The sequence below is a fragment of the Dermacentor silvarum genome, chromosome 3 (genome assembly GCF_013339745.2).
Source record: "Dermacentor silvarum isolate Dsil-2018 chromosome 3, BIME_Dsil_1.4, whole genome shotgun sequence".
Classification (NCBI taxonomy): domain Eukaryota; kingdom Metazoa; phylum Arthropoda; class Arachnida; order Ixodida; family Ixodidae; genus Dermacentor; species Dermacentor silvarum.
Genome location: NC_051156.1, coordinates 121,870,889 through 121,942,977, shown reverse-complemented (window position 1 = coordinate 121,942,977; position 72,089 = coordinate 121,870,889). Strand labels below are relative to the sequence as shown.

The 72,089-nt window shown below is 47.4% G+C and overlaps 2 protein-coding genes and 1 non-coding gene across 3 annotated transcripts in view; 2 read left to right on the top strand and 1 right to left on the bottom strand.

Annotated features, from left to right (window-relative positions):
* The window catches only part of LOC119444733 (scoloptoxin SSD20-like), an 11,222-nt gene extending 11,208 nt beyond the window's left edge, over positions 1-14 (top strand). Inside the window, exon 3 of the mRNA XM_037709085.2 lies at positions 1-14. This exon is cut by the window's left edge and continues 169 nt beyond it. Coding sequence (XP_037565013.2) covers positions 1-14 — 14 coding nt within the window.
* A 20,249-nt stretch (positions 15-20,263) lies between these two features.
* Positions 20,264-43,765, top strand: LOC119444732 (acetylcholinesterase-1). Its single transcript, XM_037709084.2, has 2 exons — positions 20,264-21,726; positions 43,528-43,765. Exons 1-2 carry the CDS (start codon positions 20,264-20,266, stop codon positions 43,763-43,765), a joined length of 1,701 nt encoding a protein of 566 aa, XP_037565012.2.
* On the bottom strand, positions 22,779-22,851 carry Trnat-agu (transfer RNA threonine (anticodon AGU)). The gene has a single exon. It is a non-coding gene; the product is annotated as a tRNA-Thr (tRNA).
* Positions 43,766-72,089: the final 28,324 nt, after the last annotated feature.

The window sequence follows — 72,089 nt, the reverse complement described above, 5'->3', positions numbered from 1 at the left end:
ATTTGCCGCTCTGAGACACGCTTTACACACGCAAAATGTTAGCTGTGACCATTTTAGTTTGTTATATAATTACTGCGCCTGAAGAATTGGAGTTATATAATACACACGTTAAGTTATTTATTTATTTATTGATCCGCGCTCAAATTTACCTCGAATACTTGCCTAAGTTGCAGTTAAACATCCTAGAGGAAGCAAAGAAGAAACACATTCATAGTTTATTGTCAATTCTATGTTTATGCAGCCACTGTCAATATTGCGAGGAGCCACTACGAGTTGTCTTGTCATAGTGCACTCCATGCACTTCCCCCCCCCCCCTTTTAGTTCCGGACTTTAGGTGGTCGCGGTAACATTTTCATAGATGGTTACTCGGTGTCCGAAACGTCCGCTATTGTGGAGACTTTCTAAATATTAGCGAAAACGCTACAGCTTCATTTAATACGCATTGTTTTGTTCACATTAAAAAAATAAATTACCGATAGTACTGGCGTACTTACTCGTATTAACCTTAAATGCAAAAACGCTCGCGCTTCGCGCTTTGGAAGTTCCCCAGATGATTAAAACTCTACCACAGCGTCCGCTCCCAAAAGGAACTAGCGGATGATGGAATGTTGCCAAAAGGTAGGGAAACAGTTGGTTACCCATTTTCCCGACCAGTAATATGTCGACCGTAAACGGACAGGTAAGAGACGTACGGAGTTCCCCAAAACAGACGATTTTAATGGCCTACACAAATAGAGGAATACCTATTGATCGTAATCGACAAATGCAATTTTTAGTGTACTACGAAGGGTGTTTCACATTTTCTCTACTTTCGTGCAATACTAGGCGGAGTTCTGGCAAAATTTTTTTTCTGCCAGAAAATCTTTTAAAACTTCCACACGCTTCATCCACTTTGTCTACGGTAACATTACCCCTTTGAAAAAACTATTGTTTGACCCTTAAGCCCAGCTTTCTTGACGTTTATGTCACTCGAAAACCGAGGCAATATTTAGAGGTAGCCTGGTGAAGACTGTATTGGGCACAAGCCAGGTCAAGACTGTATACTCATCACGCCAGTTTTCTGCGACGTCTTCAGCGCAACGCTCAACTTTTCGATGGCTTTGAATGCTTCGCCTTGGTGCGAAATCGACAATGGTATTACACGGTTTATCAAACCACTTTAGTCTTGAAGCAGCACTGCACAGCATAGACGTACTTTGATTTATTAAGATTCTCTAAGGGCATGAAACAGCATTGCTAACCAGATTCTAAGATTGTGGACTTCTCATCATTCTATTTCGCCATAAGAATTCACTTCTATTTCTACCCATTCTCACTCTGCGAATTTCAATAAAGGTGTAACAAAAACATTTGGTCTTACAAGTTGCTCCAACTGCGAGATACTTCACTCGTATTGACCAACGCAAGCAGAATCTGACAGACATGGTGGAGGCTGACAAAGAAACAATAAGGTTTGACATAAATCTCACCAGGCCTCTTGCAAGTTTAAAATTAAATTGAAGGGCACATTTGGTATTGGAGAACAAAATCAGCATTTTCAGGAGGTGGCAAGAAAGGTAAAGATAGGTAAACATCACCATGGCCGTATCTCTTCAGATCGAAACAACCACAAAGCAACAAGGGCAGTCCTACTTTGTTTTTGCACCTAAAAGGAAGGGTAACCGCATTTTTATTCAAGGAATTGTGTCGCTCTCAGGCAATTGCAGCTCTAGTTAAAGCAGAAACAGTATCTTACGCAAACATGGACACCTGCTACAAAAAATTGTAGAGAGTTTGAACAGCATGCGAATAGCAGTACTTTAGGTGCGCTAATATGACACAAACGAATGGGACACTACATAATTAGGTTCTTGCATGTATGCTGCAACTGTGTGTTCTATGTACAACATATTTCAGAGCCACGGAGTAGCCAGCGACGTATTTGCGCGCCAACATATTATGTAAATAAGAAAATAAAAAGATTGTGGGCATAAGCGACTGCCCACCTACGCCTATCTTGGTTGCAGTAAAGATAGTCGGTTTTGTTTACTCTCATGCCCCAGCTCTTCTTCAAGATAATGCTTGTACAGCCTACAGGAAGTGGATGCTAAAAGACTAATCCAAAAAATTCAATCTAAAGTTGACCTCTGCGTAAATGTTGCATGCCAATTAAAGGCATCACGTAACTACTACTATTAGATTCAAGCACAGCTGCATTTCCAATTTCTAGGATGCACTATATGCTACCATTATTTGCACGCCGATGAAGGTAGTGCTTTAGTCTCTGTGCAGGAGTGGGGTTTCATGCAAACGCATCAACAAGTTCTTAAAGAAAGCTTCTTTTTTACTTGCATAGTGGTGCGTAATTGTGTTCTATTTAGTGTAATTATTCTGATCACTCCGTGCATAGATTTAAGTAAATTTAGCGTAACTCTTCGCAGCTTGGGATCGTGCCATATTTGTGAGGTCAGCAACAATTGTGAGCATGCTCTCGAATTTCGAAACTAGGTTGTAGAGCAACAGGGTTTTCTTTTTATTTAGATGTCCTATTGCCTTTTTAATCATAATCCTTGACGCTGGTACATTAAGTGATTCAGCCATTTTACCTTTCATAAGATACTGTTTCCTTTAGTGGAACGAGGGGTTATGAGCTCGATGCCTCTGAGGAAAAATTTTTATGGCTAAATAATGTGACCTGCTAGCATATGATCCCCTTCCTGAAGCATTTCTTGCAATCATATACTGCAGTACATAACAAACCTTTTAAGCTGTTTAAGTTGTCACATTATATAGTAGACCCGCTTTAGGACAAACACACAGGGGCTCTGGAGGCCTGTTACAATTTTGTCTTAGCATATGCACATGGAATCTATGAAAAAGTAATGTACTGAGTCATTAGCTTACCAAGAAATTCAGTTTAACAGACTTCCCCTTAAGATAGTTTACTGTATGTAATGTGCACAAATAAAACTGAACAAAAGAATGCCTTTGCGAAATGTAACTAAAATGTTCAAAATAATATCAGGCACAATATTCGCCCTTGATACAGAGCCATCAGGCAGCTCACACAGAAAATCTAGAATTTCCCTCTTTTTCAATAACATTAGAGCATAAACAATGCTATGTTTCCTGCATTATCCGTATGTAAATATAGTACTACTGCATATAATAAATTAAAACCGTACTGTGCATCAAACATCACAGTGGTACGTATTTAGTACATACAGTGATTCATTGTGAAACTTACATCAGTCACGAACTCGTAATGATAATCCGCATATTTTTTGCCTAACATCCCTTTACACCACAGCCATACGTTCCATAATATAAAACCGAAATTACGTAACACAAACCAATGTTATCTGCTTTACATTGACTCTGCCACCGCACACAGAATAAAGAAACATTAATGCCCCATGTCGATTCGCACATCCTAGGAACTTTATTGTGGAGTCTTGACTGTAGTCACTCGATCGATACCTGCGTGTTTAAGGTGAATAGCTTTACAGGAAGAAAAATGTTCCCATGTTCTTATTTATTTCTCTATTTGCCGAACACAGTGGTCCCTGTACAGGATTTTCAGAAAAGTGGTTAATGCATTACACTGAAATAACTGTCACATCAAAGATTGTATGAGCTTAATATAGCATGTCAAATTAATGGCAAACGAAATAAGAAAAACAGACAGCAAAACAGATAGCGCCTCAAAAGCAGAATAAGTACACAAGAAAACTGACACGAGGAACCAAGCACCAAATACCAAGTGATATGACAGCTGCACCCGAAAAATACTTTGTAGTGGTATTGTTATTCCGATATTGCACACAAGAATGCCACCAGTGCAGTTTACAAATGCGTTGACTGATACCGATGGCAGAGCAACATCGAGTAGGATGTTCTACTCGTTCATAGCTCCAGGGAAAGAACTTATATCGGTGCCGGTAGCAGGAACAGGTATGAACACTGAATGGCGACTTCTGGTGGGCGTCAATGCGATGAAATTACATAATTGATCGAGTTTATCATAGACATGATTCTGAATAAAGGTATTATTGCTACCCCCGCCTCTTGTATTAGGATAATTTCTACCTTATGTATACGACGATGGTCTTGTATCTATACGCAATCCTGACGGAGCCAGGTCTGAGTGACTAATAGTCCGATTGATGGTCCCGAACTGCTGTTTCTATATACGCGACCTCACTCGCAATGCTTCTCATATTGGTATTTATTGTTTTATAGTTTGAAAGGTTGCAGTGTCGGGCAGTGTCGTTCTGCTTCCCGATACGACATTATAGCAATCTCAGGTTTCCTCGTTCTTGTCGTAAAAAATTCACTTTTAAATTTCCGTAGAGCAGTTTAACCTTAGCTCCTTTCAACCTTTTCTTATCCGAAGAAAGCCGTAAACTTATCCCCATTGCGACAATTTTCTTCGAAAAGTCCTTGCTTACGCTTATTTGAAACCCTTAGGGCTTAAAAAAATCGTCGGCCCTTCCACTCCGTGAAGATGGATTCGCTTATCACCATCACCAGAAATGGAGCGTATGCGTACCCGTTCGCAGTGCTGAACGCAGGCCCATTTTCCCCTTGATTAAAGAATCCTTACACGTAACGCAAACTCTAAATTCTCCAAGATCTTTTTCACTAGTAGCGTAATGTTCATTCAACACTTCCAAGGCATTGTGTCGCTGTTCGTCGGAGCGGATCACACTAATGAGGGACAAGTTGTCGAACCACGAACGCTTGCGTTCCACGTCTCGAGTTTGCTCGGCCGCGAGGTAAGCAGCATCCGCCCGCCATAGCCGCTTGGGATTCTTCAAAATGAAATTGCTTCAAAATTAAGTCTGTCCGTCACGTGAGACAATGAATGGCTCATACCCCCTTAAGCAATGGCTCATACCCCCGTAAACGCGGCCTCCCCATTACGACGACAGAAGTGAAATTCTATGCTGGAATTATGAGCGGCAACGGAGCCAGTTGTGGAAGAAGACGATGACGAACGCGGGAGCAATGGTACGAGCGCGTTCGCGCGGTTATGCCGAGGGGCGCCAACGTGCCAGCTGTGGTAGACGACGACGTTCGAGCCATTGCTGATGATGGTAGCTTCTGCGAACAGACACGGACGTTCAGGCTAGACATAAACAACCTTCGATTGTAAAATGTTGCTCATTATTTTACTGTCGTCTCTTGAGTCAGCAAAGTCAAGCATGATGACCGCCTCCACCATCAATTGTTTTCCCGAGCGAGTGAGTTAGCTCAATACTCGTAACTTACTCAGTATGCTACCAAAGTTGCCATCGCGAATTTTTTTCATCAAAAAATATTTGGTCCCAACGTTTTGCTTTTTAATCCCTCTTTCGATCCAGTTATGTCGCCTTGAACTATTTTTAGAACTGTCTGTCTGTCAGTTGAAAACACTCAACCACTTGTCAATTTGACCGAGAGTCTACAAGTACGGCTAGTCTGCTATAGAAAGCATCCAAGCTTTCCAGTTTTCTTTTCTGGAGTTACAAGCCTGTTTGAGGAATGAACTTCTCAGTGGCGTCAATGATAAAAGCAGTAAAGCGTGATAGGTTATGATCTAGACTAAAATTATTTATAAAATCTACTGATAAGTAGGTGGATTCCCTAAAGCATTCCCAGTCAGCTGAAGCCAGTTTCCTGTTTCATGTTGGGTTACAAAGTTTAGGGTTACTTTAAAATGATCACTTCCGAATGGATTTTTAATTACAAACCAATCTAAATCGGGGAAAAGTGAGGCAGCGCCAATAGACAGGTCTATCGATGAAAATTAACTATGATGGATAGTGTAATATGTTGGTTCCTTCTTATTGAAGAGGCACGCACTGTAGTTAACAAGTAAGTTTTCAATGAATCCACCTCCCGCGTCGCATCGCGTGCTTCCCCAATGAGTGTGATGAGCATTAAAATCACCAGTGATCATGTATGGTTCTGGAAGCTGGTCGATGAGGCTGTAAAATTTCGTTTTACTGAGGTGATAGTTGGGTGGTATGAAAATGGAGCAAATGGTTATTAGCTTGTTAAATAAAATTTCACAGATACAGCCTCGAGGGGCGTCTGAAGGGCAAACTGTTGGCAAGCAACAGACTTACAACTATGGCTACATCTCCGGACGAGGCAGAAGCGTTGTCACGATCTTTACAGAAAATGGCATATTGCTTGAATAAGTTCGACTAAGTAGCCTTTAAGTGTGTTTCTTGGACACACAGCACCTTCGGATTAAGTTTACGTATGAGTTCTGTGATGTCGTCGAAGTTACGAAGTAGTCCTCTGATGTTCCACTGTAGTATCTGTGTGTCCATGTTGCAGACGATGTTTGTGCTGTGTGTCTCGTGCAAAAAGACTAACTTAACTTACAGCGCCCTTGTCGGACCCTGTGATGCGGTGTTTTTCTTTTTTGCAGCGATCACGATATTTTCGCCGCTCCTTAGGCGCTGTCGGCGGTGTCTGGCTGGTTATGTCCATCGGCTCTTGCGAGCGCTTCGTTTGACGTGAAGGCCTCGACCCTAGGGATGAGACCTTTGGGGCCACCAGCCCGGAGGTCGATGGCCCCTTCTGCTGGGGTGGCGGAGCAGCGATAGCTGCAGCCACCGAGGGGGCGGATGGCGTCGCTGGAGGCTCACTGCGTGTGGGCCGGACAGCCGCCGGAAGCCGTTGTGTCGCTGCCCCCTGACGCTCCACATCGGCAAAGCTGTTCTTGGGCAAGTATGATACCCGCCTACGTGCCTCCTTGAATGATATATTTCTTTTACCTTGATTGTGACCATTTCTTTTTCTTTCTTCCAAAACGGGCAGCACCACGAGTATGTGGCATGATCGCCCTCGCAGTTGACACAGTGTGCAGTGTTCTGGCATGTTTCAGAGAAATGTTCATTGTCACTACACTTGGCACAAGTCGTCCGGCCTCGACAGTTCTTCGAACTATGACCGAACCTTTGGCATTTGAAGCATCTAAGAGGATTTCGGACGTATGGCCTAACTCGAAGTTTGCTTTACCTGGCCTCGATGGACTCGGGCAGAACACTTCAACAGAAAGTACTAGGTGCTCGGTCTGGATTTCTTTGCCTTCACGCCTCATCTTAATTCGTTTAACGTTGATGAAATTCTGCTCACTGAATCCCTCGAAGAGTTCAGCCTCAGGGTGTGTTCCAATTCTGGCCAGCATCGGAGACTGTCTACGTAGACAGCTAAGGAGACAGCCAAGACAGCTTCGATGCCATGTAATGGAACGCGTTTCGAACCGCCTGGATGACGTATGGAAGACGCGTCTGTGATGAGATGCCACCTCGCGGCGACAAGAAGACGGTGAGAAAAGCACGCATTATTTCTGTATTTTAAGTCCTTGCGCCTGCGAACCTATGAAAACACGATGTGACTTACATTAAAGGCGTAGGCAAGCACGTCTACGTTTTCTTGTGCGCAGACGACCTTCCTGTCGGCTTTCCAAGCATCGTGCTCACCCGCCATCTTGTTTAGACAGGAAAGTAGCCTGCATCGTTTCTGACTTCGATGCTGTCTTCGCGAAGTTGTCTACTTTGATGCCTTTGTCAGAATTGGAACGAGACTTAAGATGGCCGCTGTCCACTTAGCCGTCTTAGGCGAGTATTGGAACACAGCCTCAGTCAGCTCTAACAGATCATCATCTGAGACAACGCCACGGGTGGTGTTCATAGTACGGTGCGGGGTTACTGTGACTCGGGCGTCCCCAAATGACACCAGATTGGGCAGTTTCTCATATTGTTTCAGATCACGGAGCTCCAAGAGGAGATCCCCACTTGCCATGCTGGATGCTTTATAGCCTGAAACAAAAATATCAGTCAAAGACTTTGAGACAAGGACAGGTGAAATTGTTCGTACTGATTTGTCTGGCTTTTCAGAGTGAATGACACGGAATCGAGGGAAGTTCTGTATATGCGTCCAAATAACTGGACGACATCTTCGGTACGCCCTCTTTCTGAAGGCGATCAGGGAGTTGGGGGAATGATTCAGCCATAAGTACAGGTCAATTTTTCGGCCGCGACGCCAACCAACCACCATGGAGCCCAACGAGGGGACGCTGCAGACACTGGAAACGCCAGGTCCTGCAAAACCCCAGCTGTACACCAATAATATAACCAAATATGGTAGACCCAAGGTTGGATGCCCACACAAGGTCAACCCTTGCTGCCTGAGAAATTAGATGTAAAAGGAAGTGAAAAGAAGACAGAATAGATTGAAAGTGAGAGAGAAACAAGAAGATTGCAGGAAAGTGCAGGAAAAGGCAACTACCGATTTGCCCCGGGTGGGTCAGTCCGGGGGTGCCGCCGTCTACGCGAAGCCTAGGCCGAAGGGGTGTGTTGCCACTGCCAAGGGGCCATAGCTCCAAGCACTCAGCAATGGCTCAACCCCCAGGATCCACTTTTCCCCGGACACGGCTAAGCCGCGCAAGGTTAGGCGCGGCAGGGTCCAACCCCCGTGTGCTTGGGTCCGTGGTGTCGCAACACACCAAACGCCTGCTTCCGCAGACGCCCCTGCGGGGCTTAGATGAGAGCATAGAAGCTGCTTCTGAAGTTGATGCTGGGGCAAATCTGTGGCCTGAATGCAGAATTCAGCGATTGAACTGCTACGCACCGAAAACACTAGAACGCACATTGAAATTATCCAGCACATTTGCCGCATCGACGACCACTCTCGACGCTTTCCTTGCCAGCGTTCCAAAGGAAACCGTCTTACTAAAGTAATACGGTACTGTTATTGATCCAGGGCCTCGTTGTACTATCTATGCAACTGTGAGAGAAAATAATATCCCTGTAAACACCTTGCAATGAAGTTTAAGCTCTGCATGTCGCGCCACATGGCAGCTCCAGTGAGTTACCGCCATTTGCCATTGGTTCGCACGGTGAACGCGTTTGGTGCCACAAATCATGCTTTTATCATTTTCGATGGATATGTCGTGGTATTTTTTTTTTTTGCAGCTCGTTCGTCAGAAGTGCCAATAAGAATGACCGCAGATAACGCGGCGTCAAAGATTGCCCCAACCGCGAAACGGACGCCGGCGTCAGCGTCTGCAGCTTCCCTTTAAGACCGTAAGGCGGCATACTGAGGCTGAACTTGTTCATCGCGGTTAGGTGCGTCAAGTGTCACTGTAACTAGTTTGTCTCGAACACACTGGGACTTACGCTAGGACAAAAAATTATCAGGCAGCAACTTTGATAACCCACAATAAAGTCATAACTCTATAAAAGTGCGTGAACAGATTCTCGTGCTGTGGCTAGTTTATATACAAAAACTGTGTGTTTAAAAACTGTAAACTGTTTTAGTTCGAAGTTATCTAGCTCGTCCGCTCAAAAACTAAACACGCTATGATTGCTGCGTGTCAAATGTAGCCTTGTCGCCCGGGAAACGCTCCGTGCTGAAGCTTTGTACCAGCTGGGCTTTCTGCTGTGCCTTAGCACACGTGCGGCTCCTTTGTGCGCAATGAACAAGACGACGTAACTGCGGGGGAAAATACATTTGGTTTGGGGGGCACGGAAACCGGTCTCTATAATGGCGACATTTCTTGGCGCTTACAACAACGGAACCAATGGCTGGAGTGCACAGCAACGTTGAAGCGTACCGCCGCACACGTCGGGTATTCTGCAATGAGGATTTCTCTCGCGCACACTGCCGCATATTTGTTGACTGTCTTCGCGTTATTGAGTGTCTGCTGATTGCTCCCTATTATATTTCAATGGTGATTACTGCTCACGGTGGAGACCCGACGACAGCACGAGAATATGCTCGACGCTCTTGGACAACGAAGAGAAGAGCACGATCGAGACCCATCCGGGCTACTTGCTTACAATATTTCCACCCGTGAACAAGAAGAGATCGATGGCTCCTGCTTTCTCAGTGGCACTTTGTTGTCATGTACAGGTTTTGCCGATGGCTTTCCCTAAGACTGCCGGCCGCTCGTACAAGACACGTCCTCGTGTAGGTTGATGTAAATAATGACAGCTGCGCAGTGTTTACAGTCATCGAGGGCGCCAAAGCGACATGTTGTGAATGAAGACCAACTGCGAAACGAAAGAGATAAGTATTTGGTGACATGTGTACCTAAATTGCAAGCGAACTGCTAACGTGAAGGAAAGTCGTTGATCGGCCCGGACGCGAGCTGCAAGCTGAATTCTTATACGCATCACGTGGCAAAATAAAAATAAATCCCGCTTCTAGTAATAACTACTAATGACCGTTGAAAAACGCCTGTGACGGTACTTTCCCGCGTTAGCTGAATAAACCAACTATTACCGAAAAAATTTGGAGTACAACGTCGTTCTCACGCTTGATCTGGGACGTCCGTGCTGCTTACATCTTAGCGTCATATATATATATATATATATATATATATATATATGGTTGTTAGCGTAAAGCCGACGTTCATTATAAAATATTGGTGGTTGAAAATACGCATCAGTGGTTTGCGTTACCCTAAAACCACGATACGAAAGGATGGAGTTGCTTCAAAACGCGCTTCAAGTCCGCGCTGCCCAAGCATGGTCTCGCAGTAGCGGCAGCCTAGGGGTTTCGCGTAACTCCAGTGGCGGCGCTGACGGCTGTTGTTATTGTAAAACTTTATTTGGCCATATTTACAGCCGATGCCCGCCTTAACCTTCAGTCTTGATGAACAGTCGAGCGATCGCTCCTAACCACTGCAGGTAGCCTATTAAACTGCCTGCGTAACACGGGACTGAACGCACCGTGTTATTAGAGGTGCTGGTATGTAATGCGCTATTACGCCACAATGAAACTCTTGCGAAAATAAATAAAGAACACGACCAGTTACACCTGAATAATTCAGAGTGAGTTGTGCGATCGTGGAGTCGCCGGGCGCCAAGTGCGCTGTGGCCCACAAAAATAAGCCTCTGAATAAATAGCCCCAGTGTTATAAGCATAAGCGGCAAGTGTGTCAAGGGAAATGGGAGTTACTTTCTCGAGTTGGCCTTTTATTCCGGCGTGACTGCAAATTTGCCTGCCCGTACTTCTTCTCTTCTCCCTATCATCATTACCACTTTTGCTTCTTTTTTCTTTTCTGCAGTGCAGAGGCAAATGCGCAGCAGATAACGCCGGCTTCCATGTATTTGGTGTGAATGAAATTGCACTGTCTTAGCGCATTTTACAGATCATGCTGTGCACCTGAGATATTATGTCTATATTTCCATATATGTTCTGGGAAATCAATGTCTATAGGATACCTTGAAATTTTTGCAAGCAGTATAAATTTCGCGTCTACTTTGACCTCCGGAAATCACTGAGACCTTCAACTTTTCTTCAGCAAGAAGGGTAGAAATGGCGCATTACAGCAGCAGCGGACGCAGCGCCATTAAAATCTTTTGCCTCTGTGTACGCGGTTCTGTGAGTAAAACCCCTGCGCTGCACTGCCGCACGTCAGTTTGCTCAGTACACCAGCCGGTTCTTAGACGAAGAGAAGGACAAGGTCAAATTAATTTAGCCATTCTAAGTTTCTCAAAAGTGATCCTTTTTAGACTCCGACATTTTTTTCTTAAATCACCCCATTCTTGGCCAATCCCCCATAGAGGGTATGAGCCACTCTCGAAGTGAGGCAAGCAAGATGGAATCTCCGTCTCCAGTCAACGAGGCGAGCTCGAAGGCGACGTCTCTTGGGGCGCACAAAAAGAGACTCCCAGGTTGGTGAGTCTTTCAATGGGCCTACGTTTTTTTTTCTTGATATAGCTTACCAAGGTATAGACAGCGTAGAACTAGAGAAAGCACTGGGCGGAGACGACAGCTATCTCTTGAGTACCAGGCGTCGGTAGTTCGTGGGAGGACATGGGGTCAGCAAAGCAGTAGAGTGATCTAATACTTAAATTCCCGAATCGATTAGAATGCGAATTCACCGCGGTAGCCAAGTGCTGTTGAGCTCGCGGTCGTGGCTTCGAGCTCGGTCACTGCGGTCGCATTTCGGTGGGAGCGAAATTCAATATTGCTCGTGCACAGCTTAAATGTAGGTGCACGTTGTGGTCAAAAGTCGTGGCTCATAATCAGATCGTAGCTTTGGTGCGTCAAATTGCAGAATTTATTTGTTTAATAGAAATGTGAATAAATTTGTCGTTCGTGAAGAAAGTGAATGTTAAAGTTTGTGGCAAGTCAGGTAACGTACTAGGGTTTGTATAGATATTTGCTATACATGCCTGTAATGTTTTTCGGAACTGTACGCCCGGTCAACTGGTGGAGTGTTACAAATGACAAACAACTGCTCTCGTTTGTCTACCACACGATGACGACGGCAGTAATGAAACAAGAGTACAGCGTATCGCGAAATGCAGATGTTCGTTGAAGGAGAGCATTGTGATATTACAGCACCGCACATTATTTCAGTGACTTGGAATACATGATACGACTGGCCAAATAATAAGGTCGACAAATCTGTATATAGGCCCCCACCATAACGAGCCTTTCAACTTGAAAGACCTGAAATTATTGAGGTGGAGTTACCTGCACTGTGCGTTCTGCTCAGCAACTTGAATGGCCAAACTACCCGGATAAACCACTTTTAGGCGACAAAGATTCCCTTTTTGACGCCAATAGCGGAGCCCGCAATAAAAAAAATAACGCCTTAATTTTACCGATCAACTTTAAGCACTTATCGCAGCTCTGTGAAGCGTAGGCGCCTATAGGAAAATAGCAAGAAGCATTCGACCCACGCACACATCACTCTGCTCTAACGGAGAGTGCAAAGCTACCCAGCACAACGACAAATGGCGATTTATATAACTTAATGCAGCGTGTAGCATTGAACGTAAGATCAAAAACACGCCGTGGTTGCTTAGTGGCTATGGTGTTGGGCTGCTAGGCACGAGGTCACGGGATCAAATCCCAGCCACGACGGCCGCATTTCGATGGGGGCGAAATGCGAAACCACCCGTGTACTTAGATTTAGGTGCGCGTTAAAGAACCCCAGGTGGTCCAAATTATTCCGGAGTTCCCCACTACGGCGTGCCTCATAATCAGATCGTGGTTCTGGCACGTAAAACTCCATATTTTTTTTTGTACATAAGACACGTGTGTCATATCTCCCAGCCACAGCAGTTACGGAAGTGAGATGCTCGGAAGAAACCCTCGTTCACAGAAAAGCAGCACCGTTGAAATATCGCGTTTCATTCACTTAATTAAATTCACTGATAGCCACGATCTGATTATGAGGTAGGCCGTAGCGGGGCACTCCGGAATAATTTTGACCACTTGGCGCTCTGTAACGTGCACCTACATCTGCAGTATCTGCTATAATACTGAATTTTCTGTCGGACAATGTATACAATCGTCTTTTGCGTTTCGTCCTCAATGATATGGGGCCGCCTCGGCCGGGATCAAACCCCCGACCTCGACCTCAGCAGCGCAACGCCATAGCCACTGGGCTACCGCTGCGACTCATTCGCTGAGCACTTCTTTTCCTCATCCAAGCCTTCTGCACAAGGCTGCGTTGTGCATAGCGGGGGCAAATAACTGCTAGATTGTAACTGCTCGTCTATGCTGGCGCGCGTATATGGTGCGCGGTGTCGAACCGAACCGGAACTCAACCGAAAACCGGAGCTGAACCGTTTTCCTTTTTAGCTGTACCGGAACTGAATCGATATTTTTTTCTGCTATCTTGTAACTGAACCCGAACCGGAACGCTTGGTGGAACCGTTCCGATCCGGTTCTAGCATAGGTTCAGCCCACGGTTATGTTTGTTGCAAATTCCACAAGAGAAGACGATATTTCTTGCCTCCATACGGCACAGCGCGTGGTGTACTGCTAAGAACCACTCTCCCATTACACTCTTGTTCTGATCGGAAACAGTCGTGTGGCTCGTCCGGTAGCATTGGCTCACCCAGCTGTACATGTCATCAGACAATATGTGCATTGCGCGCACAGTATAGGCGCACACTGTCTACACAGAGCGTCGGCGGCGCGGCGGCGTCGTGATAGATACTGCTTGTGCTAACGGCACCTGCTGTGTTCAGGCACAGCAGCGTAAGGGTTGCGCTGTCCGGTATGCCTGTTGCAGTTTATTAGTACTGTACCTTCAATGACTACTGATGCGCCTGCAGCTCTATTGGGGCTTCGTGGAAGTTTTCCAGGCAATGGGCAGCAGGCGACAACTAAGTGAAGTAAGAGGGAGTGCGGCCTAAGTTTCGCTATGCTCGGCTATGAATACCTGGAAATTCCAGGTGATACCTGGAATTTATGTCATTGTACGCTTTTTGTTTAGGTTTCAGGTGGCATTCCCCTTTGCTTGTGAAGGCGTTTGAGCGACCATCATGAAGAAAGTCAGGATGGAACATGTATCGCAAGGGGTTGCCAAGAAAAAGTTTGTCTTAGATCGAGATCTCCAGGCATCCGCGCTAAAAAAATGTCGCACGATGTCTGTGTTCTGCTCGGTGTTTGCACTACAAACTGTTCTCAGTCGACGTTAAAACTTTACGTGACTTTTGCTGAAATTATTGTTTATTGTTTGCATTTATGCGATGGCCGCGCACCTAAGCTAACTATTAAGATCATGCGGGAAGTGTTTTAAAATTGTGTTGGTTACGACTGCTTCCTTTTGGGAAATGATCCTATGTGTTTTCTAAGAACTAGGCGCCTTCTTTCATTATTACAACAATGAACGAGGGTTCATGGGAATTTAAGCATTACATGATCTATAATACTGCATTTTCTGTCGGACAATGTGGACAACGAGTGTGAGCAACTTTAGTTGAGCACTGACACAACATTTCTCTGTCTTGCTTATTTTGCTTCACGAGATAGCTGTCGGCGTCGCACTACAGTAAGTGCCAGAATGCCTAGAATGCACGAGAGAACACTCATTATACTCTCTGTAATTCTGACCGGTTAAAAAGAAGGGCTTTTCAACACGTCAGCAAAATCGCAGGTATCAGTCACGTGATATGCGAAACAGCTTAACCATGCATGAGTAAGCCTGGTGTAGTGCTTACACGCCGCATATTGATCATATCGCCGAAAGCTGGACGCCCGCCGAATAGGCCATTTCTTTCTATTTCAGCCTTCCTCTAAAGGTGGATACACACGCGAGGGCAAAATCCCAGCTGCTCCGCGGACAAACAGTGACGTCATCACTTGAATCCGGCGCAGCCGAGTTAGGTCGCATTCGCACAGCCGGACCGCCGTTTGCGGAATCCGCGTGCTTACACTCGACTCCAGCGCTGCGCGTTTGCATAATCAGCGTGCTCTATATTCCACAGCGCTGTGAATCTCTCAACAAGAGCCAAAAAAGTGACGGTTGCCTCTTCACTTAGCGTTTTCTTGCGCACATCACTCACGTTGAGGACACGCAGACTACGCGGTCTGAGCAAATGGAAATGCGTGCGCAACCCCGACTCGCCTTTCCCGCTGCACCACAACAAAACCACATGCGGTCACTGCTGCACAACAAAAATACACGTGGCTTCAAGCAATACGCCATCGCAGCCACGCCAATCCGTCCAATGTTGATAGATTTGGCGCTTACTACGCTAAATTGAAGTCAGACGACCGCCAAACGGATGGACGGAAATACCGGCGAGCATTTTCAATCCGGAGCGCGAGCGGAGGAGGCCGGACTAGGCGAGGGCGGCACGTTTTGATGGCGCGCGCATCATGTGATACGCCATCTGCTGCGAAAATTCCTCCTCCGTCTGGTCGTGTGAATGCACCTTTAACCGAACCGAAAAGCGTGAACCCGAACCGAACCCGGAAAAGTTCTGGTTTGACACCCTCCTATGGTGCTTGGTTGTGCTGCAAAAGTAGGGGGGAGGGGGGGGGGGGAGGCGCATGTAGGTTGGTCTAATGGGGCCACGTTGGTTATTAGATCATGGGTGGGCAACGGCCGAAAGCGTTGCTGCAGCGGCTAAAAGTTCGAACTTGCGTTAACTAGTGATGCGCCAGAGCATCATCTTCACGCCCATCACCCGCTGGGCTACGACGGGTACAATGGCAAAAAAATAAGATTGTCCGGCTACACAAGAAGTAAGATTATGTGGTGGCGATTTGATTATGAGGCACGCCGTAGTGGGGGGACTCCGAAAATTTCGACCATGTGGAGTTCTTTAACGTGCACCTAAATCTAAGTACACGGGTGTTTTCGCATTTCGCCCCCATCGAAGGACAAGAAGTATACTATACGTGCATTTCGACAAACCGTCAGCGCCTGACTTGATATTGATTCTCGCAGCTATAGCAGCTATAGTTCTGTGCGCGCGTCTGTCCGCGCATTTCGTGACTAAGCATAGGAAACGTCGCAGCAGCTTCGTCTGAGTACGACCACGCTAGCGGCAAAAACGCGCGCATCATGCCGCGAGCGGCAACGCGTCATGCCGCGCGCGGTAAAAGGGGTAGGATTCGGGGGTATTGCAGCGTACCGCGCGAAATGGGTCTTCGACCCAATTCTGCGGCAACTGCCGCGTGCCGCGAGATGAATGATCAATCAAGAGCGACGAGGGTGACGTCACGGAGCCATGATAACCGGACCGCCGCCGCTCCGCGCCGGGTTATCGATTGACGATCGTCACCTCTCGCGGTTCCATGGAGGGATTTCTGGACGCTGTCCGATCGTACCCTTTCCGCTCACAGTGTTGCTCGCGCATTCTGAGAGCGCGTGAGATCTTATCGCGCTGCCGCACAGCGAGACGCGCAACTTGCCGCTCGCGGAATGACACACGCGTTCTTGCCGCTAGCGTGGCCGTACCTTTAGCCGCCTCAAAGTTTGCATTTTCTTTTTGTATGTTCGTGCTGTTTAAACTATTATTCACATAATATTCATAGGAGCTCGTTAAAGTCATCCACATTAAAATGTGAACTCGCATATTGTAGTTAACTTGCATTGCAATTTCAAGTCCCGTTTAATACCCACTGCTGAGGCTTAATGACTCAGTTGCCAAGCACGAGGTCGCGTGTTCGACTCCCGGATGTGGCCGCCCCTTTTCTCATGAGTGGAATGCGAGAACGCTTGAGTGCTTTGGAAAATATAGGCTATGCTATAATAGAGTGCACTAGTGTAGACAAATGTGCGGAATTAAACTCTGCAATGTCCAACGTATAGTTTTTTCTAAGCTATACTCGCCAACTTTCAGTGGCAGCGCAGCCAAAGCTGCATGGGCGGAGTTTGTCTGCTTGTGCTATTACGCCAAGTAGTACCATGCATGACATGGCAGTTCAAGTTTCAGTGTTGCCAGTCAGTTCAGCACGTGAGCGTTTTCTTTTAAGGCGAAAACCTTATATGTCTCATGTTGAGCTCTCCGTTTCAAGGCCGTTTCAAAACCGCTTCGTCGACACGAGATGGTCCTCCTAGGATAAGGGGCGATAATGCGCACAAAACCGCGATTAAAGGTGAAAGAATGATTAGGCAAGTGCATTGAAGTGATAATGGGCATACAGAGAGGTGAATGAGGTGAAGAGTGAACTAAGGGGGAATTAAAGGGGTTTAGTTGGGTGATAGTAGTCAAAAGAAAGGTAATGACGAGATAAAGTGAGCTATAAGATCGTAAAGAGTGAATTAAGAGTAAATCAAGGTGAATCAAGTGGTGATAGGGTGAATCAAGGGTGATGAAAATTGTGTGATGGAAGTAAAACCGAGATGGGATATAGTCAATGAAAGTGAACCAAGCAGTGATCGGGTGAATCAAGACTGAATCAAGTGTGAATTAAGAGTAAATAAAGGGGTTATGTAGTGGGGGAGTGACTTGCAAAAAAATAATGCGAGATTTGAGGGTACAAGTGAGAGTGACTCAGCAAAATGTGCTGAGTCACGGTACGAGTTTGTTGATATCAGAAAGGGTGACTTGCGAACTTGCGAAAGAAAAACGTGATTAGACTTGCAAAAATGACTGTAAATTGTGGATTCAGAGTGACGACGACTCAGTAAAAAAAGTGGCAGCACACGGGCTTTCACCTTCCATTGATCTTAGTTGTAGCATAAGGGATCCCTAGTAGTTTTATTGCGATAGCAATTATATGGACACTCCAGGCGCATTTGTGCCGTCGGCGTCACCGTTATGTTCCGTGTAAAGTCCAACAGTGATAACACTGTCGCCGCCCGCCGTATGTGCGAGTGAAAGCGCGCGAGAGGAGCCGACAATCGCGGCTCAGTCTGGCGCGCGTACGAGAGGAAGGTTGACAGGAAACGCACCGTCTCCCGTCGCGCAAACGGTCGTCGAGGGAAGGGAGGGAGGGAGGGAGAGATGGGCGGCGTTGTTCTTGGTCAGCAACTACGTATTTCGCCACCGCGTGCAAGGGGAACCGACAATCGCAGCTAAATCTCGCGCGCGCAGGGAGGAAAGCGGGGAGGCAGCGCGGCATGGAAGAGGGGGGGGGGGGGGTGGAGGGGAGACAGGCGTTCTTCTCCGGCACCAAGTGCGTCCTCTGCGCAGCCGCGCGCCAGGCACCCAACGTTGATGTGGTTCCCACGGGAATGCTGGACGCTGGCCCCTTGCAAGAATTAGTCGCCTCGCCGTGACGGTCATTTCGCGGAAGCCGTTTCCAAGCAGGGCGGTGGCTGTTGTCTCGGAAGGGGCTCCTGGTTGGCGCGTCACTGTCGGCGCCTGGTCTCGTCGTAGTTCGGGAGCGCGCTGGTGCTTCAGGGAAACGCACCAAGAGCGACATTGCCGTTTTAGCGACGCACGAGGTCGATGACCCATTTCAGCCTGGGGACTAATTGCTCATCCATCAGTCCCAGGTGACGGTGACGCTCCCCGGCCGCGAAACACGACAAGCATGAAGAGCACTCCACAGCTTCACGTCTGTCGGTGAGGCATCCTTTGTCCCGAAGGACCGCCAGACACAACGGTTTACACAGTGTTGGTGAGCGTTGCAGTTCTCAGACGGGTGGTCGTTGGCACTGCACGTTTCTTTGCCTCTACATGATTGTGGTGCATGGCCGAACCCCTGGCACTTAAGCACCGCCTCGGGATCGACACATACGATGAGAAGTTAATTTTTATATATCCTGCGTCGGAAGAAGAGTGGGTGGAGGCGCTCAAGAGCTCCTACCTCACCGCTCAGCTACGGGCTGTCCAGAGGGCCCACGACGCGGCGGTCAGGCACGCCTTGCCCGTCCCAACGTGGGAGCAGCCCGCGGTGGCTCCTCCCCCGTAAGGGGTTCTCGGAGTCGCTCCTCAGGACCTAAAATAAAGTTCACTGCCTGCCTGCCTGCGTCGAGAGAGGTGGGGGGAATGCTTTTGGCGAAAGTAAGAATGACATGTCTGGTGGGGATTTGTTCATCGTTTCTTCGGATTGTTATTCTGCGAACTTTGATCCCATTTGTTCTTGGGACCTCTCGAGGAGTTGCTCATCACTCAAGCTGAGAAAATCTTTCTCTAAGATAACGCCCCTGTAGGTGTTTAGATAGCGATGGGCAGAAATCGTGGCTTTGGTGTGATCATTACTGGCGAGATCAGACAGCTTTTGTACTTGTTATTTGTTTCTCAGTTCCATTAGGCGGTCTCCGCTGGTCATTTTTGTGGGTTTGTAGTCTTTACCAATTTTTTTATGCCAAGAATTTTGCCACCAAGAAATGGGATAGCTTACGCAGACTTGTTCTTCCTTCAATATGTAAGATGTGGTAACGTGGAAAAGTGTCTATGTCGATTCGGAGGGTAATTTGAAAATGTGATTCGGTGCGAACTCATTACACAGGCCGATCTGGAAGGCGGGGGAACACTACTGCAATCCCGCTTTCCCCAGACACGGCTAAGCCGCGCCCGGCTAGGCGCGGGAGGATCCAACCCCCATGTGCTCGGTTCCGTGGGGTCGATACACACCAAACGCCTGCGTAAGCAGACGCCCCTGCGTGGTATTTGTCGTAGAGTTTATAACTAAAAAGTCAATTATGGTAATTGGCGCATTCCGTGACTGGATTACTTTGGTTTTTCTTGCGAGTGATGTCCAACTTGACACGCAATTATTCCGTAGTGACGTCATTCGAGTAACTTTGTGGCGTTTCAAAAAAGTGTAGAGTGCAACTATGATTTAAAATCATGCCACAACAGCATGGGATTTCCTCCCACACTGTTCCTTTCAAGGTCACCTGGGCGTACATTGTTGAGTAGGGGACTAATAACTGTTGTCCGCAGTAATTAGGTAAATCAAGGTGTTAAGTAAGTCTGCTAGTTTCTTTGTTGTTGGTTTTTCTCAACAGACTACTCACCTCCAGTAGCCACTGCTTATATCACCTGTGTTTATATTATGCCATTTCAGGTTGACAGTTGTTGCGGTGAGCTTTTGCATCATTGCTTTGGTCTTTTGTACTACCATGGTCATCCTACAACTCAAGAACCCTGTGCGCTCTGCTCTGGCATCGCTGGAATGCCTGGTCGTATGGACTTCAGCAGGAAAAGTCCGAGGCAGAGTCGTTCAGTACAACATCACAGGCACCGTCTACAGCATCATCGCCTTCTACGGTATCCCCTTCGCGGAACCTCCCATCGGCCGGAACCGGTTTATGGCGCCCAAGTGCGCGAAACCACGCACCGGGGTTTTAGACGCCACATACAAGAGACCACCTTGCAAGCAGGAGGACATGCACACGCCAAAAAAGAACCACATCATAGACTCCTCCAATACGACTGAGGAATGCTTGCACATAAATGTATGGGTACCGGGTACTTGCGCGAATCCTGAAAAGCAGCGCGCCGTCCTTTTCTGGCTGTACGGAGGCGCGTTCGAGAGCGGCGGGAACATCTACGACTTCTACGACGGCCGCTTCCTGTCCGGTCTGGGAAACTTGGTGGTCGCGGTGCCCAACTACCGCGTCTCGCTCTTCGGCTTCCTCAACTCGAGCACGGGTCACGACGTGCGGGGAAACATGGGTCTGCACGATCAAATTCTGGCGCTACGGTGGGTTCGCGACAACATCGGTCGCTTCGGCGGAGACCGCGACAACATCCTGGTGGCGGGCGACAGAAGAGGCGCCATATCGCTGACGCTCCTGATGGCCAGTCCGCTCGGATCGCCGTTCACCTTCCGTAGGGTTTACCTCATGAGTGGCATCATGGACACTCTGCTGGTCACTGAGGCGGGCAGCGAGGCACGTGCCGCTTTCAAAGCGATTGCAGACGCCGCTAAGTGCCAGTCGGAGAATGCGACCATTGTGTTGCGCTGTCTTGCGGAGCAAAGCGCCTCGGCACTCTTCGAAGCCTCCGAGGAAGTGCAGATGCAACTCAGGCCGAGCCGAGAGGGACCCCTGCTTCCCGCCGACGCCATAAAAATTGGGAAACGCGACATTAGCAATCTCGAAGTTATGATGAGCAGTACTCTGAACGAGGCCATGTCGCTCTTCCAGAACCTTTTGCCGCAGTTTTGGGGCAAAAAGCAGACGGATCCCAAAGAAACCATGAGGGCGTTGCTCAAGATGGGCTTCAGTGGCGTGAACGAGTCGGATCTTGACATCATGCTCAACTTCCTGAGAAAGCATCACTATGACGTCGACGACCCGGACTATAAAGGTTGGGTCGATCTTATAGGCGACATGCTCTTGCGTTGTCCGACGAAGAGTTTCGCAGATGAGCTGGCGAAAGGCGGCGCGACCGCCTATTACCACATCTACGAGCCGAAGCCATCTTATTCCTTGTTCGATGGCGACAGCGCAAGCCACGGCGAAGACGTGCTTGTACTATTCGGCACAGTAACCTTTCTCTACCCTGAGCTTGCCACGGATGAGGAAAGAGCCACAACGCTTCGCATGATTCGCACACTCTCCAATTTCGCAAATAACGGGTAAGACACTTGTTATTATTCACAGAACAATATTTCACACGCAAAGAAGAGATGGGCGGAGTATTGGTAGTTCTGGATAGACGACAATTTCACGGAAGTGCACCAATGGTTAACTTGCCGGAAAACATTTTATGACAACAGGGACGCACACTGACACACCCATAAAGCACAGACAAGACGAGCGCCACGATGACACAGACCGCTCGTATCGTCTGTGCGTCTCCATGTATGCGCATAAATTTGCTCCCCTTTTGACCGTTCGACCAACTAGCCCAACAATAAATAATAAATACTCCTGCGAAATGTTTTATATGCGAAGCATTCCTTGGCGAACATTTGCCACTTTGACAGTATCTATCTATCTATCTATCTATCTATCTATCTATCTATCTATCTTGCCGCCTACGTCTCGGTGCTCTCATGGTAGTTTCTGGAACTTGGTAGGTACCAAAATTGGCAGAGTATGACAAGAGCGTATGAAGAACATAAATGATAGGCCATGACATGAATATCAAGACATGTGTGTCATGTAGGTCATGAAACAGCCGCCTACGTCTTGGTGCTCTCATGGTCGTTTCGTTAACTTCGTAGGTACCAAAGTTGGCATAGTATGACAAGTGTATAACGAGCATAAATGATAGGTGCTGCCTATCTATCGGGCTTCTTTCACACTCGGAAAAACACTTATGTAGCACGTATTGAGCAACAGAAAGCTGTATCGCGAGTTTTTCACGTTCCTCTGCAATTTTCTCATTGACACTTTGATAATTAGGACAGTACATCCCGAATTAGATAATTAAAATTACCTAGTTAAATCTCAGTAACGAAAAATTACTGGCGGCTACTTCACTGTACTAGAAATACGCACTAGGTTTGCTTCGCGTAACGCCGTTCCTCTTTTTTTAAATCGTGCTGCGTGTTAGCTGGGACACCCTGTATATATAAGAAGCCAACAAACAAACACACCAAGGGCAGCATGAGGGAAATTACTTGTGCTCATTAGTTGAATTAACGAAATGATAATGGAAATTAAAATGGATGAAAAAACAACTGGTCGCAGGTGGGACATGAACCCACGTCTTCGCATTACTCGTGCGATGCTCTTACCAATTAAGCTACTGCGGCGCCGTTTTCCCATCCACTTCGTGGGGTATTTATGTTTTACTACTATAAGTAACCCTGGGAGCGTTAGCCATCCCCACAAGTCGCAAATCTTGGCGGTGGATGTGGAACATCCTTTCTGCCGCAGGCGTGACGAGTACGTGATCTTTTTGGGGTGAATAACAATAAACCCACACATGCTACCTTAAGGTATCAATGTTGCCGGATTCGAGACCCATGTTATGTGATGAACGAGAAGAAAGGAAACGGAGGTGCCCAATTTTTCTTAATCATAAGAAGCCAACAAAGACACCAAGGACAATATACGGCAAATTACGTGGGCTTACTAATTGAATTAACTAAATAATATATTAATGCAAATGACAGTGGATGAAAAACAACTTGCTGCAGGTGGCGAACGATCCCACGTCCTTCGCAGTATGCGTGCGGTGCTCTTCCCAATTGAGCTACAACAGCGCCGTTTTCCCATCCACTTTCTGAGGTATTTATGTTTTTACTATCACAACTAAGCCTGGGAGTGTTAGCCAGCTGTTCTAAAGTAATCTCCTAGGAATATTTTCTATCAGCACATTCGACTCTTATAGACTGCTCTGCAGGTGTTGTCCAGCTTACCTTACCTCATGCCATTGAGCCTTCCGGTCCTGCACTGAGTCGGCTATGTTCCCCCGATTACATTCGCCTACCAGATCTAGCCGTGACGTACATCTACGTCTTACCTGATCCCCCAACGCTACTGTCCTCTATTCGCAGAATGTCATGTTCCCGCACTCAGTCATCAGTATAAAGGGAAATGCCGCATGTCTCCCAATTGCGAATTTTGCACTATGCCCTCAAGTGATACCACAGGGTATCTCTCTTGCAACCCTAGCTCCAGTCTACGACTTTTCATGTTTCCTTCTTAATTGACCCTGCACCGCCTCCTGCCGTTATTGATTGGCAGCCCACGCTGTTAGATAACATAACGAAGATGATCGCCACTGACCTTCTGGCCGAACACGTGGACGCGCTTCGTTGCTCGCTCATGTACCACGAGATTTTTTTATCTCAATGACCGACCACTTGGCCAAACAAGAGTTATAAAGCATCGGATTCACACCGATGTCCCTATCGTGTCTCCTCGACTGAGCGCCAAGTTATAAAGTTGACAAAATACTTGCCCTGTTATGTCATCGAACCTTCTTCGAACCCCTGGGCATCTGCTGTCGTGCTCACTAGAAAGAAGGACAACAGTTGGCGCTTCTGTATCGACAACCGGAATGTTCTTCCCGATCCGGAGAAAGTTCGCGCAGTCAAGGATTTCCCTGTGCCGACATGCGCAAACGACGTTCGAAGCTTTGTAGGCGTCTGCTCCAACTTCTGCAGATTTGTGCGATATTATGCTGACATATATATCGCACGCCCTCTGACAAAACTTCTTAGGAAAGACGTGACTTTTGCCTGGAGTCCCAAACAAGCTAGTGCATTCACTCAGCTGACGACGCGACTCATTTCGCCACAGATTCTCGGCCACTTGGACGTGTCCGCTCCAACGGAAGTTCACACCGACGCCAGCGGCCACGGTATGGGCGCTGTTTTGACACAACGACAGCACGGTTGCGACCGTGTCATTGCGTACTGAAGCAGGGTTTGGGAAGGGGCTGTTGGGTATTCCATTGCAAACTTGACTTACAGCGCAAACATGAACAAAGGGACAGCAAAAATGACGAAAGACAAGCGCTGACTTACAACTGAAATTTTATTTGCTGTCCCTTTGCTTGTTTGTGCTGCAAGTCAAATCATTGCGTATGCTGACCGTCTTCTGTCACCAGCCGAACGCAATTTACTCGATCACCGAACGTGAATGCCTCGCTCTCGTTTGGGCAGTAGGTAAATTTCGCCCCTGCCTGTATGGACGGCCTTTCACGGTTGCCACCGATCACCGCGCCCTATGCTGGCTTTCGTCTTTAAGAGATCCAGCTGGACGTCTTGGTCGGTGGGCTCTACGGCTCCAAGAGTACTCTTACAAAGTGGCGTATACGACAGGCCGACTCCATGAGGACGCTGATTGCTTGTCACGTCATCCAGTAGGCCCACCAGACCTTCCTGAGACTGGCGAGTCAACTTGCGTCCTCGCGCTTACCGCATTTGGCGCCATCGCCGATGAGCAACGACGTGACCCTTACCTGAGAGACATCATTCTCAGCCTGACGGACCTTACAAGTTCCCCCCCTTTGCGTACGTTTGTGCTGCAAGATGGCATATTGTACCATTAGAACATGCACCCTGATGGCCCTGAACTGCTGCTGGTCGTTCCCAAGCATATGCGTGAGACTACACTCGCGCGGTTGCATGATGTTCCCACCGCTAGTCATCTGGGTATGTCAAAGACATATGACCGTGTTCGGCGTCGTTTCTTTTGACCCAGTATTTACCGTTCCGCTTGTCGTTTGTCCTCCTGTAAATCATCTCAGCACCTCAAAGAACCACCAGCCCTACCAGCTGGCTGTCTTGAGCCCATTGAAATATCATCTGAGCCATTCTTTCCGGTTGGTCTTGATCTCCTTGGCCCTTTTCATTTATCGATTAGTGGGAACAAGTGGATAGCAATTGCTGCTTACTACACCACCCGGTACGCGATCACGCGGGCTCGCCCTACCAGTTGTGCAACCGACGTTGCTGACTTCCTTTTGGAAGCTGCACCACGGCATTCCCCGACAAATCCTTACCGACCGGGGCCGCTACTTTCTCTCACAGGTTGTCCAGGACATCTTGCACACCTGCGCTAAAAAGCACAAGTTTACAACGGCGTATCATCCTCAGACCAACGGCCTCACAGCGCAGCTCAATATAACTATCACAGAAATGCTCGGTATGTACGTCTCTACCGACCACCGTGACTGGGATGCCGCTCTGCCGTTCATCACATTCGCCCACAATACGTACCGCCATGATTATGCTGGTTCCTCTACGTTTTTTCTCTTGGATGGACGAGACCCTTTACTACCGTTTGACACGACCCTCCCAGCCATTCTCGATACGTCACAATATGAGCGTGATGGGATATCTAGAGCTGCAGAGGCACGTGAGATCGCACGCCTGCGTCTGACCACTTCCCAGGAAAAGCAACGACGCATATATGACGCTCGTCACAGCGATGCCCACTTCAACCGTGGTGACATCGTGCTTCTTTGAAAACCAGCACGGCGACTTGGTCTTTCTGAGAAGCTGATTTCGCCCTATTCAAGTCCGTACCGTGTCTTGCGTTAAGTGACAGACGTGACCTACGAGATACGTCTCGATACCTCCACACCGCGATCCTCCTCTGATATCATTCACGTCGCTCGACTGAAGCGATATCACTCGAACCTACCAAGTGCCAGGAAAGCGCCTTCGCCGCCGGGCGTTATGCTACGAGGCGCTGCAGTAGCGAACAATGATGACAGGACTGACGAAGACGAAGATCGCCGATAGTCGTGCGCACGGACTTCATCTTGTATGCCTGTCATCTGCCGATCTTGTACACATATTGTCCCGCGCATTTTCATCCCGTAACAGTAACACACACATATATATATATATATATATATATATATATATTGCTACGATACGGGAGGACGCTTGAAAGTGAAGGAAGACGACGTGAGTTCGGACTGTGACATCATCGGTCCCTAGGTCTCTCGCATCCATCATTTCCATTCATAAACGCATCTCACCGTAACAGTATTGGTGGAGGTGCTGGGTAACGAAGAGGAGTCCAGGACGAACGACCAAGGAAGCGCAACATCTGAAATTACGCCGAAGCCGCCGCCTGGCCGCACTACCACCGCTTCCAATGGACAAGGTTCCTAACGGTGATAACGCGCTGACTTCGTCTGGCGCAACGTGGCAACATCACATGGCGCCACGGACCTTCGCCGGAAAGGTCGGAGAAGACGTTGAAGAGTGGCTGAACCACTACAGTCGGGTAAGTCGATACAACCGTTGGAATTCGGACACCCGGCTGACCAACGTGCCATTGTTTCTAGAAGGCACGGCGCTCGTGTGGTTTGAAAACCACGAAGAAACTCTAGCCACATGGGAAGACTTCGTGGATGAAGTAAAGAGCTGCTTTGGGGACCCATCTTTGAAGAAGAAGCGCTCTGAGCAGACTTTTATGCAGCGTGCTCAAGTGCCAGGCGAGACTTGCACAATTTACATTAAAGAAATCTTGAAACTGTGCAAGTCTGTAGACCCTCGCATGAAAGAAGAAGACAAGGTCGGACATCTTCTGAAAGGGATTGCCAAGGACGTCTACAACTTCCTCATAGGAAAGGACACCTTGGAGTCTGTAGCCGACGTGATCAAACATTGTCGCACGTTTGAGACTCTGAAGGCTAGGCGCATTACACCTAAGTTTGGTAGACTCGCCAACGTCACCACCGTTGCGAGTGCTGACGTTGGTCCTATACCACCCTGCGATCTCGCGTCAACGATACGACAAATCGTACGCGAAGAACGTGATCGACGTGAAGCTGTCGCTGCGACAAGAGCACGTGTCAGCGATGCCTATTTGCCTTACGAGGCAACGTGTGCGTCCGTTCATGCCACGGGGTATGACGATGCGCCACGATCACGAGCACCGGAACGACCAACCTACGACTTACATCGTCGCGATGGCCCGCAGAACGCCTTCAACCAACCACATACCATGGCGTCGTCGTGGGACGATCATCACGAATACACGGAGCCTAGTGGAAGGGTGCGTGATGTGCGTGAGGCACCTGTGTGCATTCTAGTGCGGTGTCCGTGGACACGTGGCTCGATTCTGCCCTGAGCGCCGTCGCGGACAACCACGGTTTTACGAGAATCCGCCGGCGTCTCCTCGACGGAACAATCGGCGCGGTAGTGCTCGCTGGACACGGGACACGTACTTCGGAAACAGTTTCCAGTAGAACTCCCGTGGTGACACGTTCATGGGCAACAACTACCGACAGAACACCCGCAGCGACTCGCCCGCCTCCGTACGAAGCTTGACGCCCCCAACTGCACGCCGGCGCCGTTCTCTATCGCCTGGTCGCCGTGTCACTTCCCCACCGCCGGGAAACTAGGTGGTGCGGCCGATGGAGGTGAGGTCGCCGAACATTTGTCACAACACACACGCATGCCTCCAGCAGTTTCGATGATACAGAACAAGGTTCACGTCCTCGTAGACGGACTTCCGACGATGGCTTTTATAGACACTGGAGCAGCTGTTTCGGTTATGAGTTTAAATTTTAAATCACGGCTAGGACCCAAAGTGATGTTTTGCTGAGACAACTGTGCCACATTCCGTGCAGTGAGTGGGGAGTCGCTGTACCCTGTCGGGATGTGTGTTGCGAGTCTACCTTTAGGCCACAGAGTGTTCAAGGTGGAATTTGCTGTTCTGACTAGCTCCACGTACGACGTAATCTTGGGGATCGATTTTCTACTAGAGTGCGGCGCCACTGTAGAGTGCGGCGCTGGTGAAATTTTGTTCTCCGCTTTTACTGAGGGGTCTCCGCGCTGTCATGGTACCCTCGCCGTCACTGACGATATTTCCTTGCCGCCCCAGTCGATGAAGAGAGTGCCCGTTGATACCTCTGCTGTAGACGCTGGAACGTTTGATGTCCTTGTGGAGCCGGTCCCCCTCAACTGCGTCAAGAAAAATGTGCTCAGTGCCGCGTTGCGCAATTTATACTACCGATGGGCGATCCTCATTATGGGTGCTGAATTGTTCTAGTGAGCCTGTCGTGCTACCCAGTAGAATGCGGCTTGCCCTCTTCGAACAAAATGCGAGCAGTTGTATTGCAGCTTTAAGCAACGAAACAGTAGACCACGTGGCTGTCACTCACCCTACAGAGGACAAGTTTCTGGGTATGGTCCACAAGTCGTTGCCGTCAGAGAAACGCCGAGCCTTGGTCCACGTACTGGCCAAGCATGCCGCAGTCTTTGATTTTGCGCATAGCGAGGAACAATTTTGGGTGTCAGAGTCACGTACTCGTCACGTGATTGACACGGGATCCGCTCATCCTATCCGGCACAAACCGTACCGTGTATCACCTGCAGAGCGCAAAATCATTGCTTAATAGGTGGAAGAAATGCTCAAGAAGAAGATCATTCAGGAGTCATGCAGCCCTTGGGCTGCACCTGTGATCCTTGTAAGGAAGAAAGACGGTTCTTGGAGATTATGTGTAGATTACCGACGTCTCTACTCTACCACCAAAAAGTATGTATACCCGCTTCCCAGGATTGATACGTAATTGACTGCTTGCATTCTGCCTCGTACTTCTCCTCCGTGGATCTAAGGTCCGGTTATTGGCAAATTCCCATGCATTCGGATGACAAGGAGAAAACGGCCTTTGTAACCCCAGATGGTCTGTTTGAATTCAATGTAATGCCGTTTGGCTTGTGTAACGGCCCAGCCACGTTTGAGCGCTTCATGGATACTATTCTTATGTTATCTTGATGACGTTGTAATTTTTGGCCGTACACTTGATGAGCACAATCGCCGTCTTGACATCGTTCTTACATCTCTTGAGAGAGCTTCGCTCACCTTGAATTCTAAGTGTCACTTCGGCAACCGTGAGACTCTGGTTCTTGGTCATCTTGTCGACAAGCATGGCGTTCGGCCTGACCCTCAAAAGGTCGCTGCAGTTAGCAGCTTCAAACAACCGCAGTCACTACGAGAGTTGCGAAGTTTCTTGGGCTTGTGCTCGTACTTCCATCGCTTCGTGCCTAAATTTTCCGACCTGGCTTACCCCCTGACATGTCTACTCAGCAAGGACGTGCCTTTTCAGTGGTCAGCAGAATGCGAGTCATCGTTTAAGCAGCTCAAATTTGTACTGACTTCAGGGCCCTTACTTCGTCACTATGACCCATCTGCTGCAACCGAACTTCACACCGACGCCAGTGGTATAGGCCTCGGGGCCGTCTTGGTTCAACGGCATGACACCATAGAACATGTGGTTGCCTATGCCAGTCGTTGTTTAAGTAAACCTGAGCGCAAGTATACGGTGACGGAGCAAGAATGTCTCGCGGTCGTCTTCGCTGTCCACAAGTTTCGCCCGTATATCTACCAACGCCGATTCTCAATTGTCACCGACCATCACTCGTTATGTTGGCTCATCGGACTACGCGACCCATCCGGCCGTCTCGCTCGTTGGGCCATACGATTACAATAATATGACTTTGAAGTGTGTTACAAGAGCGGTCGTCGTCACGCTGACGCTGATTGTTTATCAAGGCTTCCCCTTTCGACGACGGAGTGTGACGCAGACAATTTCGATGAATACCTAGCAGTTGTTGACCCTCTATTTCCTGACCTTACCACCTTTCGCACGGAGCAACGCAGCGACACCAGTCTGGCTCCTCTATGTCCGAAGCGAATGGTCAACGCCGTTACGTTGTAAAGGATGGCATTCTTTACAAGCAAAATTATTCTGGCAAGGGTGCCCGTTTGCTTCTAATCGTACCGACAAGCTTGCGACGTGATGTGCTCCAAGTAATGCACGATGACTCTACATCTGGACATATGGGACTTTCCAGGACGTTTCAGCGCACACAAGAACGTTTCTTCTGGCCAAAGATGCGCCAAAGCGTAGCAGCGTACGTTGCGAGCTGTGAACTGTGTCAACGCTACAAGCGCCCAACTAGCGGCCCTCCCGGACTTCTTCATTCCCATCACGCCCCCTGCTTCACCGTTTGAGGTAGTTGGTGTTAACCTGCTCAGCCCTCTGCCGCGATCAACGACAGGCAACCGGTGGATTATAGTATGCGTCGATCACCTGACACGTTATGCAGAAAGTGCGGCGATTCGTGCAGCAACGGCCGCTGAAGTTTCACACTTCATGCTCTCATTCGTCATTTTACGCCATGGATCCCCTCGTGTTATTATCAGTGATCGTGGCCGGCAATTTGTTGCCGATGTGGTTGAAGAGCTTCTCCGGCTTTCTACGTCTCATTTTCGTCACGCCAACTCGTACCACCCACAGACTAACGGTTTAACTGAACGGACCAACAGAACTCTCAACATGCTTGCGATGTATGTTGATTCCGCTCACAAAACTTGGGACACTGTGTTGCCTTTCATAACTTTCGCCTACAATACCGCAAAACACGAGACCACCGGATACAGCCCATTTTATCTCCTATACGCCCGCCAACCGCGTACAGCTCTCGATTCTATCCTTCCGTTCTCCGAAACCGCCGAAACTTCTCTGGCCGAAACACTTTGCCGCGCAGAAGAGGCCCGGCGCATCGCCCGCCTTCGTACTTTTGCCTCCCAAGAACGCTCTAAAACCCGTTATGACGAGCGCCATCAGCACGTATCGTACGAGAAAGGCGATTTGGTGTGGCTATGGACACCACTTCGGGAGCGCGGCCTATACCAAAAGTTCTTGGCCTGTTACACCGGCCCCTTTGTCGTAATGGCACATCTCAGTGATGTCACGTACGTGATTTGTAGACTCTTGTCAACTGGCCGCCGCTCAAGCAAGACCAACGTCGTCCATGTCGCCCGTCGTAAACGTTTCCACCACCGGAACTCCAACTGACTCGCCCGGCGGGCATCGTCTGCAAAGGGGGGAATTACTACGATACGGGAGGACGCTTGAAAGTGAAGGAAGACGACGTTTGTTCGGACTGTGACATCATCGGTCCCTAGGCCTCTCGCATCCATCATTTCCATTAACACACGCATCTCACCGTAACAATATATATGTATATATATATATATATATATATATATATATATATATAGTAGTAACTGGATTTTTCAATGGGCCAAGCGTATTTAGGAAAATCAGAAGCACAACTTCGCGGTTATCTTAGGTTTATTACTTTCCCAACAGTTTCGGTCGGTGGACCGACCTTTTTCAAGGGATACAGGAAAATCTTGCAACAGTCTTTTTATATCTTCAGGTAGAGAAAGAAGGCGCCAAAAAAAGGTGAGAAAGGAGAGATAGAGAGATATATAACAAAGTTGAACATGCCAAAAAAAGGGGAGGGAGAGTTAAAGGAAAGACCCCAAGACCTGGTCGTGCCAGACAAAGCAGAGGGCAAGGTCGCTGTTAAACGTGTTTCACATGCACAATTGACGGACACGTCTGTCATGTTAAGTTGAACATGCAAAAGAGAGAGAGAGAGAGGGTTAAAGGAAAGACACCAAGACCTGGTCGTGCCGGACAAAGTAAAGGGCAAAAGACGAGAAGCACGAAAGAAGAAGAAATAACCTGCAAATATAGTAACAGCGTGGCGAAATCAGCATGAAATTGAAAAGCAAGGGCAAAACACGAGAAACACGAAAGAAGAAGAAGTAGCCTTAGCAAGACAGGTTGAAGTCATGTGCTTACAGACCTTGCAGTGGGGTTTACCACAAGGTCTGCAGCCTGATTCTATGTTTTGAACCGTGGTTGTCCTAGCTCTGACGAGGATATCTCTTAGATTTCTTCCCCGGGGATAGACAACTTGGGGTGGCTCTGTGAAAATTGAAGACAACCGTGTGCTCTGCTGAATGATATTAAAGTGTTTGTCTAGGATGTTGTTCACGTGCGGTAATGTAGATGAGTAGGTTAGGATAAGGTTGGTTTGGTTTTTCGGATGGCGGGGCTTTGAGCCCGTCAAAATTTCAAAATTTCATTTCTGTCTTTCATTTCTGACAGAAATGAAATTTTGACGGGCTCAAAGCCCCGCCATCCGAAAAACCAAACCAACCTTATCCTCACCTACTCATCTACATTACCGCACGTGAACAACATCCTAGCCAAACACTTTAATATCATTCAGCAGAGCACACGATTGTCTTCAATTTTCACAGAGCCACCCCGAGTTGTCTATCGCCGGGGAAGAAATCTAAGGGATATCCTTGTCAGAGCTAGGACAACCACGGTTCAAAACAAAGAATCAGGCTGCAGACCTTGTGGTAAACCCCGCTGCAAGCTCTGTAAGCACATGACTTCAACCTGTCTTGCTAAGGCTACTTCCTCTGATTTCGCATTCAAAATTAAGGAACCTCTAAATTGTGACAGCAGCAATGTGATCTACATGCTCCATTGTGAAGTCTGCGACCAACAGTATATAGGCCAGACTGGAACCGCGTTCAGACTCCGTCTAAATAACCACACTGCTCACACCCGCGCACTGCCACATCTCCCATTCTCAAAACATATCAGTCTGCCTGAGCATTCATTTGATAAAATACGTGTCACTCTTCTCCAGTCAGGCTTCCGCTCTTCTCGTGAACGGGAACAAAGAGAGTCATATTTTATCCACAAATTTAGAACAATCACGCACGGCATAAATGAACACATGGGAAACCTCTCGTTTCTTTCTCCATAAGTTAAATTAGCTAAAATCATAACTCAATCCCCGCATAGGCAAGCCGAACACGTGTGTGATGTCGAAAGAATGCCCACTACCCCAGTGGGGGAGCGGACCGAACCACCCACATTATTGTGCCTTGCTTTTTAATTTCATGCTTATTTTGCCACGCTGTTACTATTAGATTTGCAGATTATTTCTTCTTCTTTCGTGTTTCTCGTGTTTTGCCCTTGCTTTTCAATTTCAATTTCATGCTGATTTCGCCACGCTGTTACTGTCATATTTGCAGGCTACTTCTTCTTTCGTGTTTCTCGTGTTTTGCCCTTGCTTTTCAATTTCATGCTGATTTCGCCACGCTGTTACTATATTTGCAGGTTATTTCTTCTTCTTTTGTGTTTCTCGTCTTTTGCCCTTTACTTTGTCCGGCACGACCAGGTCTTGGTGCCTTTCCTTTAACTCTCCCTTTTTTTTCATGCTCAACTTAACATGACAGGCGTGTCCATCAATTGTGCATGTGTAAGACGCTTAACAGCTTAACAGCGACCTTGCCCTTTGCTTCGTCTGGCACGACCAGGTCTTGGTGTCTTTCCTTTAACTCTCTCTCTCTCTCTTTTTCTTTTTTTTTGCATGTTCAACTTAACATGACAGGCGTGTCCGTCAATTGTGCATGTGAAACACGCTTAACAGCGACCTTGCCCTCTGCTTTGTCTGGCACGACCAGGCCTTGGGGTCTTTCCTTTAACTCTCCCTCCTTTTTTTTGGCATGCTCAACTTTGTTATATATCTCTCTATCTCTCCTCTCTCACCTTTTTTTGGCGCCTTCTTTCTCTACCTGAAGATATAAAAAGACTGTTGCAAGATTTTCCTGTATCCCTTGAAAAAGGTCGGTCCACCGACCGAAACTGTTGGGAAAATAATAAACCTAAGATAACCGCGAAGTTGTGCTTCTGATTTTCATATATATATACATACATACATATGGTACATCACGGCGACCAGTGGTCACCAGGGCACATCTCATGCCACGAAACACGCTACAAACATACCCGATAGGGGAAAGTGGTGGTAACTCGTTAAGAATGACTTCGTATTGAAAGAGTGAACAGGACAACTGCAGGGTGAACGCTGGACTCAGCGCTGGTCCTGTACGTTTCTAACCACCAAGGATTTAAAAATTGAGTGGCGATGTGGAGGTAAATGCATGGAACATGCATTAGCATTACCGTCGCACCTGTTTGAGGTACCGGATTCATCATTCGAACCGCGTGCAATAGATTGCAAAGTGTTTTTCAGGGGCTCACTTGTCACACGTCCTGCCTTTTCGAGGAGCGAAGTCCTACTGACGGTGGCACGGAGAAGACTTTTTCTTTATATACTTTTTCTCCATTTTCAGATTTCTAATGAAGACGCATTAATAAATAACTGCAGCGCTAATGCAGCTCCACTAACGTGAAACCTGGGGAAGTGCGAAGCAGTGATGCGCCAGCGTTGTCGCTCGATGTGCGCTTGCAGCTCGGCGTCCATAGAATAAAGGAAGTTCCGGAGCGCGCCAACTGCTTCTAAAGCCCTGTTCCTTCCCTCTTGTCACATGGCGCGCGCTGATCGGGAGCTGGAGTAGCGATGGAGTGAGATGGAATCGACCGATGATGATGTTGATTTATTGGCATCCCCTTTGAAACGGCGCGGCGAAAAAAAGTGACCTAGCCTGCTTGATTTATTCAGGTATACTATACATGTACTTTATCTAGCATTTTTGTATACCTCTCATTATTCTTTTTCAAAAATTTACCTTGTACCACTAACTATGATTTTAAGAGATCAGGTCGTATCCATCTTTTCTCTACTTTTTTCCACCAGTGCTCTAATCGTCTCTTGCTGATCTCTACGGCTGATCTGTTGATGTTTCCTTCCACTTTAAACCCAAGCGCTTCTGGGAGTTGCACGTTACCTACGGTTCCCGCTTGTGGGGTGGTGGCGCCCTCTCTTGCGCTGCGCGGGTACCAGACTGGCGTTTAGGAAACGATTTTCACGAGTTTCTGTTCATTAATGCGCTTAATGCTTGATTATTCCTATCCTTTAAATTATTCTGAATCATGCTAGTTTATTTTGAACCGGCTTTGATCAATTATGCAGTTGTTTTGGCACTGTTTTGAGAACTTGCTTTGCGCGTGAACACGACGACATAAGATGACATTACACGCCGGCAGTCCCGGCCCCTAAAGTGCGAGTTTCCGCTAATTAATGCGCTTAATGCTTCCATTATTCCTATCTTTTACAATATTCTGAATCGTGTTAGTTTATTCTGCACTGGTTTTGATCAATTCCGCACTTGTTTTGACCCTGTTCTTGCGCGTGCCCAAGACATGAGGTCACATTGCACGCCGACAGTCCGGGCCCCTAACATGTGAGTTTCTGCTAATAAAGCGTTTAATGCTTTATTATTCCTATCTTTTACATTATTCTGAGTCGTGTTAGTTTATTTAGAACTCGTTTTGATCACTTCTGCACTTCTTGTGACCCTGTTTTTGCGCATGACCTCGACGACAAGAGATCACATTACACGCCGACAGCCCGGGCCCCTAAAGTGCGAGTTTCCGCTAATTAATGCGCATAATGCTTGATTATTCCTGTCTTTTACATTATTCTGAGTCGTGTTAGTTTATTTAGAACTCGTTTTGATCACTTCTGCACTTCTTGTGACCCTGTTTTCGCGCGTGGCCACGACGACAAGAGATCACATTACACGCCGACAGCCCGGGCCCCTAAAGTGCGAGTTTCCGCTAATTAATGCGCATAATGCTTGATTATTCCTGTCTTTTACATTATTCTGAGTCGTGTTAGTTTATTTAGAACTCGTTTTGATCACCTCTGCACTTCTTGTGACCCTGTTTTCGCGCGTGGCCACGACGACAAGAGATCACATTACACGCCGACAGCCCGGGCCCCTAAAGTGCGAGTTTCCGCTAATTAATGCGCATAATGCTTGATTATTCCTGTCTTTTACATTATTCTGAGTCGTGTTAGTTTATTTAGAACTCGTTTTGATCACTTCTGCACTTCTTGTGACCCTGTTTTTGCGCGTGGCCACGACGACAAGAGATCACATTACACGCCAACAGCCCGGGCCCCTAAAGTGCCTCGCACATTAAAAAAAAAAAAAAAAAAAAAAAAAACATTGCGCAGATGCCACGCACGGTGAAAATCGATGCCATGCGAAGCATTTTGCAAATACGAGGCTATCCAGCATTGTTTAGGGTTCCGCAAAGCGGTGCCAGGTGGAGCAAGGTGTTTGTCCAAATAGAGCAGTCGTGTGTACGGGTCGCGAGCGTACGTGCGTGCGATGACAGTGGCGCGACGACGACCACTTTGAAGACGATCCTATGACGGCAACGGCGCGATTTCTACGGCGGCCGTTCGACGCGAGCTTACGACATGGCGATGTTTGGGTTTACATGTAGAGTGGACGAGCGTAAGAGAGAGACACCGGTTCTGACGTCATCAGTGACCTGTTATGCGGTCGTATTTGCAATGGCTATTTCATGTGGTGTATGTTAAAACAACCGTGGCATTTGTACTTCGCCGAAGAAATGTTGAAACGTGATTAACCAGGGCAATCATGAAGTCTCTACAACGTTGCACAATTTCTACGCAGCGTAAGCTGCTACTAGGAAAGTAGGGGGGAAAGTGGGCCGGTCTCGAAGATAGTGCGTTCTCTTTAAAGGGCAATCTGTTACAAGGAAAGAAGACGAGAAAGTGGCACGGCGCTCACGCGTCGAGGGTCTAATAAAGGGCTGGCTGCTTTGAAACGACAGGAGTACCCGTGCGATCGTGGCCTAATGCATCGCCAGCAATAAACAGAGAAAATTTTTGTGTAGCTTGCACTAGGGGCGCAAGGCTAAACAAACAGCGGAGCTGATAGGCATATAAGTGGTCATGGCCTTACGGGTTGTGCTTTTTCGGAATTTATTTGTTATTGATCGATTATCGATTACCTTATCGATTGGCTATCGCAAGGTGTTGGCCGCGTATTTGGGCTAGGCTAAGCACTACCAAGTCATCCCAAGCATTTTTCTTGAATTTCTTCATTATTGATCAATTAGCTATTGATTGGCTATGGCAAGGTAATGGAGTATTTGGGCTAGGCTAAGCACTACCAAGTCATCCCCAGCATTTTCCAGAATTTATTGATTATTGATCGATTACTGACAAGCAATTGATTGGCTATCGATTGGCTATCGCAAGGTTAAGCGAGGCGCAGCTTTGTGCAGTGACGTCATCGCTAGGCGAGTTTTTGCGAACGCTACGCGGGGAAACGAAAAGCTTCAACAGCTCCGTTGTTAAAATGTTTTGCCAGCAAGTGATCGCAGCCTAATGATTCGAGCACCGAGCTGCTGTGCTCGCCGCAGAAGTTCGATTTCATCTTCGATCACACCTTATTTTCTCTTTATTAACACGAGGCGAGGCAGTAACGTAGATAGATAGATAGATAGCTAGCAAGCTACCTACCTACCTACCTACCTACATACCTACCTACCTACCTACCACTGAGTACCAAGAACGAGGCAAATAATGCTTCGTATTAAAAGAAATTGCGACAGAATACTTTTCCAAAGTAAAAATGTATAGTTAGGCAGAACACCTAATAGGAGCGAACCGTTGGAAGGCAGGTTAGGCCCACTGAATGCAAGGTACGTAGTATTCATTCGCTTGAATGAAAAGAATAGCTAGTTAGCGTCTTTTTATGTTTTTACCTTTCTTGAAGAACTAACCGCGACTTGTAACGAGTGTCCAACCGCTTTCTTGGGCAGATCTCGAAGACAGTGCAACCTATCACAGCGGTATAATCCACGTGGTGGTATCGTGCGTTACCGTACGGTGGTAAGGGGCGCGTTCTAGCATTGTGCCCTCGTGACAGCTAGCGTTTTGAGACAGTGTCGTTGGGACGCCGCGCCTCCTAGACCAGGGGTGCTACTCTTGACATTGTCAAATTCAGCCATATTGTCTAACTTTGTAATGCCGACAATTTGAACCAGTCAGAGAGCCCTGAAGACCTCGCTGACTGTTTCGAAATGCTGCCATTAGCAAATTTGACAACATGACGCCATTTGACAGTTTGCAAAATAGCACCCCAAGGGACGATCACTTCAAGAAGTACTATCACTTTCGGGACAAAGCGTCGACAGGTCGGCGCTCATAGGTGACAGTGATACTAGCACTGTGCGTATACGACATCTTGCTTGCACACGGCCACTCGGAAGCGCAGGTCTGATGTCTGAAAATACCAGACTGCTCCAGACGAACTTGGCTTATATGTGTTAGCAAGTTCTAAAACCGATCCAATGGTAGAAACTAGATAACGTGTGACGCTGTTGCCAAGCGATACATTTGCAACGAAAATGAGGTTCGAACGTGTTAGGATAAGGCGCAAGGTCCTTGGGCGCCAGGTGAATGAAGTTTAGGGAAATTTAGCTATATATTGCCGACCTAATTTCCTTGTTATTTGAACCGCAATACCCACGGCATAGTTTCCCTTCATTTACTAATGGGAACGTTGGCGCTGATGTCTACGGAAGCTGCAAGCAGGGCACTTCAGCCAGCATCGAATTGATGGGTAGTACAAGGATTTGCCGAAACGTCGTTCCTCTGGCTTTAAACAAACGGCTTCATGACTTTGCAGACTGATCATTTTCAAGAAAGCGTTATAAATGATCCAGTGAGCATTATTGAAATTGTCCGACGGTATGGTTAGAACACAGGAGCCTCTAGCACTGAAGCCACATATTGGAACCAATATGCTACGAACGATTGGACGAGCGGAACCACTGTAATTAGCAGTGATTGCGCATTGTTCGCAGTCTTATTGCCTTCTGCATTAGAAAAAAAGTATAGATTGCTTTTGAAATTGAGGCCAATGAAGGCAGATAAAGCGTAATGAACAAAAACGAAAGAACGTCTGAAGCTCCAAGCACGACGATCAGACATACCCATGTACTAACCATCATTCCCATGGGGGCTGAACGATCGCAGCGCCACAGTTCCCTGTAGCAAGTATTGTAGAAAACTCTATGACCTGCGGCACACGAGGTAACTAGCGCCTGATTTTTCACTGGAATGTTTATCATCATCACGCTCTGTAATGATGGCGAAAGAACACTGCCCGAAGTGCGAGTCCTCGGTATTCAGAAATGAGCCTTAATTTGAAGCCACGACTTGATTTGGTCAACTGCAGCACAAGGTAAAGCCTGACGTGAAATATGCGCTGAAGGAAACGCAACGATCATTCTTGACACGATCCTGTGAGGCGTAATCTTGCGCCGGACTTGACCGAGTCATCGCTTCAAGTTGAGTGCGCATTTCTGAATACAGGGGGAAACAGACAAGTAGCAATCAAATTGTAGAGATGGTGGCTAGCACAATTGTCGCATCTTAGCCTGCGGGTCGAGTATGTCTGCTATTTATTAGTCTCTCACAGCACAGTCACGATTATTCGCTGTTGCTCATGCATAAATATACAACACTAGCCGCCGCGATAGCTGCACTGGCTATGGCGTTTGCGTTGCAGAACTCGAGGTCGCGAGTTCGAGCTCGGTTGAGACGGCCGCATGTCGATCGGGGCGAAATGCTAGGACGCTCGTGTACGAAGATTTATATGCACGCTAAAAAAAGCGCCGGCGGTAAAAATCATTCCGGAGTCCCCCACAACCACGCGCTTTGTAAGCTCGTGGTTGTGGCAAGGTAACACCCTCTCTTCTCCGCTCTCACTCCTACGATGATGAATGCAATGGAGGTTTTGCTGAATTCAACTCATATTTGCCGCGTTCGCCCTGCTCTCGCGCCGTCTGTTGGGACCTTTGATTAATGTTGGCTTAAAGCCGGCTACAGAGCAGCGGCTTCAGTCGGTTTGTTTTTAACACGTAGTGTCTCTTCGACACCATTTCTAAAGCGTTTGACACCATTTATAACGCGTTGATTTTTCATTTACTAACGTAAAACCAGTTCAATGTGTATTCTTCATTAAATGAACGCTGCGGATCACGGTTATGCACATATATTTTGCCTCAAATAGGCCTGCGGTTTTCTTTGCACTGTATAATGTTGACGTGTATGACCCCATGCGAGCAGTGCTAGTAACTTGGTTGGTTTTGGCCGGGTGGTTGAATCGAGTGAAAGACAAAGTTTTTCGCGTTTAGGTAGCCCAAGAATCGTCTTTAAAACGACAACATAATTCACTCTATCATTAACAATAAATAACTTCTCGGCGCCCACTATAAAAGGGGGCATTGATGCCGCTATCAGGCTATCACTTTCAATGCAATGCAGCTCTTGAAGTGTGCAGAAAGGCCCACTCGTAATGTTCACCTTTTGAAGTATCACCCCCTCACATGTTGTGCTGTTTTGCTTGTTAACGATTGTCTAAATTCTTGCAGCGCGGGTGGTTTCATCGTTTCTGAAAATCCTGAGTCAAAAGTAGTGAGTTACGACCGTCAGACAATTGTTTGTTTTAGCTGTTTTCGGGAGGCGTCGCTGGTCGAAGGGTGTTGTGTCTAACAATGCAACCAGCACTCTACACCCAAAGCTTTTGTCGGCCTGCTATGAAAGCATGTTCTGTGCATGCGTGCAATTTCGACACCCGTATGGTTCACCTTTTGACCTTTTGCTGCATCGCTTTCCGCGCTGAAAGCACGAAACGCTCGTCGAGTGGAATTGCGGGTCATTTGATATAAAGCTCCAATGGCAGGCCACCAAAAAAATTTCGCGCCTTTAAAAACAAAAATGACCTCATTTGTGTTTTTAATATGGCTGCACATTATTTTTTTTCTTTCGCCGGAAATGCACCCTCGTCACACAGATGGCGCTAAGCCCTTAAACCGTCGATGAACCACCATGTTTTGAACGTATGGGCCTCTATGGAAGCTTCGTTACCCGGTATATTTACCTTGTTTCTGGCGCATAATACCCCATAATTTCTTTAGAGGATATACAAAGCCATTCGCAACGCGTCAAACATTTCCTTCGCTATTAGATTGGCGGCAACGCTGAAGAAACTTCCGATACTGTAACTATCGGTAAATGTTTTGCACGCTCCGAGACGTCACTTGATAACAGTAATAACAATGTCGATCTAAATGGTCGCGAAGCTTCGGACAAAAAGCGGTTCAGAACGAATTGTCACCGACATCAGAAAGGGTGGTTATGGCAGCAGCGATTGAAGCGCGACTATGTTTGGAGGAAACAAACATTCGGAAAGAAAAAGCGTTTTTTAATTAATGCGAGACATAGTTAGATTCATTCGACGAAAATAAAATTCCTAATCAATTTTATGCACGCATGGCGAAAAAAGAACAACTCTATTTTACTTGATCATTAGCAAAAAAACATTACACCATCGTCCCGTAGGGGAACCCTGAGTAGTATGCGAAGCAGCCATGGGGTCGACCACGGCGCTGACACTGGCGATGACGCTGGCGCTGTCCGTGGCACTCATCGCGGCGTTGCGTAGGTAAGATTTGCGACGCTTCTCGACGGGTAATGGCTGATCTCGTCGAAAACCTCCGACCCGCCCCCAGACGCACCAGCAACAGTCACCAACGCCACGCGCGTTTGGTGCGAACGCGGATAAAACGCCGACGGCGTCGACAACAGTTCTGCGCGTTGTGGCGCCCCCCAGCGGAGTATGCAGCGCCTACAGTGTACTCTTCTAGTACACTGTAGCAGCGCCTAACGTCGCGCCTCTAACCTAAGCTTCTTCGCATTATCGCGCGTGGAGCCGCAGGAGTTGCCATTCGTTGCGCAATCAGGAGCCAGGAGCGGAGAGGAGGAATGCCGAGAGGAGAGGTGTTACAAGGAGAGGAGAGGGAGGAGGATGCGCAGTGCGGGCGGACGCCGCCCGGTGGAGAGAGGGATGGAGGGAGGGAGTGACATAGCCCCGACCATAAGCTGTTTCGCATCTATTGAATACCTTTTTTCAGCGCCCACCGTGAGAGCACCCACCGATAGCGGCGGACGTTGGCGCCGCTATCACTTGCAATGCAATGCAGCTCTTGAAGTGGACAGAAAGGCGCGCTCGTCAAGTTCACGCCCCCCTCACATGTTGTGTTGCTTTGCTTGTCGACGTTTGTCTCAATTTGGTGACGTGGGTAGTTTCATTGTTTCTTAACCTGTTCACAGTCAGAAGTAGTGATTTGCGACCGCCAGATAGTTGTTTAGTTTAGTTGTTTTCGTGGGACAGCGCTGGCCGACGGGCTTGGCGTCCGACGAAAGGACGAGCACTCTACGCCCAAAGCGTTCGTTGGCCTCCAAACAAAGTATGTTACGTGAAGCAATGCGATTTCGACACCCGTACGGCTGAACTTTTCCTGCATCGCTTTCCGCGCTGAACGCTCGAAACGCCCATCAAGTCGAATGGCGGGGCATTTGAATATACAGCTCTAATGGCCAGCCTTCGGAAACAAATTTCGCGCCTTTGAGAACAAAATGACGTCACTTCTGTTTGTAACGGATATGACGTCAAATTGTTTTTCCTTCCGCCGGAAGTGTTCCCTCCTCACACAGATGGCGCTAAGCCCCATAAACCGCAGCTGAACCGCAGATGAACCGCCATGTTTTGAACGTATGGGCTTCTATGGAAGCTTCGCTACCAGGTATATTTACCTTGGTAATAATTCGATTAGAACAAACTCCGGGAAAATGTTCAAGCTGCGAGCCACATTGTACGTAAAATTCCGGTGACGTAAACATCCCCACTTTCTAGCGGCTTGAAGCGTGGATGTGCTGGCAACGGGTATGCCACGCTGAACGCGTGGCAAAAGTATCCATGCCAATTCTCTGCTGCGCAGAGCACACGAGCACGCAGGTCTGGTGTTTGTATACGACGCTTGACGGCGTCTGCTGGTATAGAGCTGTCAAGCCAGGTAGGTGCATGCGCGGTCACCTACACTGTGATGAATGCGCGGCATGCCGTATGAGGGCCTTCAATTTGCAGGAGCGGGGGCCGCTTGCGCGCTCTACATGGCAACGAACGGCTTTCCACTACGTTCCATTTCGTTGCCGCATTGACGAACAGTGCTCAGCGATTGAAACGCAATACTCGGACAACATGGCGGCAGGCGCCTTTTTGCGCCACCGATGGGCGCTGGTGACACTGAGATGATGCATTTTTTGTGTCACATGAAAGCGAGAATCTTCTTGATGCATCGTAACTGCACTCGGCCGCCTCCGCGATCACCCAGCGATAAGCGTGAGCGCGAAAGTGCTGGTGGCCATGCTGTCCGAGTATCACGTTTCAATCGCCGAGCACTGTATACCTGCAATGTCAAACTTTACTTGCGGACGTGGCGAAAAGCGAACACGCGCAGCGCAACTTTTCGAATTTTGCCACTTGCGCAGGTCTGTGCCGAAGCTGGTAGACGGCAGTTCGTGGCCGGCGATTCACAATGGGTCCACCGACGAAATCGTGCGGCTCACCCACGCCGGCTATAACTACGGCAGCAGGCCAGAGCACGACTGTTACCTGGCTGAACAGATCCACATATATTATAAAGAACGAGAACAGGACAGCTCGTCACAGCGGGCCAGGACAGGCTTCAGTGTCTTCGACGCGACCCTGTGGCGGGTGGCGGAGTAACTTATGCGACTTTATATGCGACATCGCCTTGCATAAATTTCCCACATACGTATTATTTTATTTTATTTATTTATTACATTGTGCACAAACAAGGTTTAAACATGGTGGGCATCATAAAGGTACATATGAAATACAATACAAGACAGTTTTATTCGCCCGTTTTTTCATACATGTGAATCTGTTGGTCAGCCTAAGCACATAGTGCTTGTCGGCTGAGCTGGCAGCTGGTGGATACATCAGCAGTTACAAGGCTCAATGATACACAAAAGACCAGATAGCAGGATCCGGTCTTGCGGGATATAAAAAAGAAATAGAAATAAAGAAAGGAATGGATTAATAGAAAAGCAAGTATAACTTGACAAGCTGTGATAGACTAGATAAATGACGTAAGAGTAAACATGGAACGGATCATGACCCCAAAGCCACACAGAATTGTCCTTCTTGCATTGTTTCTAAGCACTACCATCTTTTTCACCAGTGTTCTTTTTACAATATTACATAAATCGTCACTGGGATTATTAAATACAGTTGGGACATAATACTTCCTCATGTTTTTACCATAGTTTGTGAAAACTCTTGGCTCAACATATCTCTGTTTTCCTTAGTGTCACTTCTTTGTGGACAGCTACCCTGAAATCACTTGCAAAATAGTGTCGCAGAACCACTGAAAACCGAAACATTTCGCTTACCTTCGAGTAAGCCTAGTTTATAGTATTTTTCTTCTGCAGAAGCCGTGTGTAAGACTGTTCCATAAGATATACTATTTACTATTCGTTTCATAAGCTTATTAATCGTTTGCCTTTTGTATTCTGAGCATGTGCCATATAAAGTTATTATTCCATAACCCAATACAGACTCCACTAAATATTGTAGTGGAGCAACAAAGATTATTACTTTAAAGTTTGTTTAGGAAACCTATTTCATCTAAAAGCTTAAAATCATCGTCCAGAGATACAAGTGCGTTTTCGGCTAGGATCAGGGAGGGATGAAGTGGTGTTAGTGTTTTGTAAAGTTCATAAAATATTTCTGTCTTTTTTCCTCCAACGCCGGATATGTTATTAAAATTTGATTCACAGTTAGAGATTCTTTGCATTGATCACAAGCCACATGTTCTTCATTTTTCAATAAAAAGTTATGTGTGAGATGTGTGCGTCCGATGCGAACGTGACATAGAATAACTTGCATGAAGCATTGCTGGTGGTATGATGACTTCCACTCTTGCAGTATGGGCTTTACTATTTGTAGCTTGTTGTTAACTTAACAGCCCCAATGCTTTTGCCATTTTCAGGTGATCGCTGCACGGACCACCCGGACACAGTCTTTGAATGGAAGATTTATGTGTTAGTTTTTCAGGGACTATCGTTGCTGGGCATTTGTCCGCCTTTTCATTGCCCGGGATTCCCACGTGGCTTGGAACCCAACAGAGACGAATTACTTTACCATGATTTTAACTATTGCCGAGCATTCTCAGGATGCAGCCGAGAAAAGGTTCCCACTCTGATTTTCTATGGACGGAACTAAGTGAACTGAGGGAATCTGTATAGACAACTGCTTTTTTATAATCACCTGCTACTGTTTTTTCCAAGACCATAAGCAGGGCATATACTTCGGCTGTAAAAACCGAAGCAAACTGCAGCAACCTAAGACAATTTTACCAGTGTTGCAATACGACTGCGTTTCCAACATGTTCATTTGTCTTGGAACCGTCAGTGCAAAACTCTATGTGGTCATTGTCCTTTTTTCTTGTTCTTTATTAATAGGCAGACGAAAAACTCGTGATATGAAAAGAACGATGATATGCGGGGTTTTATGGCTAAAGTGCAAATGATGCACAAAGAGCACCAAGCATTGGTATAACGTACTCGATGGTGCAATCATTTATAAAGGGCAATGTGCCTTGATAGAGGCCTAAAAACAGCAGTAAAAGAGTACGGCACATCCAACGCAAAAGTTGGAATTCATGTGAGGCCAAGCTTTCACGAAGCGGTTAATAATGTCACGTAGTAGTGACGGCGACGAACAAAGTAGCAAAAAATTCACGCCGAAACGCTACTGGAGTTCTCCGAGAGAGAGAATAACTTTTACTGATTGTTCAGGATGAGGTCAGGTGTGGGGAAGGTTGGGAGTACCTTCCCTCCCCTCTCAGCCATCGGCGAGGAGCCCCTGCTTCTCGGCGGCGGCCTCGGCCATCCGGACAGCCTGTGACTGAGTCTCGGTGTAGAGGCTGAGCAGCACCGTCTCCCACTAGTACGTTGTAGTTACCATTTTTCTGGCTTTGTCTGTGGTGATGATTGCAGGGCAGGGCCACAGTATGTGTTTGAGGTCCAGCTTTGCTGTGCAGTTTTAACATCTGTCGCTGTGTAGTTCTGGGTAATAGTGACTATATAGTACCGGGTTGGGGTACATCGCTGTCTGTAGTAGTCTCCATGCAACTGATTGTCTTTTGTGTAATGTTCTGTGTGCCTCTGGATATTCTAGCCTCCCCAATCGATAGTGACCTAGGGTCTTTCTGTAAGTCACCATACGGTATATGTCGGTTCTTCGGGACGAGGACTGCTGTGGTGTGTTTTTTACGCTAGCTCGGCCGGTTAATTCTCGAGATAGGTTACGTCCTCATTGCCGGGTAGGTCTGTGTGAGCTGGTGCCCATATTGGTACACTTCTGAGCCTTGCTTCGATAACCGTTCATGATCTTCAGTGCTTCAGTCGAGATGCGTATGTGAAGAATTAAGATGTGTTTCTTGGACACACAGAACCCTTGCATTACACGTATTTAGGAGTTTCTTAATGTCATCTAGATTGTGGACTAAACCCCTAACATTCGACTGTAGAATCTGTGTATCCATTTTATATGTGCTTTGTGCTGTATGTCAAAGAGAGATAGATTAAACTAGCTTACAAGGCCTAGAAAGGCCTCATGGTGGAGGTTTTTCATTTCTTCCCGGCGCGCTCAAGGGAGCTGCGCTGTTCTTTTGGCATCTGCGATGCCGTTTTTTTGCTTATTGTATCCATCACGTCGTCTGAGGCGGCGGATAGTGCCCGTTCAGCGGGCATGTTCGCGGGGGTTTCGGGCCTATCAACACGGGCAGTGACCCTGGGTCCGGCAGGCCCGCAGGTCGGCTGGTTCTCCTTGGCAGGGGGCGGAACAGCGCATGGTGCTCCAGCCACGGGGGCTGATGGCGTGACCACCCTCACACTCCGTGTGGCTTGGGCGGCCGCCGAATGATGTGACGCTGCCCCCTAGCACACCACATCGGTGTAGGACGGATTAGACTGGTTGTACAGAGAAACGTTTGCGTGTCTCTTGGAATAATAGGTTAAATTTGATTTTGACTTCGGTGATTTGCTTTTCTTTTTTCACGATGGATACGAACGGGAGTACGCTGGGTGATCTCCGTCACAGTTAGCACAGTGTGTGGTGAAAGTGCAGGTGTCAGACGAGTGCTCATTGGATACTCATTTTGCAAGGGTGGTGCGCCCTCGGCAGCTTTGCGAACCATGCCAGAACCGCTGACATTTGAAGCATCGGCGCAGATTCAGCATGTATGGCGCGCCGTACACAGAGTTTGCAGTATCCAGTTTCTACTGAGTCCGGTGGGTTACTTGTTTCGTGTGGATTCCCTTGTCATCGCGCCAAATGGTTATTCCTTCGGACTTTTACTACATTCTCATCTTGCACCCCTCGAGTAGCTCGCTCTCACTAAGATTGAGTAGGTCATCTTCAGAGATGACACTGCAGACAGTGTTGAAGGATCTGTGTGGGCCCACTGTACAGGAATGTCTGCAAAAGCAATGCGTTTTGACAATTTGTTGTACTGGGTGTTGTCACGAACTTCACGAAGGTCGCTGCTTCCCATCTTAGTTACGTTGCTTAGCCTGGGCCTAGTGATTTTGTCAAAGATTTTGGCACCACAAGAGGAGATAACGTGCGGACTGTCTTGGTTTCGTGCTGACTGTGAATTACATGATACTTTGGGAAGGTTTCTTTTGGCTGCATGAAAAAATTGAAGGTTTCATTGGTGCGCCCCCTCTTGAGGGAGGGACAAGGGAGTGAAGGGAAATTGGATTCCATAAAAAGATTGCAATATTCGGCAGGGATGACAGCTACCCACCATGGAGCCCAACTAGGGGACGACACGGGACAAACTATTCAGTTCTGTGCGCGCGAACGGTGCGGTGCATCCCGACTATAACCAAACACCTATACCCAAGACAGGATATAATGCACAAGGTTAACCCTTGCGGCCCGTGAAGTCACAAGTAAATCGAAAATAAAGAGTGGACAGGAAAGATTGAAAGTGAAAGAGAAAGATGAAGATTGGAGAGGACAGGAAAGGGCAACTACTGATTTCCCCCAGGTGGGTCAGTCTGGGGATGCCGTCTATGCGAAGCAGAGGCCAAAGAGGTGTGTTGCCTCCACCGAGGGGCCATAAAGGTCCAAAGAACCGGTATTGACTCAACCCCCAGGATCCCCTTTTCCCCGGACACGGCTAAGCCGCGCACGACTACACGCGGGAAAAAATTTTACTATGGGGTTTTCCTGCCAAAACCACTATCTGATTATGAGGCACGCCGTAGTGGGGGACCCCGGAAATTTGGACCACCTGGGGTTCTTTAACGTGCACCTAAATCTAAGTACATGGGTGTTTTCGCATTTCGCCCCATCGAAATGCGGCCGCCGTGGCCGGGATTCGGTCCCGCGACCTCGTGCTCAGCAGCCCAACACCACAGCCACTGAGCAACCACGGCGGTTACACGCGGGAGGGTCCAATCCTCATGTGCTTGGGTACGTGGTGTCGCAACTCACCAAACGTCTGCCAACGCAGACGCCCCTGCGGGGTGACAACAAGCCTGTCCGCCAAAGTGATCGCACCGTGGTGGCTGCGCTGTGATACCGCTGCGATCAAAGTCACCATGATGTGATCACTTTGACATCAGCGTTTCGCAGGAGCGAAACGCTGATGTTTGCGCGAGTCCATGTTTGCGCAGCCCCTGCATGCTGCGCAAACATGGAATAATGGTTTCCAGGCGACGTGTGCGCGCTGGGTTGTAAACGATAATACACCTTTGATCGTTGAAGCTCTGGTGTGAAAGTATACAACAATGAAGTCAGCTTTGTTATGTTGCTTCTTATGAGTTCGTTTATCTGTGGCGTCTTTTATTCGTTATCGCCGACGGTAATCGTAAACTTGACATTCTGTTTGGCATTGTATGCACTTTTAGACAAAAACTTCTAAAAAGCTTCTTGAGTTAGACATTCTGATAGCTAGCATTTAACAAAATAGACTCTGGTAACACTAGTAGTGAGTTGTTACCGCAGATAGAACATATACTAGCACATTTCAGGCGCTTAGGTGATGTTTAGAAGAAATTCTATTTGCAGTCTTGTCGTAGACCAAGACATATCTATAGATGTTTGTAGCCGTTTCAAGACGATTTTAAGAGATTTTGTGTTCTGTGGGAAGTCTACACAACGCAGGAGGAGACCGCCGGGACCATGGGACCAGAGGACAGCGCCTGGATATTGAGGGAGGAGATGGCGGAGCTGCAAGAATTAAGCCGGTTGCCGTAGTCTGCAGGGGATTGGGCACGGTTTGAGAACATCGTCGACCGTGCCATCGCAGCCGCAACCGAACACCTGTGGCTGCCAGAAGGGGGCTCGCGCCAATCCCGGAGGCGCGAGGTCAACCCCGACAATCTTCAACAGATACAGACCTTCTATAGGCCAAACCAGCGCTAAGCAGGGAGACTAATTACCGAAGGCCCATCGCAGCTCTGCATGCCCATCCATCCAGGTGCACTCCAGGACCCCTACACAAGCCTCTGGTCATCGGCAGTTGTCGTTTCAGGCCTCCTACAGTCTAGGACGCCCACAACAGAAGAGATAAACATGTGCCCCTTCTCTCCAGATGAAGACGCAGCAAAGCTCCGGAAGTGGGAGAACACAGCTCCAGGGGAGGACCGCCTGACGCACCACCACTGGAAGCAGGTAGGCCCCGAGGTCAGGTTCCTGGCGGCGGTATTCATGCAACGTCTGCCTCCTATACCGCCGCACGGCCCTGAGCTGGAAGTCGACGAGGACTACACTGATCCACAAGAAGGGTGACCGTGAGGAGCCCACCAACTGGCACCCCTTGCCCTTGGTCGCACAATTGCCAAACTGTATGCCGGATGTCTCACCACCCGGCTGCAGAGGTGGTTGGGCGACCATGCGGTACTGTCCAGGTGTCAGAAGGGCTTCCTGCCGCACGACGGGGTGTTCGAACACAACTTCATGCTGCAGGGATGCCTGGATGATGCCAGGACGGGAGATAGGGAGCTATGTGTGGGGTTCCTCGACTTTGGCTATGCCTTCGGGACGGTCGCCCATCAGGCCCTCGTCGATGCTGTCCGTGGCGCCGGTCCGGGGGAGGCCTTCGCTACCATCATGGAGGAGGTCTACCGGGACAACACCACCAGCTACGTGGCAACCGCAGGCTTAACGGAGCCCATTGCCATCGGAACTGGGCTGACACAAGGCTCCCCTCTAAGCGGCCTGCTCTTCAACTTGGTGGTGGACCCGGTCATCCGTGCAGTACAGGGAGGCCATAGGCAGCACAACATCCTTGCCTACGCCGATGATCTGACGCTGCTGGCCACGGTTCCCATCACCTTGCAGCGCCGCTTGGACACTGAGACTACGCTCTCGGCCCGGCTAGGGCTGCGGCTGAACGCCTCCAAGTGCTGGTCTCTACACCTGCTGGTCGCCACCGCGTGGGCACACGGCCCACCACCTTCACCGTTGGTGGCGACTCGATTCCTGCGCTTGGAGACTTTGAGGGGCACAGGTTCTTGGGCTGGCCTGTGGGATTCAGGGTGCTGCCGAACAACACCACGGTCGACGAGGCTATCCACCAGGGAAGAAAGCTGCTCTCCTCAATGCTCGCCCCATGGCAAAGGCTGGACACCATCAAAACGTTCCTGTATCCGGACTTAAACTTTGCCATGCGGGTGGGCGTCCCCAGCAAAGGAGAGTGGCAGCGCCTAGACGAGGAGCTCCGACCGCTGATCAAGAAGATCCTGTACGTGCCAGCCAGAGCTTCAAACGAATACTTATATGGAAGCACACAGGCTGGTACTGCAGTGATCCCCCTTGCGGTGGAGCCGAGTGACAACTGCCGGATGGACGGAGCCTTTAAACTCCTCACGTCGACCGACCTGGAAGTCCGGCAGCGAGCGAGGGACGAGCTGCAGCAAGTGGTAGCCAGGCGACTAAGGCGGCCACCGGAAACCGAAGACATGGAGGTCTACCTCTCAGGCAAGACGGAGGGCGAATTCAGGCCGACATCCACGCAGCTGCATTCTGTGTGGACGGAGGCAAGAAAAACCTCTCGTCGCCTCTCCATCACCTGGAAGATCACGGACCACGGGGCCCACATCACCTGCGGAGAGGTCTCCGTGTCGGCTAGGAACCGCCATAAACTGATTAGGTCCATTCGGGCGCACCTCTCCAAGCACCGGGACAGCACCCTACACGAGAAACCAAACCAGGCCAAGGCGATGGTGTGCGTAGCGGCGGACCTGGCCAACGCTTACTTCATGAGGTCCGGCCGCTACACTCGGTTTACAGATTGGCGCTTCATTCACCGAGCCCGGCTCAATCTCGTCCCTCTCAATGCCACACGAGTATGGGTACCCGCAGCAGACAAGCGATACCGCTCGATCGAGAGGCCGTGGCTTGTTGTGTTTGGACTGATAGGGCTGCTTTTCTCCAAATTTTCGTTTTTAACCGCTGTACGCACGTGTTCTTCGGCTAGTGTCACGCCTGACTTTTATTGCGATAGCAATTATATGGACACTTCAACCAGATTTCTGCCGTCGCCGTCGCCGTGAGGTTCCCTATAGATAAAATCTTCGCCGCGTGCCGTATGCCCGAGCGGAAGCGTGCGGGGACGCGCTCTATCACGGAGAGTGAACGCACTCAATCACCCACGCGCAAGCAAGGAAGCGGGAAGCCAGCGCCGGAGGGAGCGCGGGGGCGGGGGGCGCACTTCTACTCTGCCAACAACCGCGCTCGTCGCTCGCTCGCCCGCACAGTCTCTTATCTCCACACGGCTCTGACCTTTATGCGCCGTGCATTCGCCGCTCAGTTTCCGTTGAAGCGATAGACCGCACGTACCTTCGCCCGCTGCGTGGCGTATGCGCTCGCTGCCAGCATTTTGACAGTCGTTGGCTGTAGTCATTCAGTGTGATCTATTCATGTTTGTTTGTGCGCGCTCACACCACGCTTGTTCATTCAGTTAGTAATAGTCGGGCCACATTTTCCAACGCACGCTACACATGCAATGATGCCCAGATCGGCAGTGCAGCACTATAGGTGTGTCCCTTCGCACGCGCTGCCCACGGTAAGCACTTCTCATCAACACCACCGTTTCACACGCGCCTTCTCGTGGTCATCGAGTCTCTCTTCATGTCGGTCTACTTACGCCGCAGCACACCTGCTTAATTAATCAGCTCATGTTTACTACAATTCATATTGCTACCAAAGCCGCTCACCTTACTTCGTATGACATTGCTGTGTTGCTATCGCATTCATTGCTTCGCCCTTAGGGCGAAACTGTGACATTTTTTTTCCTCCGGCAGTGCGCACGTTGGTGTTCGGACTGCCGGAGGAATCTGTCGTTGTTACCCGCGCTACAGCACTATATCATCTCCGTTATCATGGAAACAGATCTAAGGCATCTACTTAAACAGCAGCACTGACAATGAAATGTGTCCTTGCAAGCAATAGAGCCCATTGAAGCTTTATATAGTGCACAAAAGGATTGACTGTTCTAGAACACAACAAAGTACATGGCTTGTGCCTGCAAATGATACAAGCACGTAATACTACACGTTATACATAGTAGCTATTCAAACGTGAAGAGGAGCAACAAAGCGCGCAATAAAATCACATAGCTCTAGAAACAGCCCTTATTACAAAAGACCTCCACTGGCCGACCGCAAAAACGAAATGCGTGAAGGGGGATAATTCGCATGATCGAGCACCACTATGAAAAATTTGTTTTAGTTGAACGCGGTTAAACCAAGTTTGTTAGCGATAGCACGGTGATGATGATGTATGGTGTTTAATGGCCACAAGGGCCAGAGCGATAGCACGGTTTTGCTTGCTTTGGGAAAGGACACAGACGCTGCTTGGCGCCGTCAGCAACTACCTCATCTAAAACTTCACTACAAGACAACACGCAGACGCAGCTCGGCGTGGCAGTAGCAGCAAGAAAATTCATGTTGCATCTCATTGTGCGAATTTCAATGCATCGAAAGCACAGAGCGTACGGAGCTGCCAGCATTCAGCGCACTCCCATCAAAGGTCGTGGGTTTAGTGCCCTAACTAACTTTATAATAATTAAATGTGCCTTTAATAACTTTCCCTTAACGCCAAAGGTGGTGAGCGCCAAATGAAAGCGCCTGTCTTTAGACGAAAAACGGGAAGTTATCAGCTAAACAAGCACTGATGTGCTTGGAGAAACTGAACTTCTTTGCTGCCTAGCAGACTGCGGTCGGAGAAGATTCACGAGAGCTTGGACACAGTAACTCAATTCATGACCATTGCAATCCTAAGTGCACAACAAGTGCAGCAAAAAATTACTGCATTCTACTCAAGGTGCTATAAGTAGTGGAAATCCACTTGCAAGTGAGCAGAGTGACAAATAAATGCGTTGAAATATAATTTGAACACCCAATGTTTTCTGCAACATACTGCAACATACAACAAGCTGCAACATACTGATTTCAATCAAGTGGACGTTCACTTTAACGAACTTTTTTTCTAAGGCCCCTTGAAGTTTGCTCAACTGAACTTTCACTGCATAGTGTTGCTGCCCAATGTCCGGTGGTTTTCAAAGCAGCGCTAAGTTCGCAGATCATAGATACAGGAAATGTACGAGGCTCACCTGTAGTGCTCCTCTACAGAACTAGAATAACTGGCCCGATATTTATGTGTGTCAACCATGCACCTGCGGCACATTGCAGTTCCCTCTCAACTGGATGTTCAGAGTGAACAGATTTTGAAAACAAAATTCTTCGGCTTGTATCGAGGGGAAAAAGAACTGCTGTACTGACAATAGACTGTCTTGTCCGAGTCGCAGCGACGAGTTTAACTACAATGTCTATGCCTGCCCATGAGAATATGTTGGCAAAATTAGTTTATTTGTAAGCGAATAGGTGTGTATCTCTCGCGGGAAAGAAATGGGCACATAAGTGCTTGTACCTGTATTCCTCTTTCGCAAGCCAAAATGTCCTAAGAGTTTCATTTCAAAAGAAGAAAGGGGGCGAGGGGTCTCCCTCCCTTGAATATATACATGCCTGTACCACACCAAGATCAGGTGAGACCAGAACCAAATCAAACATTCTCAGCACTGGCAATCTAGCTGCTCATAAATCAAGCGACCCTTGTTCACTCTGCTTTCCAGGTGTATGCTTCTTTATCATGCAAAATGTTTTGCACTGCAAGTGCCACAAGAAGGGACCCCTGGGAGCTTCCAGGCTGCTTTGGCACCTTTAGGTGAGATAAGGCTCTTCGCTGACACCTAGCAGGGCAGGAGCAGCTCTAATCACTTTCCGAAGCCTGCACTCTCCAGAGCCCATGAGTTGACATAAATTTTCGCGTGTGTTAAATTTCTTACTGAATAATAAATACACCAGACATTGTGATTACTACGAACGTATCTTTTCCTAATTGAAGTTATACTTGTTCTCTCTCTTTTGCTGACTTATGCATCTTTATCACTGTCACAAAGTCTGTGCCCGCATGCCCCTCTCGACATGGCCACCATTGCCTATGCAGCAGCAGTGTCACTTACGCAGTTGTAGGGAGGGAAACTACTCATTGTTTCTCAACTCACTGGACCTGTTCGTCCCGTGAGTATAGCCCCATTAAGCAGAGGGAGTGGTTTGGAATATAGAGCGGCATGGCTGTGTATCGAGAGACAGCTGAAGATGTGGTTGACAGGCTGAAACCCTAGGCCCAAGCCTTCGGTGGTAGACCGACAAACGGTGCAGCCCGACACTTCTTTGGATCAGGATTGCGACGAGCACGCCAAAAGTAAGCCTCGTGTTCCTACCTGCTCTGAGCACTCTTAATTGCATTTCATCTTTCATTCTATTAATTATTGGATGCTCCTTTTTGTATATTCTGTTAATGTAGCATTCGTCGTGTCGATTGTCGCGTGTATTTGTTATTTGTGTCGTGTATATTTACATTTCATGAGATCTGTAAATCCCTATGTGATAGGCTTTGTTTTGAGCACCGTGTTACAGATTCTGTGTTCTTAAAGGGACACTAAAGGCAAATACGAAGTCGACGTGGACTGTTTAAATACCATTCCATAAACATAGCAACGCTTGTTTCATGCGAAGAAACCACTTAGTTTACGAAAAAAATGCATCGGTAGGGTCCGAATACCTTTATGGCAATTCAAATCTTCCGCCACACCAAACAGGGAGTGGTGACGTTGCATACGCCACCACCGCCCTTTGCTGCCGTCGATAAGTAAAACGGCGTCCGACAGATGGCGGTACGATGCGCCGCTGCAGCTGGTTTTGGTCAAGTGGTGCGGACCGTTCGGGCATCGCGCGACATCATATGGAAGTGGAATTCTCTGTTACTTGCAGTTTGTACGAGTTTCTCGAGCCAGCAAAACCAGCGCTGCACTATGCGATAACGGAACTATGTGCGAGTGGCGCAGAATCGAGAGAGAACGAAACCTTTCGACCGCCCGCGTCGTTGTGAACGGTGTGATGTCAATGAGTTCTTTTTTTCTAAAAACGAAATAGAACTGGTTAAATAGCACTTACTTTCGTCTTACAATACAATCATGTTTTTATAAGCAGTGGCTGAGTACTAGTGACAGAATTTTAATGAGGAGTGCCTTCGTCATCGGGCAAGTACTTGAATGTTCCAGGGGAGTCTCTAATCGTGTCCTGCATTTACCTGAATTTCTCGATTACTAAGGGTCTGTTAGCGATAATATCGATGCCTTAGAGATACTCGAGCACTAATCCATCACTTTTGCTTGACTTTGTATTGGCCTTTAGTGTCCCTTTATTCTCTTGGCTTCCGGGAACTTTTACAGGTTGTGGGCGAGTTGTTTATTCTGTTTTCCGAACACGGTTCCACAATTTTATTTTAATAAACTCCCGAATTTGTTTTTCGCCGCCTCATGGCTCATGCATCTGGTCTGCGGCCAATCAGGCATGAAACTTATCGCTGGTACGCAGTTGAACCATTCTTAAATGCACACGGGGTGAGTTTGTTGTCACCCCATTCCTTCCGTTTAGGAGAGTGATTAAACTAACCACCATCATTTGCAAATTGCGTAGATTACTCAGTTCCCCAAGTGCCGCAAGTAGATGCACCTGCCACGCCCCCCCAGGTTGTTTCCACATCTTCAGGTGAGATAACGCTCTTGGGCTTCTCAATTTCCGAAGCCTGCGCTCCAGTCCTAATAAGTGGACACAAATGTTTGATAGTGTTGAATTGAGTATTCAATGATAAATGTGCAAGACACTTAGAGTACCACTGACGCCGTCTTTCCTAGTTCAAATACAAAGCACATCTGCACAATCTACTTCTGGTTAACCTTCTAGCAGTCACTATACTCCAGCAGCAACCCTCTCGACTGTAAGAAAGGGTAGGTTTCAGCTTATAAAACCGGTAATAAAAACTTAGCTCTTAACTACTGACAAATCTTCCTAACTAGCTTACTTTGCAATATAATGGAAGACGTTCCCTACCACTCAATCATGCACTTCCTTGACTCCAACAAATTTTTCCACCTATCTCAACACAGCTTCCACAAAGGTCTTTCATGCGAAACACATCTATCTATATTCGTTCACGACTTTCACATTAACCTCAATATGAACATTCAGACCGACTCAATTTTCCTCGATCATGCTAAAGCATTTCATAAGCTACCTCACCAAAATCTGCTGCTGAAACTCTCAGGTAAATTACATCCCGATATAAACTCCAGAAGCACAGTCCAGGTTACACATGCTATCATCCCAGCTCCCCTTCGAATGAGCAATCCTTTTATCACATGTCTTATTACAGCTTGCTTCATCACGCATCATATGTACTGCCCCCCCCCCCCCCCACTACGCATTTCCCTTTGCACAAAACATCCCTTGCAAGTAACCCGTTCACACAGCTACACTACGACCTCTCATTTGCCAATCATCATCAGACTGGCCTACCATATTGCAGAAATCACCTGCTCATCAAGTTTCGCCCCCTGTCTAAATAGAAGTGATGTTCAATGAATGTGTATGGTCACAAATCTGAAAATTGTACCCCACTCCTATGCACCAGCGATAAAGAGAGAGCGATAGTTTATTTGAAAGAAGGCAGAGAGGTCGGCCTGAACTAGCATGCTCTAGCCTGCTACTCTGCACAGGGGGAGGGGGGAACGGGGACATAAAGGCTGGATGAGGGGTGATGATGACATAGAATAAGGATGTACAATGGTAAAGACAGTTCAGCATCCTCGTGGCTATCAACAAAGTCCAAAAAGGTTATTCAAATATGTTATCCACCTTCCAGAGCATGGACGGAGTCACGAATGCAGTCGAAAGTTCACAAACGCTCGCCGTGAAGAAGCTTGTGCATAGGCTTCTCCTGCGTGAGCAGCACAGGTGCCAAGAAAGGTAATTAAAATATGTGAAGAGCAGCGATCCGATGCTCCAGTATGGCGAGGACATTAACGCCGCTTTTAGCGGCCGGAGTCTGGAGACCACAGAGAATCACGCGCATTGATTCTAGCAGGTGTTTCAGCATTTTTCAACGCTTTCTTTGTCATTCTTTTCCGCTCCTTGCTTGCCTATCGGGCCATCGGCTTTACTAGCCCTAGAATCCACTTCTTGACGCAGAAGAACACTACGGCATGGTATCCTGCCCGTGGATCTACTGGGCAGCGAAGGCCACTCCGTGTCTGTGCGATAGTTCCATGCCTGATCGGCCGCAGACCAGAGGCATGAAACAGGGGGCAGCATAAAAACAAACTGGGGAGTTTAATAAATTAAAATTATGGAACAGTGTTCGGAAAACAGAATAAGCAACTCGCACGCAATACTGTAAAGCACAAGTAAGTGGTGTTTTTAGAAAGGTTGCTAACAGAGGGGTTTTCAAGAAAGAAAAATTGATGAAAGTGAACATGCATCCGCACATAACACTTCCATGTAGGCAAGTACTTGATGAATTCCATTTTTTTTTCATCTGACAGAAAGCATTTGCGTAAACTTTAGAACAGACACCCCCAAATCCACATGGCTGATAGCATTCATAACATTATAGGACCTATGAAATGGAGGTTGTGTCACACCCTATACCGAATACAAAGCACAAATTTTGCAGTCTATGGCCTCCAAGATAGCGCAGCACACATGAATTGCCACCCGTGCAGCCAAATTTTGGAAGCTATCTGCAGGTAGCATAGCATCTCTCTTCAAGCCTACAACACTGAAAAATCGACAACCTGTCTGGGGAACAGAGTCCAATCGTCACCAATACGTTGCTGTCGAAGCATCACGAAAAGCAACAGTTGGAAACAGAAGTGCAAAACAGTGCAGGATGATTTGGTAGGTCTGAAGCAGCTGGCATCCCTTTCAATGGGTGTTGTCATGAGCACTTCTGCAAGGTGTCCTTATGTGCATTAACGTTAAACAGAAATCCAGAAACAGCGTTCGTATTTGTGTATTAGCAACTCAACGTAGATAATATTTCAATATCTGTATTTTGCTGAATAGGGACTTATGACGGATGCCACTGAACCCAGACCTGCGGCATCTGTTCCATATCTAACATAATGCATTTTTTGTGAGGGCGGGTAAAGGGAGCTTGCAGAATACACTTGCTTTCTCCATCTATCCTTTACGGTAAGGAGGCATAACGGGCTCTTCGCGTACGGTTTAAAGTAGCCCAATGAAAGGAAGCTTCCACAATTTGGTCCTCATTGTCTATCGCCGAGCCTGTGATGTGATTACAACTGCAGAGACACCTGTAGGCAAGTTAAGCTGGCTTTGTTGCCAGTAAACATGCAAAAGCACATTGAATTCATGGTGCCCAACTGTAATGAACTTAGAGTGTATTTGTACAATGGGAAATTATTCAAATAGCTTTCTTGACAGCCTTTATTATCATTATTTTGAGAGCCTTTGAGTTCATCTATAAAGACTTCTTGCGCGGAACAGATGACCACGAAAAGAATACACACACTTGTGGTCACCTATAATTCGTGAGAATCTAATTAAAGCGAAACTATGCGGTGTTGTGTGCAAAAAGTGTGATCTGATTATGAGGCACGCCGTGGAGGTGGATGCCGGAATAATTTTTAACCACCTCGAGTGCCTTCATCATTAACATCATCATCAGCCTATATTTTATGTCTACTGCAGGATGAAGGCCTCTCCCCGCGATCTCCAATTACCCCTGTCTTGCGCTAGCGTATTCCAGCTTGCGCCTGCAAATTTCCTAACTTCACCATCCTATCTGGTTTTCTGCCGCCCTCGACTGCGCTTCCCTTCTCTTGGTATTCATTCTGTAACCCTAATGGTCCACCGGTTATCCATCCTACGCATTACATGGCCTGCCCAGCTCCATTTATTCCGCTTAATGTGAACTAGAATATCGGCTATCCTCGTTTCTTCTCTGATTGATACCGCTCTCTTCCTGTCTCTTAACGTTAGTCCTAATATTTTTCGTTCCATCGCTCTTTGTGCGGTCCTTAACTTGTTCTCGAGCTTCTTTGTTAATCTCCAAGTTTCTGCCCCATATGTTAGCACCGGTAGAATGTAATGATGGTACATCTTTCTTTTCAACGACAGTGGTAAGCTCCCAGTCAGGATTTGGCAATGCCTGCCGCATGCACTCCAACCCAATTTTATTCTTCTGTAAATTTCTTTCTCGTGATTAGGGTCCCCTGTGAGTAATTGACCTAGATAAACGTACTCCTTTACAGACTCTAGAGGCTGACTGGCGATCCTGAATTCTTGTTCCCTTGCCAGGCTTTTGAACATTATCTTTGTCTTCTGCATGTTCACCTTCAACCCGATTCTTACACTTTCTCGATTAAGGTCCTCAATCATTTGCTCTAATTCGTCTCCATTGTTGCTGAATAGGACAATGTCATCTGCAAACGGAAGGTTGCTGAGATATTCGCCGTAGATCCTCACTCCTAAACCTCCCAGTCTAAGAGTTTGAATACTTCTTCTAAGCAAGCAGTGAATAGCATTGGAGAGATTGTGTCTCCTTGCCTGACCCCTTTCTTGATAGGTAACTTTCTACTTTTCTTGTGTAGAACCAAGGTAGCTGTGGAATCCTGGTAGATGTTTGCTAAGATATTCACGTATGCCTCCTGTACTCCTTGATTACGCAATGCCTCTATGATTGCTGGTATCTCTACTGAATCAAATTCCTTCTCATAATCTATGAAAGCCATATAGAGAGGTTGATTGTTCTCCGCAGATTTCTCGATTACCTGAGTGATGACATGGATATGATGCATCGTACAATATCTCTTCCAGAAGCCAGCATCTTCTCTTGGTTGGCTGAAGTCAAGTGTTGCCCAGATTCTATTGGAAATTGCCTTGGTGAATATTTTATACATTATTGAAAGCAAGCTAATGGGTCTATAATTCTTCAATTCTAAATCTAGGCAGATATTTATTGCAGGTGGCTAGATTTTCGGAGGGCATCATGGATCTCGAGAAATTGGCTGCCCTTGGTGAGAAGATGGGTCTTTCCGGACGTGAAAGACGGAAGTGGGTTAGCCAGAGGCAAAAAGAAACTGTTGAAAGAGAGAGAGAGAGAAGTTAGCGGCCGAAAGGGCCAAGGAAGAGAGGCAAAGGAGCAACAGATAAAAGAAGAAAGAGGGGCAAAGGAATTACAGATAAGAGAAGAAAGACAGGCGAAGGAGCGAAAAGAAGAAAGAGAGGCGATGGAGCTACAGATAAAGAACAACGAGAAGCTGAAATAGCTGAGAGAGAAAGATAAAGACAGCAGGAGTTAGAACTCGTACTACTCTTGCCCATCAGGCAAGAGTAGGTTGGACTGAAAGGGAAGAAACTAGCTTCCGTCTGAACCCAAGCAAGCTGCTTGTGGCATTCGATGAAAGAAAAGATGACCTGAATGCTTACTTTCACAGATTTGAGACATTTGCTAAAAGCCAGAATTGGCCAGAGGAGCATAGGGCCACTCCGTTAAGACGCGTTTGGGTGGTGAAGCACTTAGTGTGTACGGTAGGCTGACGCCAACTGATGCTTAAAATTATGGAAAGGTGAAAGCCGCTTTAGTAAAGAGATTTAGGTTCACCATAGAAGGCTTTCGAGATAAGTTTAGGACCCGAAAGCCCACCGATGGCGAGACTGCTACGCAATTTTCCGCGCGGCTCAGCTACTATTTCGATAGGTGGACCAAACTTTCAGAAACTGCACAGGAGTACAGTGCGCTTAGAGCTTCTGATCAAGGAGCAATGTCTCATTACTTGCCACCCGAGCCTGTCACTCTATCTAAAAGAAAGGAAAGCTAAATCGCTTCAAGATATGCTGGAATTGGCAGACCAATTTTGGAAGCACCAATCTCTCCATGATCAAAAAAGAAGGTCCAGAGGACGCAAAGAAACTGGCATCCGACGAAAGGAGAAATCCTCAGAAGCCTGTTCTGAGGTGTTATCTTCGTAACCCACTGGGCCACCATGATAGCAATTGTCGGAGCAATTTTACGCGCCCCCTATGGTGCCAAATGTTTTAAATGTTGGCGAACTGGTCACAAAGCTAATAAATGTCGCAGCGGAAGGAAAAAAGCTCCCCAATCATCATGTGTGTATGCCCCGCCAAAACACCAAGTAGAAGACATAAATGCCAGTTTTGTAGAACTGCGAAACGGAAAAAGAATTCCGGTTGGTAATAATGTAAGGACATAACGCTCAGAATTTCTCGTTAGAGGAATGCCTGTGCTTGCCAGAAAAATGGCAGGAATACCAATCACGGTGTTGAAAGACACCGCAGCAGCACAGTGATCGTGCGAAGGGACTTGGTCAACGACGATGAGCTCACGGGCGAAACTAGTTTAGTTTACCGGGTCGATGGTACGGCTAAGAAGCTTCGCGAAGCCAAGATTGAGGTCGGGAATGTCAGCGGGAATGTCACTGCTTTCTTTATGGACCACCCACTATATGATGTAATCGTAGAAAATTTCAAGGAAGTTCAAGCCCCAGACTATCCGATTACCTTAGCCGGATATAAAAAAACCGCTGATTACCTTAGTCGGGTTTAAAATGCGTTGACGATTACGTGTGGTGCAATGTGTTTTGATGAATGAAGTGGGTGTTTATTCATGCATCATGAACAGAGTGTTGTTTTGTATGTGCTATGTAAACTAACCTGCCACAGTTTTGTATACCTGTTTCACATGCTCTGTTTCATATTTCTGCCTTGTTATGCGAGAGATGTGTTATTCTGTTTGAACGAGTGCACTTGTGTGACTTGTGTACACGATGTATCGCGAGTGAAGTGACGTGTGATTTGTGGGGGACTGATTTATGGACATGCGGACTTGTTCGTAGTGGACTTTTGTGTGCGCTACTTTTGTGATTTCTTGATATATTATTGCATAATGTTCGTAAAGTGTGGGGCACTGTCACTAAAGTGCGCTAAATCAAAGCGCGCGCCGCGTGTCATACAATCCAGCGAAGGAGCACGTCGGTTCCGCGGCAGCTTCGACAGAGGTAGAGAGGACATCCGCCACAGGCAGCCGACGCGATCAACGGAGACTAGAAGCCTTGAAGCCTTAAAAGCTTCGACAAGATACGCGAAGGTGACGCTATTGAGAGAGAGGTGAGAGAGGGCGCGCGCCGAAACACCCTCTCAAACCCCGACACACGGCGAGCCGAGAGAGGAGGAGCGGGCGCCAACGGAGGAGTCACCACCCTCCTCGGAGAGTCTTGGGGGTCGCGGCCGCAAACGCGAGGAATGTCTAGAAGATTCCCAGGCTTTGTTCATGCTATGGGAGCCCGAATACGTCAGAAAGTTCGAGAAACGCCGGCAAAGGCGATAAAAGCGCCGTGCGGGAATCAGTAGGGGGATCAGACCACGCCGGTGAAGAGATGTGACGTGAAGACTCACCGCCTGCAGAGAAGGGGATTACCCGGCAAGCTAACCAACGAGTTCCTCGAGCGTCTGAATTTCCGGCAGAAGTTCCTTTTTCGAGATTTGCCGCGATCTACGCCGAGATCGTCCTGCTAAAGTTCAGCACGGGTGAATACGAATGTTCCTATTCATTCTGTACTGCACGCGTTGGACTCTTAGTGCTTGTCGTTAATTATTTTCCCGCGTTTTGTTAACACCCATCTGAATTGCATTGTGATGTGCCTAGACGAAGTGTGTATTTGTGTATGTAGCTGCCTTATTCGAAGAATACATTTTGTTCTGTTTTGACAACTCTGGGCTCTCACTCGGTTTTTGAACCACAACCGGCGTTCGCTGGCGCACCAGAAGGCCTCTTATTATTTGTCCATGCTTTCGTGTGCTATTTTCGGAAGCTGATAAGTCGGCTTTGTAATCTGGCCAGGTGTTGGTGCCTCGTACACGGGCTGCGTGACATGGGGTCAATGACTGAGCTAGCCAGGAGGCTTGCAGATCAAATGCTGCATTTCTCGACAACTCAGAGTGTACTGTGCATCCACAATCAAACGAAAACGAAGCTTTATCATTCGATACCTTCTAGCGTAACACGGGTCAGCGGCTACAAACACTGGGCATTACGTCATCTGAGGGATAGCTGGGTCTCCCGCAGAACTCACCTGGTGCAGCTGCAGGTCACACGACATTGCCTTTTTACGGCGTGAGCTATGCATTGTTTCTGTATTTGCTTATTTTAATCAAGTAAACATTCTTCGTACAGGACTCTGTCGCCATCAGCCAGGATGGAAAGTGTGTTTGGATCGAGCACTACCGGCTAAGCCTGAAAACAGGGCATAATAAGACTGAACAAGTCCAACTATCTCTGCGAAAATCTACAGACCATGCTGGCTTTCTGAGGAAACCACATGTGTTTTCTTTGCACATTTGTAGTAATATCAGGTGCATTGCTTCTTTTTGACAATATTTCCACTGCGTCTCGGAATTCCGCAAAACTCATTGGCCATACACCGCCTGTATTGTGTCTTGGCAGCATTAGTTATACCAGAAGACGTAGGTACAGTTGTAGGGTCATCAGATATTTTACGTAACCACCCCGGCATAAATGTTTCGTCCAAGCTTTGCCTATATTTTTCTGTTTAAAAGCAAGGGCCACTATCACAATTGCTATCAAACAAGGTGAATCCTGAGCAACACCCGTTTAAGGCTCCAATTATGCTGTATGCCAAACAGAAACCATTTATCCCTGACTAGCACCGCTTCTTATGCGTTTCTGCCTAAGTGTGGAGTAGCTTGTGGTCGTGGACCGTAGCATTAAAAACGCAACCAGCAAGGCCCTGTCCCCAGATGTTTTCACATCACGTGCTCTGAATGCCATTTTAAAGAATGATAATTACGTATCTTGAAACTCGGGAAAAATCAGCATAAGATAGTTTTTCAAGTGAAGCGCTGTACGTAAACACACACACACACACACACACTTATATATATATATATATATATATATATATATATATATATAATACTTTTTACCGCAATTTCGAATGAGTTCCCGCAGTTGTTTCGTTCGATTTTTATTACGATACAACGATATTTCAGAACTATTTCAGTAGGAGGAAAGAGAACAGTGAAATGCTTCTGTCAATATTACTTTATTTAGGCTTCTATAAACGTTATATCTATACAATCGGGAACACAGCGAAGGAAGCGATGGCGCATTGGTTTTTCTTGTCTCGAGACATGTACACGTAACCTTTGTCACCCCATTTGTCACCCCAGCTGTAAGAGAACAAAATTACTGATTAAAAGTCCACCACAAACCTCAAATGCTGGTGGCTGCTCTATAATAAAGTAGGCATGAAATACAAGCGCATTATGCATTCTTAGATGTAAAACGTGTCATCGCATTTCGGGAAAAATTGGATGCTTGGATTCGTGCTAAATATACACGTTTAGAGATTCAACAAGCCCAGAATAGCATCTAACTCAGCTAGTTGCTCCCTAGCTAAGACGACGTTGAACACTTAAACTGAAAAACAAACAGATGAGGAAGCCAGACAAGGGCGTCGCTGTACTTTCAATTGACTTTTAATTTCGCGCATGCGGCTACATGGAAGTAGTGTACGCCAAATTATGAAGAGACGCATAGCGTCCGCGCCTCGTATCGGCCGCGTAAAGAGAGTCCATACGTGATCCGAAATAAACTGCCGCCAATATATGCTCCTTTTTCATTTATCACAGATATTGAAGTAGTGCTGATACACGTGCTGTCTTCCTTAGACACCCGAATGGCTTCCAGGGTTTGCTTTTTTTGTTTGTTGCCACTTTTATTTAAATTACTGACTTGATTAAAAGGGGCTTGACAAGCATGATTCCTGCAATACGCACCGCGCCCGAAGGATGTCGTGTTGGTATCCCCGTATCATGCGGCCGCGTCTATAGCGGGCAAGCAAGACGATGCCTCGATGTGCGGACCACATAACATGCTGCCTCATTCTAAGCCCCCCTTACTAAAAAAAAGGTAGCGACATTGTTTTATCTTGCCGCCGCAGCTACGGCGAGGAGCGTGAGAGGCGGCAGGAGAGAAGGTCTGCGTCTCCGAATTGGTTGAACGTCATCACATGGTACTTTCGCGCCTTTTCTCTCTCTTTTTTTTTCATTTTTCCGCGTCTCGGTGCAGCCGCGACCTTGACATTTTGCCGTCGAGTTGCTGCTGCGAGGCATTCGCAAGGGCTTTGATGTGTTTTGGTTCAGCTCCTTGGCTACCCGCGTCATTGAAGAACTCTGTTATTGTTTTGTTTTATGTCAAGGACCGCATTTAGGTGTGCTAAAGGTGCAAAAGTGTACACAAACAGAGTTTTTTTCTTTGTTCACGGGCTACGTAACTCGAGCGTGGTTAAGCTTAGCCATGGGTAGACTTGTGGAAGGATTGCTTTTTCGTTACCGGTGTCATGCGTACACTTCTGATCGCGATCGGGAACGATGCCTATTGGGCTGGATCCGGATCGAGTGTTGCTACACGGTCATTTGCGATCGCGATCATGCGGGATCCGGATCCGGGCGATCGCGATCGGAGAATCGCAGTCAGGCCCTTCGATCGCGACACTAGTGCAGTGTTCTGAAAACGCTAGAAACACCAAGGCCGCTCAATAGAGAACCTTTCAAAACCTTTTTATCAGCAATATTCACTTGTACATTTGAAATGTTATCCAAATTGATCCATATTTTGCAAATCTGAATTTGTAGCCAAGGCATTATGTAGTTCTGAGAGCTGCCGATGACCAGCAGACGATAATACATCGATCCGGATCGTTGGACCGTGCAGCAGCGACCTCTGTTGATTGCGATCAAGAAATGCGGACCGGTCCCGATAGCGACCAGAAGCGTACGTGTGACACCGGTATTTCTAGCAGCGACCACTGTTGATCGCGATCAAGCCCAATACGGATCGGCCCCGATCGATACGTGTGACACCGGTACGTATGTACGTGTGACACCGGTATAACAGTCTTTTTTTTTTGCGACCCGCAGTAGAACTTTCGCGTTCGCGCACCCTGTGTTTGTATATATTGTCGTCTTGCGTCTTTTAATACATATTCAAGTGTCTTCCAATTAAATACGTGTTGATAGACTGCACTCGAGTTCGTATAGTGTCCCCATTTCTGTGTTTTTTTTTTCGCAGGTTCCAAGAAGTCTAGAAATCACAGGCGTTTCACGCCGGCCAACTGTATTTAGAACGCCAAATAAAAAACTGATCAATGCAATAGAAATAACATGCGAAGCGGCTTGAACTGTGCAAGCCGCGTGTTTTTACCTGCAGGTACCCTGTTCGATGACGACATAACACTAAAATATGGCTGCAGCTTAGCTCAGCTAAACCTGGATATGCAAATCGGAAGCTTGGTTTAGCCTGCTTAAGTCTTGGTTTCACTTGGTTAATCGTTGATATAGCTGTAATTATTATACTTAAACATACAATCAGCTTTAAGCCAGGTATAAATTATATGCTAGCTATTCTTCAGTCTCCGATGCTAGCTTCGCGCGCTTGGCATTCCGGACCCTTTCCAGTGAAGCAGCTCGCGGGGCGATATCCGCGGGCTGGTCAGACGCCACTTGCCGACGACGGCTCAAAGCCTCCCGCGCCCGCGCAACGCTCAGAGAAGCCGGTCCGGCCTCGCTCTCATTCATAGCGAGCGTGGCGTTCCTTTTAGACAGGCGCGTGGCGAGTCACGTGGTCAGGCGGCGACCCAGCTCCGGAGAGCGCATGCGCCAAGCCGGCGGCGGCGGAGCTTGGCGCGGCGAGTCATGCGATGCGTTGCCGAGGCTACGGCGCAGCTGCGGTCAAATGAAGGTCAAATTGCTGGCGACGGCGAAACTCGGCTCGACTAGGTTGCTAAAGCTTTCGCTTTAAAAGCTCTGGCGCACTGTGTAAGAAATCGCGTATACTTCAGGTGTTGACTCTCACCCAACGGCGCGACCAGATCTTGTTCGGCGCAAAACCGACGGATGCGCCCGGTGGGACGAGCATTGGTTGAAACTCCAGGTTGGTGGAATCGCCTAGGTTGCCTAGGTTACGGTTCGGCCCCTGACTCACAGCTCCATGGGGGGGCACTGCGGCTCAGCATGGGGCGTGGCTACAGCAAACACGATTTTTGCGCGCTCTCCGCCGCGGCGGCGGCGAGTGTCAACACCTGAAGTATATTTCTTACACCGTGCTCTGGCGTAATGGTGAAATGTACACGATATGAACATCGCGTACATTGCGTATACATTATTGGTCAGACAAAGAGCTCTGATGTTTGTGCTAGAACTCGACAATAAAAGGACTTTGTCCGCGACAGTAGCCTCAAACGGCTACTAACTGGAAGCAGGCAACCACACCGAATTGGAAAAACAAGTGCGCAGTTATTCTGCCGAAAAGCACAAAAATCATCTGTTTCTGCCAGTTTTGTAGCGTTGCATCATCACTTCCTAGCACTGCACACAATTTACAAGCCTTAACTACGGTAAAAATTCATACGTAAAAACACAATTTTAATGTCTCACCTCGCGTAACTCTATGGGCGAAACCGGCGCGCCGTGGAGCGAACGGCCAACCTGCGAGTACAAGCGACGAGAGAAAGGGCGAGCGGCGAGGATACCTAGAGGAGGAGAGGCCGGATGAAGAGGAATGCGGCTATTTTTTTTCTTTTTCTTTATTCAGGGGGCTCACCTCACTCAGGGCAATATCACCCTTGGGACATCGGACAGCTGCTCATTGCAGAAACTGTGCGTGCCAAGCCCGTTTTCACCAAGTACGCGTTTTGAAAAGCGCCAAGATGCAAAAATAGAACAGCCTGAAAGCTACTGTGATACATAAGGAGTGGAGAATGCGTGTCAGCAGTATCTCTGACGACTCAAGGAAGAGCACATCTTGCCGGTAGGGCACTTAAGATCGCGTATCGACCCCCTTTAGCGGCCAATATGCGAAGGGGGAATGCCATGTCTATACTTTTACTTTTTTAGCGCGCATTGTTACATATGTAGCCGCACGCGCGAAAATAAGTCAGGTGACAGTACAGTGACCTCTTTGTCTGTGTCCCTTAGCCTCTTGTCGTCCGGTTCAGCTGTTCAAACTCGTCCTGAACTAGTCGGCGCCTTGGTGTGGCATCACGGATTTCAAAAAAAGTTTTCCTTTTTGTAGACCAATAATCGTGCTAAAAATGTCCTCATAACTTCCTATGCTTCCTGTCCGGTTTACTTAAAAGGCAATGCAATCACTTTTCTTGTGGAAAACATTGAATTACCTTCTCACAACTGCTGGGAAAATTCGTGATATCAATGCGAACTAGTGCAGGCACTCGGAAAGGGTCTTCGCCACACTTTTGTGTTTATTTGGGTTACGAAGCCTGTACTTGCATGGCGACAATACCTTTCATTGGGTACCCCACAAGTTAGATGTATTAATAAACATGGGCTTGCTGTTTCTCTTAGCACTCGGTATCGGTGCGCTAAAATTTGCGATATTCGTCCTTGAAGAAGTAGTGTCTTCGACTGTGTCTAATTCTCCAGGATGCTAATTGTCATTGAAATTGTCGCTGATTGTAGAACACATTAGGCATGCAACTTGCCTGTTCTTCACTATCCAGTACTTTTTCCCATCCTTCTCACCATAGCCTACAATCACAACAGCGTGATTTGGCGTATAAGAGCAATCTGGGTCGTCGTAAACTCCTGCAGGGCAAAGAGTGCGACACAAATAATCATTTATAAACATAATGCGTGGTTTATGTAGCCATAATGCAGCTTTTTCTACCTATGAAAGAACGTCATATCTACATACGCATGTCATGTTAGATATGAGCAAGCCGTTAGCGTAACTAAAGCGCTGGAAGATTGTCATGTTAAAGAAGTCTTTCATTACCGGCAAATTACGCATGGATGAATTTTTTTCTTCCAAAATTCGAATCACAACACCACCATCGGTTTTGCATTTGTTTTCCATATACCTTTCACTACTTCAGTTTATTCTCTCCTATATTGTTTATTTGGGACGTGTAATGCAAGAATTCTTCGCACAGCCTGTATAACAATTTTGCATAATGAGAAATTAGGTTAAAAAACAGCTCGTATAAGCTGCCCCTGCCATCAATTCTGGAGAACCAACATCCTCCCGAAATAGTCGGACACGTGACGTGTTCGGGATGTGTACGGGACGGGACGTGTTCGGAGCCCATGCAAAACAACACAATAGCAGAACTATACAAACTAGAGGTAGACACAATCAAAAAGTGCGTCCACTGAGTTTGAAATCCTGAAAGCAATAAAGTATTTCGCTTCTCAAGCTTTATCAGATGTCCGGGTTCTCGTAGTGATAGACATGAAAGGCGAGCTTTTCATCATCATCATCAGCCTATATGTCCACTGCAGGATAAAGGCCTCTCCCTGTGATCTCCAATTACCCCTGTCTTGCGCTGGCTGATTCCAACTTGGGCCTGCAAATTTCATAATTTCATCACCCCACCTACTTTACTGCCGTCCTCGATGCGCTTCCCTTCTCTTGGTATCCATTCTGTAACTCTAATGGTCCACCGGTTATCATTACACGCATCACATGACCTGCCCAGCTCCGTTTCTTTGCCCTAATGGCAGCTAGAATAACGCTATCCCCGTTTGCTGTCTGATGTACACCGCTCTCTTCCAGTCTCTTAATGTTAGGCCGAACATTTTTTGTTTCGTCGCTCTTTGTGCACTCCTTAACTTGTTCTCGAGATTCTTTGCTAACATCCAAGCTTCTGCCTCATATGTTAGCACCGGTAGAATGCAATGACTGTACACATTTCTTTTCAACGACAGTGACAAGCTCCCAGTCAGGATTTTGCAATGCCTGCCGTATGCACTCCAATCCAATTTTATTCTTCTGTAAATTTCCTACTCATGATGAGGGTCCCCTTTGAGTAATTGACCTAAATAAAGGTACTCCTTTACAGACTCTAGAGGCTGACTTGCGACCCTGAATAATTGTTCTCTTGCCAGACTGTTGAACATTATCGTTGTCTTCTGCATATTCATCTTGAACCCAGTTCTTACACTTTCTCGATTAAGGTCCTCAATCATTTGTTGTAATTCGTCTCCATTGCTGCTGAATAGGACAATGTCATCTGCAAACCGAAGGTTGCTGAGATATTCGCCGTCGATCCTCACTCCTAAGCCTTCCCAGTCCAAGAGCTTGAATACTTCTTCTAAGCATGCAGTGAATAGCATTGGAGAGATTCTGTCTCCTTGCCTGACCCCTTTCTTGATAGGTAACTTTCTACTTTTCTTGGGGAGAAGCAATGTAGCTGTGGAATATTTGTAGATATTGGCCAAGTTATTCACGTATGCCTCCTGTACTCCTTGATTACGCAGTGCCTCTATGACTGCTGGTACCTGTACTGAATCAAACGCCTTTTCCTAATCTATGAAAGCCATTTAGAGAGGTTTATTGTACTCCACCGATTTCTCGGTTACCTGATTGACGACATGGATATGATCCATAGTAGAATATACCTTCCTGAAGCCAGCCTGTTCTCTTCGTTGAAGGAAGTCAAGTGTTGCCCTGGTACCATTGCAAATTAACTTGGTGAATATTTTATGCAGTAATGAGAGCAAGCTAAGGGCTCTACAATTCGTCAATTCTCTAACGTCTCCCTTTTATGGATTAGTGTAATGTTGGCATTCATCCAGTTCTCTGGTACACTTGAAGTCGTGAACCATTGTGTATAAAGGGCTCAAAGATTTGCAAGCATGATATCTCCTCCGTCTTTTCTTAAGCCGACTGTTATTCCGTCTTCACCAGCCGCTTTTCCTCTGGTCATGTCTTGCAAGGCCCTTCTAACTTCAGTGCTAGTTATAAAAGGCGACTCTGTATCCTGTTCATCACTGCTTCGAGTGAAAGTAGCTTGGCTGCTCCGGACACTGCAGGTCAGTGTAGACTCTTCCGCTGCTTTTATTATGTCATCGAAATTGCTGATGATATTACCCTGCTTATCTTTCAGTGCACACGTCTTGTCCCATGCCAAGTTTTCTTCTCAGTGATTTAATGCTGCGTCTATATTTTACGGCTTCCTCAATCTTTCCCACATTATAGTTCCGAGTAGCTCTTACTTTCTTCTTATTCATTAGCTTTGGCAGTTCAGCTAATTGTACCTCTTCTCTTTAGTTTGACACTTTCACAAGTTAACCCGTTTTATGTTTTCATAAGTGAACCTGAAAAAACATTGGGAAGTCTGAAACGGCTCCGCGAATTGCCGGGGTCGCGTGCCAGCTTTCCCCAAAGTTCCTTGTAGCGGCGTAATTTCTGCGCAATGTTCCAAATCAGTTCATCGACCCTCCTGACAATATTCTCTTAAAGTGTACTTAATAGCGGAACCAGAAGTCAGCCTCGAATGCAGTATTACTAAAGATTATGCGAGGCCGTGTGCTTCTACCTGCGCTTCCAAACTTACATATACCGTTTTAATAAATTATAGGTGTCAAAATTTGGCCTTTCCTGCTATACGGTACAAGCCAGTTTCGGAACATCACATAAACGAAACAACGAATCATCTAACTTCGTTTGCTTGACTGAGTGGGCTCTATGAAAATCACTCCCGAACACACCCAGGACGGACGACATGGCCCTAGCTTCG

Coding starts and splice junctions, on each gene's coding strand:
- LOC119444732 (XM_037709084.2), top strand. CDS start 20,264: ATGGTCATCCTACAACTCAAGAACCCTGTGCGCTCTGCTCTGGCATCG. Junction 21,727..43,527: donor TCCAATTTCGCAAATAACGG/GTAAGACACTTG, acceptor CCACTTGCGCAG/GTCTGTGCCGAAGCTGGTAG.